Source organism: Zea mays, chromosome 9 (genome assembly GCF_902167145.1).
Source record: "Zea mays cultivar B73 chromosome 9, Zm-B73-REFERENCE-NAM-5.0, whole genome shotgun sequence".
In the NCBI taxonomy this organism is placed as follows: Eukaryota; Viridiplantae; Streptophyta; class Magnoliopsida; order Poales; family Poaceae; genus Zea; species Zea mays.
This window is the reverse complement of record NC_050104.1, coordinates 34712514-34784602: the sequence shown is the minus strand read 5'-3', so window position 1 is coordinate 34784602 and position 72089 is coordinate 34712514. Positions and strand designations below refer to the sequence as shown.

Below are 72089 nucleotides of genomic sequence, written 5' to 3'. Positions count from 1 at the left end.
TCCAAGGGTCTTTTGGCTTGACTTATATGGTGGGAATTATTCCACCTAACTTGAGAAGTCAAGAAACGGACAAGGGCGTGCCACACGCGCGCGCGCGTGCGCCGCCGCCGCCGCCGGCCAGGCCGGGCTCTGGTCGGGCGTGGCATGGCGTGGCGAGGCGTGGTTGTGTTAATTTTTAGCACTCACTAACCGCGTAAACCTTTCAGTTGCCTGTCTCTTCGTCAGCTGCATGCGAGACTCTTGTCCTTCAGCTGCCTGTCCCTTAGCGTGCAGCATGCGACCCTTCTCCTTCAGCTTCCCTCTGCGAGAGGATAAGTAGAGGAGAACCCCTAGCACTTGGTACACTAGAGCAGAACCTTCAGAATCACAGTCCAGCGCAAGTGTGGGTGTTTCCATCTCGTAGCTCTGCGCGCACAGAGAGGCAAGAGGGCAGGTGCCTCCGAAGCCCTTGCCGTTCGAGACCCTGCTCGGGGGATCGACAATTAGGTTCTTGGGGAGCGTCTACGCGACTGTCCAACGTCTGTCGTTGTCTGTCCGTCGTTGTCTTCTTCACTTGTTCTATCATCATAATGTTAATTTATGTAACTAAAATGATACGGAAAATGCCTATAATTCTAATAATCCAAAAACCTAATGTTAGACATTTTTCTGTCAGAGGTTTTGCTGTTGTGCTAAAGCCTGATCCTTTTGATGGTAAAAACTTCTTGAAATGGAAAGCTAAGATGGAATTGTAGCTTACTGCAATGTCTTGTTTTCATGCCGCTGAGGGCAAGCCTGCCGACTTACCTCCTAAGGATGAGGCTAAGTTTAAGGCTGAAGACAACCTCTTTCGAGGAGCAGTAATTAGCGCACTGGATACAAAATTCCAGAAAAGCTATATCATCCTTCCTACAGGGAAAGTGCTGTGGGATACACTTGTTGGAAAGTTTGGAGTAACTAACGCTGGTAGCGAGCTGTATCTCATGGAGCAGTTGTATGACTACAAGATGGTTGAGAACCGATCTGTAGTGGAACAGGCTCATGAGTTTCAGGCACTAGCTAAGGAACTCGAACTTTTTCCTTGTCCTTTGCCTGACAAGTTTGTGGCTGGCGGTATAATTGCCAAGTTGCCACCTTCTTGGAAGGACTTTGCTACCTCTCTCAAACATAAGAGACAAGAGTTCAATGTGGAAGAGCTCATTGGTACTCTTGATGTTGAGGAAAGGGCTAGAATAAAGGACAATGGAAAAGGTGTGGAGACCTCTACTGCTAATGTGGTGCAGAAGAGAAACTTCCGCGAGTTCAACAAGAAGAAAAACCAGAACAAACAAGAGAATACAAATAAACCTGTTCAAACAGCACAATTTAAAAAGAAGAACAACAACAACAAGGGAAAGGGAGGATGCTTTGTCTGTGACAGTGATCAACATTGGGCAAGAGAGTGCCCTGATCGCAAGTTCACACAGGACAAGAAATCAGCTAATGTTGTAACCACTGAAACTGAAGATGGAACATCTGGATATGGTAATTCTTTACCATTTGTTCTTTTAGTTTGTAATTCACCTGAGTGGTGGATGGATAGTGGTGCAAACATTCATGTGTGCGCTGATGCCTCTATGTTCTCCTCCTATCAGGTCGGGAGGTCTGGCGCCTTGTTAATGGGAAATGGGTCGCGTGCTCATGTTCTTGGTGTTGGTACAGTCATTCTGAAGTTTACTTCGGGAAAGACGGTGCCATTGAAGAGTGTGTAGCATGTGCTCTCTCTCAAGAAGAATCTCGTTAGCGCTTCTATGCTATGTCGAGATGGATACAAAGTTGTTCTTGAGTCTAATAAATGTGTTGTGTCGAAACATGGTACTTTTGTTGGTAAAGGATATGACTGTGAAGGCTTGTTCCGCTTATCACTGCATGATGTGTGTAATAAAATGGGGAATTCTGTTAATTTTTCTGATGAGTCAGATTTATGGCATTCACGTTTTTGTCATGCAAGCTTTGGCTGTCTTATGCGGTTAGCAAATCTAAATCTAATTCCTAAATTTAACTTGGTCAAAAAGTCTAAGTGCCATGTGTGTGTTGAATCAAAACAACCCCGAAGCCTCACAAGGCTGCTGAGGCGAGGAATCTGGCACCTCTAGAACTTGTTCATTCTGATCTGTGCAGGATGAATGGAATTTTGACAAAAGGTGGTAAAAGATACTTTCTCACTTTTATAGATGACTCCACCAGATTTTGCTATGTGTATCTCTTAAAAACAAAAGATGAAGCGTTTACTTATTTTAAGACCTATAAAGCTGAAGTTGAGAACCAACTTGAGAGGAAAATAAAACGGTTAAGGTCTGACCGAGGTGGAGAATATTTCTCTAATGTGTTCGATGAGTTCTGCGTGGAACGTGGTATTATTCATGAGAGGACACTGCCATTCTCACCACAATCCAATGGGATTGCTGAAAGGAAAAACCGCACTCTAACAGATTTGGTGAATGTCATGTTGAGTACAGCGGGATTATCCAAGGCATGATGGGGTGAGGCGATTTTGACGGCGTGTCATGTCCTGAATAGAGTTCCAACAAAGAACAAAGAGATCACACCATTTGAGGAATGGGAAAAGAGAAGATTAAATCTCTCATATTTGCGTACTTGGGGTTGCTTGGCTAAAGTGAATGTGCCAATCAACAAAAAGCGTAAACTTGGGCCTAAAACTATTGATTGTATATTCCTTGGGTACTCTTTTCATAGCACTGGGTATAGGTTCTTAATTATAAAATCTGATGTGCCTGATATGTATGTTGATACTATCATGGAATCAAGAGATGCAACATTTTTTGAGAATGAGTTTCCCATGAAGAATACACCTAGTGATATAAGTCATGAGACTATAATTCCCCATGAGCACGAACTGTCTATTCCTATAGATCATGCTGAGGATCTTCACGTGCACATCCCTGAGGAAGATGACACTATAGTCACTCGAAAGAGCAAGAGATAGAGGGTTGCAAAATCCTTTGGTAATGACTTTATAGTGTACCTTGTGGAAGACACACCAACTACCATTAGTGAGGCATATTCCTCTCCTGATGCTGACTTATGAAAGGAAGCAGTAAGGAGCGAGATGGAATCTATTATGTCTAATGGAACTTCAGAGGTCGTTGACCGTCCTTATGGTTGTCAACCTATAGGCTGCAAATGGATCTTCAAGAAAAAGCTTAGGCCTGATGGTACAATCGAGAGGTACAAGGCAAGGCTTGTGGCCAAAGGATATACCCAAAAAGAGGGTGAAGATTTCTTTGATACCTACTCACCAGTTGCTCGATTGACTACAATTCGCACATTAATAGCCGTGGCAGCCTCTTATGGTCTTATCATTCATCAGATGGATGTTAAGACAGCTTTCCTAAATGGAGAGTTGGATGAGGAGATCTACATGGATCAACCAGAAGGGTTCATTGCGGATGGTCAAGAGAACAAGGTGTGCAGGTTAATAAAATCATTGTATGGCCTAAAACAAGCACCTAAGCAATGGCATGAAAAGTTTGATAATACTCTTACAGCTGCTGGCTTTGCTGTAAATGAATCTGACACGTGTGTGTATTATCAGTATGGTGGGGGTGAGTCTGTTATGCTGTGCCTTTATGTTGTTGACATCCTGATCTTTGGATCAAATCTCAATGTGATTGAGGAAGTTAAAAATCTTCTATCGAGCAATTTCGAAATGAAAGATTTGGGAGAAGCTGATGTCATTCTAAACATCAAGCTTGTTAGAGAAGGTGATGGTGGGGTAACTCTGTTACAATCTCACTATGTGGAAAAGGTATTGAGTCTCTTTGGTTTTAGTGACTGTGATCCTGCTCCAACACCTTATGAACCTAGCATGCTATTGAGAAAGAATCGAAGAATAGTAAGGGATCAATTGACATACTCCTAGATCATTGGCTCGCTCATGTACCTTGCAAGTGCAACAAGGCCAGACATCTCTTATGCTGTGAGTAAGCTAAGTCGGTTTGTGTCGAAACCAGGAGATGATCACTGGCGTGCTCTTGAGAGAGTGTTGCGGTATTTGAAAGGTACTATGACATACGGTATTCATTATACTGGAAACCCAAAAGTGTTGAAAGGCTATTGTGATGCCAACTGGATATCTGATGCTGATGAGCTTTATGCCACAAGCGGATATGTGTTTCTGTTTGGAGGTGGCGCTGTTTCCTAGAAGTATTGCAAGCAGACTATCTTAACGAAGTCTACAATGGAAGCAGAACTTGCAGCATTAGACACTGCTGGGGCTGAGGCCGAGTGGCTTCGTGATTTCCTATTGGATTTACCAGTAGTTGAAAAACCGATACTCGCTATTTCCATGAACTGTGACAATCAAACGGTGATTACAAAGGTTAACAGTTCTAGGAATAACATGAAGTCTACAAGGCATGTTAAGAGGAGATTGAAATCTGTCAGAAAGCTGAAAAACTCCGGAGTTATAACGGTGGATTATGTCCACACTTCTAATAATCTGGCAGATCAATTCACTAAGGGTCTGTCACGCAATGTGATAGAAAGTGCATCGAGAGAAATGGGTATGAGACCCATGTGAGATCTACTCTAGTGGTAACCTGCTCTATGTGATCGGAGATCCCGTGAAGTAGAGTGGAGAAACAAGCTAGGAGTAGATTGTGAGGAAAGATCCCTTCTTTAACTCATTTCTGATGCACATCTTTCCTATCTGTAAGGCAGGATGGTTTTTACCTTAATGTATTCCAAGAGTCTTATAAAGGTGAGATGTTGTCCTACAGAACATCTTCTGAGGAATACACCTATATGAGTCAGACTGCTGGTCACAGTCTACGGGACTTGGGTAATCCCTAAATACTCATGAAAGGCACTGAAGTGTGACTTATATGCTTCTAAACAGCGGGAATACCCTTTTGCAGCCTAGTATCAGCAAAGGATTTGAGTGAATCTTATTTCGCACAAAACTGTCAATTCAAGGCTTAGTCCATTGTTCAGTTGTGAATGGGTGAAACTCTTATTCTAGATGGATGTTTAACTTAACAGTCTCCATCGAAACACTGGTATATCAAAGGATTGTGATTCTGATACTTCATCATTACAAACCCTAGAGTTTGGTGGGGATTGTTGGATCTTTTATGGGTTTGGCCCATTTATTGAATAAACTCTATGGTGTGTAATGGTGGAGAATACCAATAGTACCATATTGGAAGTCCAAGGGTCTTTTGGCTTGACTTATATGGTGGGAATTATTCCACCTAACTTGAGAAGTCAAGAAACGGACAAGGGCGTGCCACATGCACGCGCGCCGTCGCCGCTGCCGGCCGGGCCGGGCTCGGGCGTGGCGTGGCAGGCGGGCAGGCAGGCAGGCCGGCGAGCGGGCGTGGTGTGGTTGTGTTAATTTTTAGCACTCACTAACCGCGTAAACCTTTCAGTTGCCTGTCTCTTCGTCAGCTGCATGCAAGACTCTTGTCCTTCAGCTGCCTGTCCCTTGGCGTGCAGCATGCGACCCTTCTCCTTCAGCTTCCCTCTGCGAGAGGTTAAGTAGAGGAGAACCCCTGGCACTTGGTACACTAGAGCAGAACCTTCAGAATCACAGTCCAGCGCAAGTGTGGGTGTTTCCATCTCGTAGCTCTGCGCGCACAGAGAGGCGAGAGGGTAGGTGCCTCCGAAGCCCTTGCTGTTCGAGACCCTGCTCAGGGGATCGGCAATTAGGTTCTTGGGGAGCGTGTACGCGACTGTCCAACGTCCGTCGTTGTCAGTTCGTCGTTGTCTTCTTCACTGGTTCCTGGCGTCTTCATCTCGTACGGATGGCAAAAGAAGTTGGACAAGGATCATGATCCTCGGAGTGCATGGGAGGGTATGATCAATTCAGTTCGTTACTGTTTTACATTATGCATATTATATATGTCGTATGTAGCTCTGTTCTGTCATATTATAATATATATCTGTCTGTTTTAATTTTACAGTCATCCTGTTTATATTGCTATCTGTTTATTTCCAGTTGTTCTGTAATAATACATGAACCATGTTTATATACTTATTATATTTATATGATTCATATGCTTTATGTTCTCATGTTCCATATTGTTATGGATATATTTGAGATCACGATTTCTATGATTAATTATTTGTTTTATGTCATCATCATAATGTTAATTTATGGAATTAAAATGATACGGAAAATACCTATAATTCTAATAGCAGGTAGCTTGAAGTAAAAACAGCCTAACCAACAATTGTTGAGCATCGTTAAGTACACAGGACAGGAAACAATATTACTCACACAAAAGGGGAAAGCTCGAAATCCTACCAATCAATGAGTACCGATTGAAGCACACAAAATCCAAAGACACGTGTCGCCAAGGTCAGGATCGGTGAGGCCATGAAGCACAGAGGAGGCTCCAATTCGCGTGTGGTTTAAATATAAGAGATACTATATAGTCAATAGTAGAACCATAACCTCTAGCAATCAAACAACATACCGATGAATTTATGATGAAGCTAGAGCTCAGTTGAACCATACACAAGTCGCTATAAGCTATACATTGTGATTTCATATATCAAAGTTGTAGCAAGCCATATATCTACTTCTACTACAACTATAAAGCACGAAAATCTTCGTGCGTCCTCCCCTCCCCCAACGACGTTTGTCAAGGGTGCGAAATAATACCAAAAAAATATGTGCGAGTGTATTTGAATCCAAGATATATGTTCCGCTCAATGTACTGATCTTCAAACGGGCCGATCGATCCGGCCCGAAAATCGGGTCGGGTCTGAACGGGTCCGGCACGCTACGAGCTTAAACAGACAGGGCAGCCTATAAGCATGGGAAAAAGTTGACCGAAAAGCGGGCTTACCGGGTCAAAAAGCATGGTTTAGTACAAAAAAACAGGCTCGTTGTATATCTATAGCTCAAAGCAAGTGACTTATACCACTAGAGCACCCACGCCGGTTTGTGTCATATAAAGAAGACATATCGTGTGTGTATATACTAATAATTGAAAAATAAAAAAATAATATAATCATATCTAAATAAATATCTTATTTAAACCGGATCTACCTATATAATATATATGGAAACCGTACTAATAAACGGGCAACTAACTATGTAAATTGTCAATGATGGAATGCCTATTTTGACTTGACAGCTAGACATAATATGAAATGGGTTTTAAAAGTATGATATGGAATTATATTATGGTTGGCAGTTGGCACGCAGACCGTGCGATTTGCCAGGATCATTTTATTTATTCTTTGGGAAAAATAGTTACACACCTAATAACAACTCCCCCCGACCTTCTTAAATTTGAACCCTAGGTCCATAAGGAAGTGTCTGCACTACAGTAGTAGCCACTGTTTTCAGGTGGAAAAAATTAACATCGCAAACTATATACTCGCAATTAAGTATCGTCTCCACACCCTCCTCGAAAAGTCCGATTACTAGGAATGCAAATGACATTATAGTATATATATCTTCTGCTATTTTTGCAGTCATCGTCGTCATCACCAGACGATGGTGCAGTGTCGGTGTAATTATATATTCAACATCACAGTAATAGTACAGCATGGTTGTGTAATTATTATATATTGAATATTACAGTATTCCACACAGCATGGATCTTAGCAGGCAAGCTTGTCGAACGTATCTTTCTCCCATGGCAGAACGGCACACAATAAATAATTGAGAACGTGCCATCGTGCATATACAGCATCAGCGCATATATGCACATATAAAATCTAGACGCTTCGTTCAGCAATTAACGGCTGATATAGACATATTAAGTATAAATCTAGACGCATCGTCGTGATGAAGGTTCAAAATTTAATATATATATGTATTTTATATATATTAAAGTACCAATTTAAACGATCGTCCCGCACACCCTTTTACAAAAAAAAAACTTATATTTCTTCAAAATCAATCCATGATCTCATATATCATATCTCATCCCTATCCTATTTATTCACACAACAGCGTTCTCTTAGTTGTCGCTCTAGCAACAAACCTCTGTCTGTTTCTTCCGCCGTTGCACATTGAATTTTAAGTGAAACCAACTATTCAATTGGAAATAAGTACAAGGTCCTGTAAAAGCGGAAAATATTTTTATTGTTTGATATGATACTCTAAAGGCAAGAGTAAGTATGTATTTCAGTAAGCATGTTAAGCATTAGAGAATAAACTTGTTGTATTTGGTATTTCAAGAATAGTCTTGTTGGTGTACTTGTGCTTTTCTATGTCTTGCTAAATTTAGAGATAATTGTTAAGCCATCACCATAAATGAATTTGCATGTGTTACCTATGAAATCTCAATGATGATTTTAGTTAGGGTATCAGATCTACACCATCTTCTCGCTCCCAAGTTATAAGCCAAAATATTTGCTATAATTTAATTTGAGCATAGGGGCTCCCTTTCAACTTATTTTTTGATCTTTTGGCTAAGATCAAGTGTAATATTTATTTACTAGTTCAATATCTGGTATATGAACATGTTCACTTTGACATTAAATTTATTTATTATGATATTTTTATGTGGAGGATCCGTAAGACTCTCAAGTGTCGCTTAGTCACCTAATCAATATTATCAAATATGGTTCATGAATATTAGATTAGTAATATATGTATAGTTGTGCCTAATGCATGTGGACATGTTAAGGTTCCATAATAATTAGCACCACGATCGACCAGCCAACCGCTTCCTATCGCATCGTCGCTGTCCTGCCGCCACCAACAATTCACTAATTCAGCACACACTACCGGAATTCGAGGCTTTGCCGAGTGTTGCATTCTTTGCCGAGTGCCTTTTGTCGGGCACTCGGCAAAGAAGGCTTTGCCGAGTGCCGCACTCGGTAAAGTTAGGCTCTCGGCAAAGAGCCCCTTTACCGAGTGCTAAACACTCGGCACAGGTAGGCACTCGCCAAAGACAAGTTTGCCGAGTGTAACGCACTCGGCAAACGGGGCTCTCGGCAAAGGGCCGTCAGCGGCCGTCCCAGAGCTGACGGCCGTCAGTCTTTGCCGAGAGCCAACGGCTGGCACTCGGCAAAGAGGCTTGTTTGCCGAGTGCTACGTAATAGACACTCGGCAAAGACCTCTTTGCCGAGTGTCATCTCCAGACACTCGGCAAAGTGTATTTTCATTTTTTTTATTTTGCCTCCCAAACTTTTTGTGGTATGTTCCTACACTATGTAGACCTACATGTATCATTTGTGGACAATTATAACATAGTTTACATAGTTAGTAGATTTAGTTCGTTTATTTGAATTTGTTCGGAAAATTCAAATTTGAACTGCAGGTCACTCGAAACTTCGAAAATCGTGCATGAAAAAATGATATTCATGTTACTTAGCATAAGTTACGACCGATTCCAGGAGCGGACCGGAAACTTCGAGCAACATGCTCACTAAACATGGCCGTGAACTTGCCATACACATGTTTAAAAATTGTATAAAACACAAACAAAGTCAGAAAATCCTGAAACTTGTCCACGTGTCATGATATCATATGTACAGGCTGCGATAAAAATTTTAAAATGTTTGGAGAAAGTTGTGGGACACTATGTGTAGAAACCTAGGAGAACTACATTGAAACTCTATGATTTCATGTGTAGTTCTCCTAGATTTCTACACATAGTGTCCCACAACTTTCTCCAAACATTCTAAATTTTTTATCGCAGCCTGTACATATGATATCATGACACGTGGACAAGTTTCAGGATTTTCTGACTTTGTTTGTGTTTTATACAATTTTTAAACATGTGTATGGCAAGTTCACGGCCATGTTTAGTGAGCATGTTGCTCGAAGTTTCCGGTCCGCTTCTGCAATCGGTCGTAACTTATGCTAAGTAACATGAATATCATTTTTGCATGCACGGTTTTACAAGTTTCGAGTGACCTGCAGTTCAAATTTGAATTTTCCGAAGAAATTCAAATAAACGAACTAAATCTACTAACTATGGAAACTATGTTATAATTGTCCACAAATGATACATGTAGGTCTACATAGTGTAGGAACATACCACAAAAAGTTTGGGAGGCAAAATAAAAAAAAATGAAAATACACTTTGCCGAGTGTCTGGAGATGACACTCGGCAAAGAGGGCTTTGCCGAGTGCTAGATGTGTGGCACTCGGCAAAGATGTAGTAAAGACTCTTTGCCGAGTGCCGCTACTGGGGGCACTCGGCAAAGAAGTAGTAAAGACTCTTTGCCGAGTGCCGCAACGAGGGACACTCGGCAAAGAACTCTTTGCCGAGTACCGCCGATCTGGCACTCGGCAAAGAATATTTTACAATTTTTAAAAAATCTTTGCCGAGTGCCAGATCGCTGGCACTCGGCAAAGAAGGAAAATAACTAGCCGGTTCTTCTTTCTCCTTTCTCTTCTCTCACGCTCTCTCTTTCTTCTCTCCCGAGCCGCCGCGCCGCCGTAGTGTCGCCGCCGCGCCGCCCGCCGTCTGCCCGCCTTGGAGGCCGCGCCGCCCGCCGTGGAGGCCGCGCCGCCCGCCGTCTGCCTTGGAGGCCGTGCGCCGTGCCCGCCGCGCCGCTCGCCGCGCCACCCGCCGCGCCGCCCGCCGCGCCCTCCTCGGCCGTGCGTGGTGCTCTCCGCGGCCGTGTGCCGTGCGCCGTCTGTCCACCCCCTCCCCGCGGCCGTCCCCGCCGCACCCGCTCGCTCGTCGCCCCGCCGCCTCGCCGCCCGCCACCGAAGGTATAAATTATGCGTTTTTATATTATTTATATGCGTGTTTATATGTGTGTTCATGAATTTATGCATGTTTATATGTTGCGTGTTTGTTAGTTAATAAACAAAAATATTTATATGCATGTTTAACTGTTTTGGTCATTTGTTGATAACGAACCGGTATTAGTTAATAAACAATATTATTTACGCCACCTTTTAATTTGAACAAACACATGTTTATATTAATGTAATCAAAGTAGACACAGTCACATTTTTAATGAGAAGGAGAATGAGGGTATTTCTGCGTAGGTTGAATGTCCTTATCATTTTATGCATGGATTTCCGGCCATCGTGCCGTTGAATTATGCGTGGAAGACAGCCATCGTGCTGATACTTTTATTTGCAGGATTTCGAAACCTCCCCGTGCAGGGGAGGTGCTGCCGAAATTTTCTGTTGCTAGGCTTCTGTTAGGGGATGGAGGACCGTGAGTGGATGTACACGGGCCGTAGAGGAAGGAACGATGTCACCACTGAATGGATTAGAAAGACTGATGATTTCGTGGAACGGGCATATGGCGAAGCTGCTAAAGGAGCGAGTCTAGTCCCGTGCCCGTGCAGCAAATGTGACAACCGGAAAAGAAAACCAAAGAAGACCATGGTAGAACATATTTGGAAGAATGGATTTACGTCGGGCTATACTCGGTGGATATTTCATGGTGAAGCGCATCGTACGAGAGAGGAGGTGCTGAGACAACGTGTCGAGGATTATGACGCGGATGCGGGGGTAGCAGATATGTTGAACGACTATCAGGAGGCACAGTACACGGGAGGATGTATGGATGACGAGCCAGAGCCGACTGCAAAGGCGTTCTACGACATGTTCGACGCGGCACAGAAGCCCCTTCACGGCCAGACAAAGGTTTCTCAACTGGATGCCATTGGGCGTGTAATGGCGTTCAAGTCGCAGTACAGCATGAGTAGAGACGCATTCGATGGCTTGTTGACGGTTATTGGGAGTCTGCTTCCGGATGATCACGTTCTGCCAAAGAGCATGTACGAGGCACAGAAACTACTTCGTGCACTCAAGATGACGTATGAGCAGATTCATGCTTGTCCGAAGGGCTGCGTGCTATTTAGGAAAGAATACGCGGAGGCAAAGTACTGTCCCAAGTGTAATTCGTCTAGGTTTATGGAGGTAGACTCTGGTGATGGACAAAAGAGGCAGCTCGACATCCCCTTGACAATCCTACGACACCTTCCGTTCGTACCGAGGATCCAGCGTCTGTACATGACAGAGGAATCCGCGAAACAGATGACTTGGCACAAAAATGGAAAACGATACAATCCTGACAAGATGGTGCACGCATCAGATGGTGAAGCATGGAAACACTTTGATGACATTCACCGTGAGAAAGCCGAAGAGGCTCGTAATGTACGTGTTGCGTTGGCCACAGATGGGTTCAATCCCTATGGAATGAGCGCTGCCCCGTACACATGTTGGCCCGTGTTTGTTATCCCAATCAATCTCCCCCCTGGTGTGTGCTTTCAAAGGCAGAATATATTCGTGTCGTTGATAATTCCCGGACACCCGGGGAACAAAATGGGCGTGTACATGGAGCCTTTGATCGATGAATTGGTACGTGCCTGGGAGGAAGGGGTATGGACGTTTGACCGAGCTACGAAGACAAACTTCAGAATGCATGTTGATGATGAGGATGATGAGGTGCAAAATGATAATGACTTAGTAATCCTTGAAGGCAATGATGAGGTTGCGTCTTCCGATGGTGTTGAGATTGAAATGCTTGATAGTGATGATGAGAGTTTTGATCCGGCTAACCCCGACACATATGAAGATTATTTTTAATCGATGTAATGCTATATGACTTTTTATTTCGCACCTGTTTTTAAATACATCTTCTTATATGTGCTTATTTGTTTACTCTTAATTGCAGGTTGTTGGACAAATATGGTGGGCGGTTTCCTGAGGAGGAGGAGGGGGAGGAGGAGTAGGACGGCGGACGATGCAGAGCAGGCAGCGCAGCAGCAGGAGGCAGAGCAGGCAGCGCAGCAGCAGCCGGCGCCTCAGGACGACGACGACCAGCAGGACGACGACGACCAGTAGCAGGACGCCTCAGGTTCAGGCGGCTCTAGTTCGAGGAGCATCTACCTGCGAGGCCCCGCGAGTCTCCCGCCGCGTCCCATACTTCGGGACAGACGGCCGTTGATTCGGCCGGAAGGGGAGAGGTATGTAACTTTATGTTCTTCATTGTTCATATTATGTGTTCAAAATCATAATATAAACTAATACTTTTTATTTATCACTTGGACAGGTCTTGGACGGTTTTGGATTATGCTGGGGGTCATCGTCGCCCCCCCAACAACATCCTCGGCCTGCTGTGCAGGGAACACTTCCCTGGACTTGTGGAGTACGCCGGAGTGACGGGCCCAGCCTTCACCTTCGACCACTACGCCGTCGCCCCCGATGCAGTAGACCGGGACGGCAGAGAATTCAATAACAAGGCGGAGCGGGTGAAGCAAGAGCTGTGGGTAAGTCTTAGTATAATATAAAATATGTCGCATTCGTTGCAAATTCTTGAAATAATGTATGGATACATCGTTTTTGTATGCAGGATTTCTTCAGATGCGATGCTGGATACGAGGCTAGGGCGGATGTGGTGGCCACCACGTGCTGTAAGAAGCTCGTCGTGGACATGCACTATGAGGCCCGCATCCAGGCCATCATCACCTACCACGGCTCCGTCCTTGGGGAGAAGGTGACCAAACCTCAAGCCCGAACCATGTCGTTGACCAGGGAGCAGTACATGCAGGTAAAGTCATGCATGTTTGGTACCAGTACTCCATGCATGAATTTTATTTTATCTTCTGATATGCACTTTATGTGTTTACTTTGCAGGTGATTCCACATTGGTGCACCGCACATCCTCTCTGCTGGGAGCAGATGGTGGATAGGTGGTGTTCGGCTGAGTGGGACGAGGTGCACACAGCTAGCCGGGAACGGCGTTTGCAGATGCAAGGGCCCTCGCACCACCAAGGCAGCCGGAGCCTGGGCCAATATGCCGAAGCATGGGTACGCCACCTTTTTATTTCGATATATAGCACTAAGTTAGATATTATTTCTAACTATCTCGTTGGTTTTCGTTGCAGTCGGCGTCACATGGTGGCAGACCTTGTTCCACCTTCTCGGCCTATGCTATGGCCCATAAGGGTAAGGCGACGTCCGACGTCACCTACAACCCGGATGACGGGCCCGAGGCCTACACCAACCCCGCCGTCTACAGCCGCCTCCATGACTACACCGCCATGGCGCAGGAGGTCCATGGCCCAGACTATGATCCGAGCACCGAGCCTATCGACCCCGATGTGCTCATGAGGGTCGGAGGAGGCAAGAGACATGGGCGGTACTGGATTGCCGACGGGGCAATCGACTCGTCCTCCACTCCCACTCTGTCTCAGGTGAGAGCAAGGAGCACTGGCTCGAGCCCAGCCATTCGACCTCGGCACGACAGCTCACAGCATCACATTTCACAACTCGAGGTTAGTGCTTCTGTAACTCGTCCTTCCTTTAGTTATATACCTAGTCTTTGAGTTACTATAACGTTGGCTTGTAATATTACAGACCCAACTAGAAGAGATGGAGGCGAGGATAATGGCGGAGCGGGCGGCGGCTGATCAGAGGATGGCGGAGATGTTCCAGTACATGCAGAGCCTTGGCGCCGCACAGGGCATCGCTCCGCCACCTCCATTGTTCCCCCCAGTTGACCCTACTCTCTTCCACACTCCTGTGAGTACCAAAATTGTAGTTAGATGTTTGTAATGCATCTGGTATAACACATGTTATCTCTTCTTTGTGCAGGGCCAATCTGGGGCGGCATCCAACAACCCTCCGGAAGGGTTCAGCCCAACGCAACCCCGGCCAAACCGCCCACCTCCATGAGTCGTTGTTTTAGACTTCACAACTTATGTATACTACTTATGTTTCTGTTTGATACTTATGTGAGATCTTGCGACGTTTGAGACTTATGTTTGTGTTGAACACTTATGTTTGTGATGGATATTTATGTTTGTGGTCACGGTTTTATGTTTGTGTTGGCTATTTATGCCTGTGATGATATCTGTGATGTATATATGTGATATCTTCTGTTTGTGTGGATGGAAAACAAAAAACAAATAAAAAAGGTACATACTGGTCACTTTGCCGAGTGTAACACTCGGCAAAGAGGCTCTTTGCCGAGTGTCTGGGTCATAACACTCGGCAAAGAGCACAGACCTGGGCACCGGCTTAGGCTCTTTGCCGAGTGTTATGTCGCTGGCACTCGGCAAAGAGGTCGGCTTTGCCGAGTGCCAGTTGGGACACTCGGCAAAGAGCCTGACATGGGGACCCTCCCTGGCGGGCTCTTTGCCGAGTGTCCCAAGTGGCACTCGGCAAAGACGGCGGCTTTGCCGAGTTCTGCCAAGAGGACACTCGGCAAAGATATCTTCGTTGCCGAGTATCACCGTTGACACTCGGCAAAGCCGCCGTCTCCGTCAACCGGCGCCGTAACGGTCGCTTTTCTTTGCCGAGTGCACCACGACACTCGGCAAAGATCTTTGCCGAGTGCCCGAAGAAAAGTACTCGGCAAAGAAGTCTTTGCCGATGTAATGTTTGCCGAGCCTTCTTTGCCGAGTGTTACACTCGGCAAAGCCTTTGCCGAGTGTTGTTAAGGCTTCGCCGAGTGCTTCCGGCACTCGGCGAAGAGGTTGATTCCGGTAGTGACAGCAGCTAGGCTGTGTCCAGCAGCAGCAGCCCTATGCATGATGATGCCTCCATCCCCTCGCGTACGCAGGAAAAATGATCTCCGCGCGGATAGAAAAAAAAAGGTGCTGCCTCCATATGCACGCAAATCTGGGTGTTCTTATTTCTTCTCCACATGCGCTTCACGTTTTTCTCCGGTCGTGCTGCTGGAGTTGAGTAGTTGACGTTGGTTTTGGGGGGACGCGTTCGTCGTCATGTACTTTCTGTCGTATTCATTATTTTAAACTTTACTTAAGATACAGTAAAATGCTACATATATATATATAGTACTGCGTCCTCTATTTTACGCCATCCACCATCACAGCGAATTTTGTCATTCACGGCTTACCGAACACGGATGACTTGGTCGTCGTGGCCAACGTGGGGGGCGTGCGACAGCGACACACAAACACATGGTGTTCTTTCTGATTCTGAATGTATCGGCCTCTCCCTCTCCGTATATACCACGCCGTGCTGCCTGCACTCCAACCTCGAGCTTCCTCTCCACGCTCAGCCGCGACCCACTACCACGAGATCACCGCCGGCGCTGAGAAAGAAGGCACCGGTCGTCCGTATCGCGCAAGTGGCGAGCCGTGGCGTTTCCTGGTTGCCCGCCATGCTATGTACTGCTGCCTCCTGGCCGTCTTCTCTATCATCCCCGTTACAATTTAGGTAATTCTTGCATGCATTGACTTAATTCTATCACAGCACTCTACTAGGCCGATTTGCATTGGGCAGTTCACAACTCAGCTTTTAACCACTAAAGAGCAACTGCAAAAAGGAGTTGTAAACTGGAAACTAGTTTTAGGGGAGAAATCGCTTTTTCCTCTCTTCAACGGCTCTCTCTTCCCCTCCCGAAAATCTTCTCGTCCCTCGTCCAACTCCTTCCCTCCCGCATATTTATTTTTCGTGTGAGAGATTCTTCTCCAATCTAGACCCCCTGCGAGGTACTTTACAAGCTGTACGACCCCTCCGCCTTGATGTTGCCCCAATGCTACGGCCTATGCTCGTCGTCGGAAATGTAGTGAAACTGCTCCTCGTGCCCCGTTTCCTCCTGGCCTCTGGCGGCCGACACGGCGACCGAGAGCAACAGCGACGAGTACCATGACGGCGAGGCGGATCAGGTGGCGGGCTGGAGACATGTCGCTGTCTTGCACGGTGTGCGTCGTCTAGCTAGCTAGTTCATTGCCTTTGCTCCTTGTGTTGCTATCTAATATGGCTCTCTTTTTTTCTTAGTTTTCCATTTTCACTCTTTGTTGACGAAAACTGTTGAAACATACATTATAATCCACTGCTAAAACTTTTTAGCATACTCTCAATAATCAGTTTCAAGGAAAACTTTTAACATCCTTTTGAAGTTGCTCTAAACCATCCTAATAACATATCCTTCTAAAATTAATGCTTAGCAACTAAAATTAGCTAAAAGGTTTAGAACGAGTCAGCTAATAGACCAAATATACCTTTCAAATAGTTATTAGTTGTTAGCTGCTAGCTCCAACATAGCTAAATGCAGCTAATAACTTTGTCGATGTATTGAACTAGCACCGGTGAGAAAATTTTTTTATAGGCGTTTTAGATCTGGATGTGTGCTCAATGGACACAAGAGTTATACTGGTTCGGCCTGAATGTCCATACTCCAGTCTTCGATGGCTCGTGCTACCGACACCTAATTACTCGTAGTATGGGTTATAAGCGGGCGAAAGAGAAAGAAATCCCAAGTCTCTATATGTTGTTTCACTATCTAGGTCTTAGTCTTTTTTTGGATTCCATCTCTCATGAGTTCGACCCCTCCTTTTATAGACCAAGGAGGGGGTGTTTATATATGACTTCCCCCGGAAGGGAGCGTATCGTGAGATAAAAGAAGGGATTCACCATTCACCATCAGTAAAATCTTGTCGTGTGTTGGTGTCTTTCTCAGTGTGGGTCTTCTGTTGTATCTCTGAGATTGTCGAGGGAGGATGTGATCCATGTTGGCGATGAGAGTCCGAGCATCATCATTACTTGGTTTCGTCTGCATCTCCCCCTACATCGACCCTCTACCTTCGCAGCCTAGCTAGGTCTCTCATTCCTGCTTAGGGTCATAGGACTTCTAGGAACTCAGGCCTAAGATCCGTAGATCATGTGTGGGGGAAGAGTGATAATGTTCGAGTCGCACCCCACCAACTAGTGTAGTTAATGAGGCACAAGCAAAGCTAACAGCGCAACCAGTCTAACAGATATGCAAAATCCACTCGAGTGGTTGCAACTGATTCGTTTAACCCTTCCACCTGCTCTGCCTCGGCTGACCCCTTGGCTCGATGCTAGGGGTCATCCCATGGGCGTGGTGGGGCCTTGACTTAACCATGATGGACAAACTCGATGCACTCCATTCGTTGATCCGCGACCCCTTAGGGACCCGAGTTTTGAACACCGATGGTAGCCCTCGAGCCCCTGATGGGATAGTGTCACACCCGGTTTTGGAAGGCAAACCGAATGCGAACCATGTACGTGCTAGGATCAGAAACTCACGTACACAGCGATTACATAATTGAACATTATCACACATTGCTCAAAGTAAATAGCGGAAAGGTACTTTATTACATCAAGATGTCCAAGACATCCACAGTGTCTATAACATAGTCATTAACATAATCAAAGTGCAGAATACGAAACGTAGCAGATAAGGCCTTCACAGGCAGCTGACTGGGGGTTTGCCACTAAGATAACTAGAACTTGTCGTAGTCCTGGAACTCCTCAAAGTCCTCCATGTTGCCAGCATCTCCTTCTGAGCAGTGAATACAGTGGGGACAAGATGGAGTACACATCAACGTACTCAGCGAATGTCCCATTTGGCTAAAGTGGACTAGCTATATCTGGAGTTAAGGTTAAGTATTAGTAGACTAGTTGTCCACTTGACCAACTAAAAGCAACTACTTAACCTTAACTCCACATACAACTAGTCCACTTTAGCCAAACGGGACATTCGCTGAGTATGTTGATGTGTACTCATCCTTGCTTTAAAAACCACACCACCCCAGGTTGTCCCTATTGTATTCAGTGCTCAGGAGAGGATGCTGGCAACATGGAGGACTTTGAGGAGTTTCAGGACTACGACGAGTTATAGTTATCTTAGTGGCAAACCCCTAGTCAGCTACCTGTGAATGCCTTATCTGCTATGTTTTGTATTCCGTACTTTGATTATGTTAATAACTATGTTATAAACTCTTTGGATGTCTTGGACATCTTGATGTAATAAAGTACCTTTCCGCTATTTACTGTGAGCAATGTGTGATGATGTCCAATTATGTAATCGCTGTGTACGTGAGTTTCTGATCCTGGCACGTATATGGTTCGCATTCGGTTTGCCTTCTAAAACCGGGTGTGATAGATAATGTCTCCCTTCAATGGCTTCCTTCGCGGTGGGGTCGAGCAGCGTCCGATTTTTCGCTTCTTTTTATTTGCAGTCATCGCGCATCGGGGTAAGCAAGATGTGGGGGCTTGTGGGGGATAGATATCCTCCGGGTTCTCATGGGTGCTAAAACAGATCATGGGCCACCTGATGGGTTTCCTGCTGAGCCGCCCTGCAGGATGGACCAGCAGGATATAGCCAACTCAAGTAAGCCCGACCCAAGCGGGTGAAGACCGACGTCCGAGTTAAGCATCGTTGAAGCACGGATGTGTTGGATGATGCAGTTGCAAACACCCGAAGGGCTTGGCATTCGGCGATAACTCGGGCGATTATGCGATGAAGGCCCCAGATATGCAGGGACACGATCTGCGACAAAGAAGGAGATAAGCAAGTAGATAGTAATCGCAACTTGTAAGGGGATAACTCTCTAGTCGTGTATATAAGGCTGAGGGGGACCCTATACCATTTCATCTCATCACCCACCACTCCAACTCACCTTCATCCACAATCCACAACTAGTTATCCTCATACTCCGGAGATCAATATTAGACTCCCAACAGGAAGTAGGGTATTACACAATTCTAAGCGACCCAAACCTGTATAACTCTATGAGTAATTTCATCGTGCCTCCACACGAACCATCGAGTCACGATCAACGACATCGTCCTACCCAAAAGCACCACGTGGGTAACCCCGTGGTACGTGGTCTGGTCACAAACACCGATAGCTGGCGCGCCAGGTAGGGGGTGTGACATTGATAAACGACGACTCCATGGCAATCACCTTCAACACCATGATCACCTTCAATGCCAGAGAGGTCTTCCACTTCGGATCCATCCCCTGCATCGCAGATCGGGGAGGTATCTTGCACCGCATAGTGGACCCACCCTGGAAGAAACCTTCCCTGGTGGTGCCAAAAGCGGCCGCAGGGTCGCCATGAATGGCGCCAGTGAGAATTCTGCCGGCACTGCGAGAACCTCGGTGGGTTTTCGTTCCGCGTAGGATCATGCCAAAATCGGTCGGGTCCAGGGACGTTGCGGCGCATGTGGCTCGGCTAAGCGAGGCCCCGCTCCCGACACGACAAACTCCACTATCTATGTCACCCACTCGAGCGTGGACTCGGATCACTCGGCAAAGAGAAGTGAGCGCCTCTAGGTCCAGCGTGACCCCGAAGGCACCGTAACAACCATCCCGACCACTCTGCCCTCAAAAGAAGATGGAGGGAGTGCACAGCACCACACCAAGCTCTTTCTTCTCGGACATCCTCTTCATCTAGGGAAGGATGGAGAACACACACAATTCCGATGATGAGCCCACCATACTGGAGGAGGATCCCCTCAGCGTGACGCACACTGATGCTAGAACAGGCGCCACAAGGTGTGGCGCCATCATGAAGCTAGGGAACGGGATCCAGCACAACACATCTCCTGGGATGAGGCCTCTGAAGAGGGGGAAACCCCCGATGAAAGAGCACACCAAGAATGCCGCAACTCCAATCGTCGTGATCGTCACTGCGCCAGGAACACGAATGGGAATAGGCTGAACAGGACGCAAGGCTCTGACGCGAGAACCCGCTTCTCCCTCAGAACCTATTCCCTGACTTTGCTCGAGCTTTGAATACGCCAAGTGAAGTCGGGGATGTCCTAGCTCAGATCGCCAATGGCCTACCGCGCACCCCAGACGCAGAGGGCTATCGGCAGGTGCTCACCTAAGCGGTAAACCACCTTCTCCCCCTTGCTCACGCACCGAACGACTTACACCACAACATCAACAGTCGGCGAGACGTACAGAGCAACAATAATGCTTCACGCGATCGCCGACATGAAGAATAGATGAGGTGGCGAGAAGAGTACGATTGGGATCATGGTGTGCCGGCACACAGCCGTGCCACAAGGACCGAGTCTGTAGTGGCCTCCACCAACAGTCCGGCCCTAGGTCGATCGAGGCGACATGACGCTCGGTGTCACTCACCTTCCCGAGACCATCGACAAGATCATCGCTAGGAGGACCGGGGGACGTGTGGAGTCTCTATCCTTACCCCCAGCATCGAGCGATCCAATGGCCGCCAAACTTCAAGGTCTCCAACGTTGACAAATATGAACCCAAGCAAGACCCGGGTGGCTAGCTGGTCATCTACACGACTGCTGCTCGGGCCGCTGGGGCGATGGAAGACGTCATGATAGCGTACCTACCCATTGTCCTAGGGAAGGATGCGATGTTGTGGCTCCGACACCTGCCTCGACACTGCATCGACAAATGGGATGACTACAGTCACCGGTTTGTCGTGAATTTCCAATCCATTTCCGATAAACCGGCACAGACCTAGGACCTCAAGTTCATCAAGTGCCAGAGTGACAAGACCCTCCACTCGTTCTTGAGGCATTTTCAGACAATGATGATCCACATCCCCGACGTCACGGAGGCAGCCATGATCGAGGACTTATGCCTTGGCTCCAATGACTCGGCCTTTATCCAGGCCATCCTTCAGAAGGCACCTGCCACTTCAAAACAACTGTTCCAGGAGGCGGACATCTAAATCACCGTCGACAAGCGAGCCTAGGACCTCATCGGGAACACGAAGTCTGCACTCCCTAGCTCCAAAGAAAGACATGAACTAGCAGCAGGAAAAATGCTGCGACAAGAGGACTTAGGAAAAAGTGCACGACCCCAGGCCGCCAGCTACTCGGTACCGCGGCGCGCCGCACGGCGACATACGGACGCCGGACGAGATCTGACTCCTAGTGTCCATACCACAAGGAGATGTGCCACATCCTATGAAACTGCTAGGACTTCAAGAACTCTGTCAGCCACGACCGACCATTCTAGCCACTATCACCCGCACTACCGCGAGGAGAACCTACCGAGCAGGGTCAACCACAGCAATAGGGTGGGGGTGGTGGTGGAGCATTCCCGCGCATTGACATGGAGGTCAATGTTATCTTCGAAGGCCATCCCAGGAGAATAAGAGGCAACAAAAGCTCACCGATCGACAGGACCTAGTGGCAACCAACAGCGCCCCGGCCCCGTATCGGTCGTTAGAACATGCCATCACGTCCAGCCGAGCCAACCAGTGGTTCAACTTTGATCACCCCGGCAAGTACCCTCTACTTGTCGACCCCATGATTCAAGCGAGCCGAGTCAAGAAGGTTCTAGCGGATGGAGGTAGCAGCATCAATGTCACCTTACCCAGAATGCTCCAGGCTCAAGGAATTTCGACCGCCGACCTCACTCTGTCGGACACTCCATTCTTCGGCATCGTACCGACTAAGGGGGAGTAGCCGCTAGGACATCTCTTCATGCCAGTCACCTTCGATGCCCTAGACAACTACCAGACCGAGTTCCTACACTTCGAGGTAGCTCAGTTCAACTGTGGATACAATGCCATCATCGGGAGGGGACTAGCAAAATTCATGGTCACCCCGCATTACATGTAGATGATACTCAAGATGCCTGGGCCTCAGGGTATCATCACTATATGTGCTGACTTCCAAGGAGTCACGGAATGCTTTTGGGGGCCATTCAAACGGCTCTCACGGCCGAACCCTCAATGGCATCATCGGCGTGGAATGACGACACACCAGCAAGGGATGAGCTCACAATCCCCACGAATGAAGAATCCACTACTACCACTATGTGGTTGATCAAAGAAACCAAGAGGATCAACCTTGGTTTCTCCGACAAGCGTAAGACTTTGATCATCATCTTCAGCCTCACCGATAAATAGGAAAGCGCGCTCGTCCAGTTTCTGCAAGATAACCGAGACGTGTTCGCATGGCAACCTGCAGACATGTAGGGAGTCCCAAGAGAGCTTTCTAAGCACCAACTGAAGGTGTATCCTCAAGCAAGACTGATCCGACAGAAGCTGCGTTGTTTTACTCCCGACAAAAGAGAAGCTATATGGGTCGAGTTAGCCCGCCTATATAGCAGGCTTCATTAGAGAAGTACTGCATCCTAAGTGGCTTGCAAATCTTGTTCTTGTACTAAAAAAGAATAAAGTTGATTGGCGCATCTGCGTCGACTATACCGATCTCAACAAGCGTTACCCGAAAGACCCCTTTGGGCTCCCTAGAATAGATCAAGTAGTTGACTCCACTGCTGGTAGCTTGATGCTCTCCTTCCTTGACTGCTACTCGGGATATCACCAGATCAGTCTAGTGAAGGAAGACGAAGAAAAAACCGCATTCACCATGCCCTTCGCAGCCTTCTGCTACACCTCCATGTCGTTTGGCCTCAAAAGCGCTGGAGCGACTTACCAAAGGGCTATTTAGATGTCCTTAGCCAACCACTGGGACAAGTGCGTGGAAGCCTATTTCGATGATGTGGTGATCAAAACTGTAAACCCGAATGACTTCATCAAGGATCTCCAACAAGTTTTCAACAACTTGAGGCGCTACCGCTGGAAGCTTAACCTAGAGAAATGTGTGTTCGGGGTACCAGCCGGGAAACTGCTCGGGTTTATTGTTAGCCACTGAGGGATCAAGGCTAACCCAACAAAGATTGAAGCCATTCTGAGTATGGAACCGCCACGGTCACAGGAAAAGGTGCAAAAGCTCACTGGGTGCATGGCAACTCTAAGTCGTTTCATCTCACAACTCGGCGTGAGGGGATGCTGTTCTATAAATTGCTCAAGAAGGTGGACAGATTCCAGTGGACTCCAGAAGCTCAAGAAGCACTAGAGGCACTCAAAAAAATTCTTGACCACCCCACCGGTTCTCAAGCCACCTCACCGAGCCACTGCTAGTCCACCAGCTGAAGATCTGCTGCTATGCATCTCCTTCACGACTCATGCGGTAAGCACCGCGTTGGTAGTCGAGCAGGCAGAAGAAGGACATGCATATCCAGTTCAGCACCATATCTACTTCATCAGTGAGGTCCTCGGGCCCTCTAAGATCAGATACCCTCAAGTTCAGAAGCTACTATATACGGTACTACTCACTGTGCGAAAGTTGCGCCACTATTTTGACAACCACAAAGTCATAGTGATCACAGGTTTCCCGATAGGAGATATACTCCGCAATAGAGAGGCAGTAGGGAGGACATCCAAGTGGGAATGCAAACTCGGAGCACATGACATAGAGTTTCAACCCTGCATGGCGATCAAGACCTAGGCTCTGGTAGACTTCATATCAAAATGGACTGAACAACAGATTCCTGAAAACCCCAAATCAATCGAGGTCTACAAAATGTACATTGATGGGTCACTGACGCTACAAGGAGCAGGGGTTGGGATCCTCTTCATTTCCCCTAGAGGAGATCAGCTCAAGTATGCACTGCAACTTTTATTCCTAGCCTCCAACAACGCAGCAGAGTATGAAGCCTTGATACATGGGGCTCAACATTGCTATGTCATTCGGCATCAAGAGACTGATGGTATACAGAGACTCCATAGTTGTCATCAGCCAGGTCAACAAGGACTGGGACTGCTCCACCGATTCAATGGGCAATTACTGCGTTGTAGTCAGGAAGATTGAAGATAAATTCGAAGGCTTAGAATTTCACCACATAGAAGAGATTGCAACACAACAGCAGATACTCTGTCAAAGCTGGGATCAAGCCAAGCACAAGCTCCACTAGGCATCTTTGTCTAGGAAATACAACACCCGAGTATCATGTCAGAGCCATTGGAGGAATGCAAGGCAGTGGAGTAGTCAAAGCCAGACCCGAGTGACTAGAGGGAGCCAATTATCAGATACATCACAAACGAGGAGGAGCCAGAAGACAAGGCCACCGCCGAGTGTATTGCGAGGCAGTCGGTCCATTATGCTATCATAGTGGAAGTGCTATACAAGAGACGGGCTGCCGGAGTCTTCATGAAATGCATTGACTCAGGTGTCGGGAAGCGTTTGCTGCAAGAAATCCATACAGGGCAGTGTGGAGTATATGTAGCATCAATGACTCTTGTATGGAAGGCTTTCAGGGCAGGCTTCTATTGGCCAACAACGAAGAAGAATGCAACCAACCTAGTCCAAAGATGTGAAAGCATGCCAATTCCTGGCTAAGCACCAGCATTTACTAGCTCAATAGCAGCAGACTATTCCGCTCACCTAGCCCTGGCCCTTCGCGTGCTGGGGGCTAGATATAATCGGGTCGTTCAAAAAAGTTCAGGGAGGGTACACCCATGTGCTGATGGCTATTAACAAATTTACAAAGTGGATAGAGTACAAGCCGATTGCAACCCTGACCTCAACCAAGGCAGTAGAGTTCATGCAGGAAATTACCTTCAAATTCGGGATACCCAACAGTATCATCACAGACCTAGGATCGAATTTGTCTAGTGCAGAATTCTTCGACTTCTATGAGCAGAAATGTATCAAAATCAAATATGCATTAGTGGCACACCCAAGAGCTAATGGGCAAGTAGATAGAGCAAATAGGATGATATTAGAGGCGTTCAGAAAGAAAGTGTTTAACAAAAATGAAAAGCTCGGAGGAAAGTGGATCAGGGAACTGCCATATGTAGTTTGGAGTCTGCGAACCCAGCCGAGCCTTACATGGGAATACTCCATTTTTATGGTATATGGATCAGAGGCAGTGCTGTTAGCAGACCTAGCCTTCGGAGCACCCAGATTAACATTCGAAAACATTGCAGAGGCAGAAGCAACCCGGCTTGAGGAAATCGATGTGCTAGAGGAGAAACGTCTAAATATGGTCATTCAGTCGGCCAGATACCAGCAAACCTTGAGGCATGACCAAGATAAGGTTGTACCACACCGGGCATTTGCAGTAGGACACCTGGTGCTTCGCTGCATACAGTCAAGAGAAAGACGGCACAAACTGTCACCACCATGGTAAGGGCCCTTCATGATCGTAGAAGTAACTCGGTCAGGGTCTTATTGGCTAACTCAGATGGACGGTACTCCAATAGGGAACTCATGGAATGTCGAGCACCTCAAGAAGTTCTACCCATAGTAGCACCATAAACTCTAGATGGTAAGCTACAATATGTAAACTGGTGACCTCATTGTCAATAAAGCTTTTGCGTTCGTCCACATACAAATGAACTCTCAAGGAGCAATCAGCTTAAGTTGGAAATGCCTTAAGTCGGTGCAACATGCTCACGCTTACAAGACTAAGGGTGTCTACTATACCCTACTAACGAAGCGATCGGTCTAAGTCGGAAATGCCTTAAGTCGGTGCAACATGCTCACGCTTACAAGACTAAGGGTGCCTACTATACCCTACAAACAGAGCAATCGACTTAAGTCAGAGACGCCTTAAGTCAGCGTTACATGCTCACGCTTACAAAACTAAGGGTGCCTACTATACCCTACTAACAGAGCAATCAACTTGAGTTAGAGGCACCTTAAGTTGGTGTTACATGCTCATGCTTACAAAACTAAGGGTGCCTACTTTACCCTACTAATGGAACAATCGGCTTAAGTCGGAGACGCATTAAATCGGTATTACATGCTCACGCCCACAAAGCAAAGTTGCTTGCGATGTGCGCCTTCGGAACTACTAACTCTTTTCCCCTCGTGTCCGACTGATCGAGAGCCCCACTCCATGACTCAACTCGCGCAGATTCGGGCGACTCTCTAGCCAACATGCCGAGAACATCATCAATTTCAGAATCGTTAGCAGCAGCTTGCATCAAGAAGTGGGTCTGTTTCTCCTCTTCAGGCAGATTCCTTTAAATAGCAAGTATGGCCTCTACTTCATCTGGGGAAGGTCGCACTCTATGGCCTGGATTCGAATCCACCCCTTGGACAGTGGATTGGACACAAACTCAGAAAAAGAACTCTGCAACAACAAAATACCATAGTGAGAACAGGGATCATAACGATTTGGCATAACAAAGTACAAACAGTCGAAACTTACCACTAAGGGAAGGTTCTAGGCAGAGTAAGAGCGAGGAGCGCCAACGTTTGCAACAACAGCTCTCAACATCATTTCAACCCGTTTCAAAACATTCTCCTCAGATATATGCTTATTTGTTACTCGGAAATGGTCGTTCACCACAGTATATAGATAGGCCGGGTAAACTCTATCCTTCAAAGGTTAAATGTTCTTGAAGACAAAGTCAATAACTACGGCCTCAGTAGTCAAACCTTTGTCTTTCAAACCAGCTATCTCTACAAGCAGGATCTTGGCTTCAACAACCTCCGAGTCAGTTGGGGCATCTATCCAACATGACACTCGAACATCAGGCTGTCTCCCAGAGCGAGCAGGCAGAGACTTCTTGTGATTTTCCATAGTAAACCACTTAAAGCGCCATCCCTTGATGCTATCCTTCAAAGGAATATCAAGATACTCGGATTTCCTACCCCGGCGAAGTTCAAGGCTAGCGCCGCCGACCAATCCCCTCTGGTATTTTTGTTCCCAAACAAGCCCTAAACCTTTAGTTTCTTAGGCTCCTTCGTTTTCTCTGTGCATTTTGATCTTAAATGGAGCCATTTACGATGTGGCTACAACACACTATAGTATAGAACAGTGTGCTAGCATCATGGCTGCACGGAAGGAGCCAGAGCCCTTAGGCTATGGCCAGCTGACACTGTTTTACATTGTTTTGCAATATAGTCTATGTCGGTACCCTGAAACTAGGGTACCCCATGCTATGTATAAAGACGTAGTACCCACGTGGCTATCTCTTAGTCACGTGGTAAAGGTACTGTGCGTGGGAGCAAGCCATGACTCGCCCCAGCCTCGGGCGACTACTCTGGGTCCACAACAGCACCTGACCCCACCACATGAGCGGGTCTGGAGCTGCCATGTGTCCAGAGAAAGTGATATACTCCAATGCATCAACAGTGAGTCCGGATCCCCATGGGAGAGTACCGGACCCCTGGATATACAGTCCGGACCTCCAAGGTTGGTTCAGGACCTCCACGTGTGCAAGCCAGACCACTAGAATGGGATCCGAACCCCCCCCCCCCCGTATGGGGTCCGAGCCACCCACAATGGGGTCCCAAGGTCCCAGGACAGGACATACTCGGGCCTTGAACAAGACCCAGGCGGGGGTCCGGTGCCGACACGTGTCCGGACCTAGTCTGGTGGGTTCCGGACCTGTCCGCATATACTCCTGCTCCTCGCTCAGGCAGAGACTCGATGCTGCCACGTGGCATACTGTGCGCGGCTTAAGCCAACAGGCGGAACCTAGCATGATGCCTCTGGGCCACGCGCGCCTCCGCATTCATTGCGGATAAGACGTGCGCCTATCCATTCCAATGACAGGCGGCGTGCTCAGTCCACGAAACGTGGGCCGTGCTGTTACTCACCATTACTCGCACATTTCGTCTATCAATGCTGCATGGACTGCTGTAATCAAGACTCCCGCTGATTACTCGTGTGTTACTAAGGCAGAGGATCTTTGTGTACTGTTAGCATTTACTATTCACATAATGTATTCCTACCATTATGCTCCTGGGCCCGCATGTTGAGGCTCAGCATCCTTGTATGTGCCTCCCTTAAACTATAAAAGGGAAGGCACACAGCGTTACAGGGGACATGTTTCACACAATCTCAATACAGCTTACACACAGTGGAGGTAGGGTATTACGCTCTAGCGGCCTGAACCACTATAATCCCTCGTGTCCTCGTGTGCTCATCCCGATCTCACCAGACAGGCAAACCGCTTAGGCCCCCTTCTCATCTTAGGATTAGGGAGGGTGTGTTCCGCCACTCGGGCGGTGGATTTCTCCCACCGACATTTGGTGTGCCAGGTAGGGGCTTTGGCTTTAGGTTTTTCCCTGTTTCCTTGCTCGGCACGATGGTTCAGATCGTCGAGCACCACGGCTTGTCCGCTGAGGATTTCCTGATGGAGGAAGCGGCTGCGTCTTCCATGCCATGGGGCTCCAACCACGCTGCGCCTGGTACTGCTGCTATGCGCGCTGCGCTGCAGCACACGCCTGCGCAGACATCCGGGCTCCATCATGGGCTGCTCCTAGGGCGTTATCTGCAGCCAGGGAGCTGTTACGCCACCCTCCAAGTTCCACGGCCTCGCTGGGGGCTATGAAGCAGTGGCATGACGATGTCTACCGTCTCCTCGGCATGGCGCATTCTGGCTCGGCCAGACCCAGGCCTTGGTCATTCCGGCGTCAACATGAGGCGTCGGCGTCAGTGCGCTCACCCTCAATGAAGGCCGCACCGACTAAGGACCTGCGGGCGGAGCTCAACCGCAGGCGTGCGGGTGAGGATGCTCCAATATCTCTGGAGAGGCCTGATGACCTGCGGGCAGAACTCAACCGTAGGCGTGCGGGCGAGGACCCACGAGTCTCTCTAGAGAGGGCACGTGAGCGCCGGCTAAACTTCGAGGGTCACAACCTCGACCAGGACTTTCCTCTGCTTGTGCCACAAACTCCAAGGGGTGCTCGAATCCACATGGGTGTCCCATTGGTCGGCGTGTGTTGTGCTGCGCTAGCGGATCACCTCCGTGCGGTGACTTGGCCGCCCAAGTTCCGGCCGCACCTGCCGAAGAAGTACGACAGTACGTCAAACCCATCGGAATTCTTGTAGGTCTACGTCACCGCCATTACGGCAGCCGATGGAAACACTGCCGTAATGGCGAGTTACTTCCATGTAGCCTTGACCGGGCCGGCCCGGACCTGGCTCATGAATCTCACCCCGGGGTCCATCTACTCCTAGGAAGAGCTCTGTGCACGGTTCACAGCGAACTTTGCCAGTGCTTATTAGCAGCATGGCGTGGAGGCTCATCTCCATGCCATAAGGCAAGAACCCAGGGAGACCCTCTGGGCCTTCATCGCCCGCTTCACCAAGGTACGAGGGACTATACCTCGTGTCTCCGATGCCTCCATTATCACTGCTTTCCAACAGGGGGTGCGTGATGAGAAGATGTTGGAGAAGCTGGCGACGCATGCCGTGGAAACCGTCACCACGCTCTTCGCTCTGGCCGACAAATGTGCCAGAGCTGCCGAGGGTCGTGCATGGCACTCGGCACCATAGACCGAAGTTACCCAGATGGGTGGCTCAGGTGCCGTCACCCAGGGCGGCAACAACAAGAAGAAGAAGAACCGCGGCCACGAGAAGCCGCAGTCTGCTGCTCCGGTCGTCGTAGCTGCGATTGGGGGCCAGAACGAGCGGGGCAAGCGCCCATGATCACAGGGAGGCAACAGTGGGTCATGCCCTGTGCACCCCAACAGTCGCCACAGCACCTCGGAATGCCGCGAGATCATCAAGCTCGCGAAGCGCGTCAGCGAGCGGCGCGAGCAGGCTTCTAAGGATGGCTCGCCGCCTCGTCGCCGACCTATCAAGGAGAGGGTCGACGAAGGTGACGCGGCCGTGGGAGAACGGGACCTCGGGTATCAGTCACCTGAGGGGGTCCTCAAGGATGTTTTCACTGGAGACTCCGACTCTGGTGACGACAACGACCGCCACAAGAAGATGTACATGATGTACAGCGGGAGATCAAATCATGGATCAAATCAAGCTTCAGATGTGCATCGACTACACTAGCCTTAATAAGCTTCAGATGTGCATCGACTACACTAGCCTTAATAAGGCTTATCCAAGGACCCGTATCCACTTCCACGCATAGATCAAATCATGGATTCTACCTCCGGGTGCGACCTCTTGTCCTTCTTAGATGCTTACTCTAGTTTCCATCAGATCCAGATGTCTAGGGAAGATAGGAAGCATACCGCTTTTTGTAACAGTGGATGGCTTTATTGTTATGTTGTAATGCCTTACGATCTGAAAAACGCCTTGCCGACATTTGTACGGACGATGAGTAAGACCTTTGCGGACCTGATTAGGGACAGGATAGATATATATGTTGATGACATCATGGTCAAGACTAAGAGAGGGTCGACTCTAGTGGAAGACTTGACCCTGGTCTTTGACAAGCTGCGAGCAACGCGCACGAAGCTGAACCCGGAGAAGTGCGTCGTTGGTGTCTCCGCAGGGAAGTTGCTGGGATTCCTGGTTTCGCACCGGGGCATTGAAGCAAACCCGGAGAAGATCAGGGCAATTGAGGCAATGAGGCCTCTGGCCCGGATCAAGGACGTCCAGAAGCTTACGGGGTCCCTGACCGCCCTTAGCCACTTCATCTCACGGTTGGCTGAGAGGGCGCTACCCTTCTTCAAACTCTTGCGGAAGTCCGACCCATTCTCTTGGACCGAGGAGACAGAGCAAGCCTTCCAAGAGTTGAAGCAGCACCTTGTGTCCCTACTAATACTGGTAGCTCCGAAGCCAGGGGAGCCATTGTACTTGTACATTGCAGCGGCTATAGAGGCGGTGAGCATGGTGCTGGTCATCGAAAGGACGAAACAACATTCCTAGGGGAGTCAGGAGGTTCCCCTAGGAGAAGGTGGTGGTCCGACCACCATGGACCTTGAGGGCCCGGGGCCAACTGTAGGGGTCCGGACCATACAGAAGCCGGTCTACTACGTCAGCGAGGTCCTCCATGAGGCGAAGGCCAGGTACCTTGAGACGCACAAGCTTATCTACGCCGTGCTTGTTGCGTCCAGGAAGTTGCGCCACTATTTTCAGGCACACAGGGTCGTGGTGGTGACCTCCTTCCCGTTAAGGGCCATCCTCCACAACTCTAACGCCACAGGCAACATCGCCAAGTGGGCAGCGGAACTTGCTAAGTTCCAGCTGGACTTCCAGCCTCGCCATGCTGTCAAGAGCCAAGTCCTGGCTGACTTCATTGTGGAGTGGACCCCTCCCCCGAGTACTCCTGGGGGTCCGGATCCCGATTTGGACCCCACACCTGCGGAGCCCAGGGTCCCGGTCTTCACCAAGCCACACTAGACGCTCTTCTTCGACGGATCCGCCCGCCAGCAGGGTGGCGGTGCTGGAGTGGTCCTCATCGACCCAAACGGGGATCAAGTGAAGTACATGGTGCACCTTGAGTTCAAGGCCACCAACAACATGGTAGAGTACGAGGCACTGATCTTCGGCTTGTCTGCGGCCCTATCCCTAGGGATCCGCCAGCTCCTCGTGAAGGTGGACTCCTAGCTGATTATCAAACAGGTCTAGAACTGCAACATGTAGCTGCAACGAGCCAGGCTCGCATACCTCCTCCACGTAAGGAAGCTGGAAAAGGACTTCACGGCCCTGGAACTGCAACATGTTCCTCGGGCTAACAACTCAGCGGCAGATGAACTCTCCACGAGGGCATCAACTTGGGCACCCGTGCCCTAGGGCGTCTTCGAAAGACGGCTGCTGAGACCTATCGCCCAGCCTGCCGAACCGGGCAAAGGGGACGAGACTAGCACCTCGAAGCTAGTGGTCCCAGTGGCGTACCATCTACAGAACCCACCAAAAATTGTGTGCGCTACACAGGGTCCTGCCAACCTCTCAGCGCCACAACCAGTATCTCAGAGTGGTCCCAATGCATGGATCTCCGAGATTCGGGACTACCTGAAGGAAAGTATCCTTCTTGAAGATCATGTGTCCGTAGAGCGCATAGTGTGGTTGGCTAAACGATACGCGGTGGCGTAAGGGGATCTCTATCGCTGTGGTGCCAACGACATTCTCATGCGGTGCATCACCCAGGAGGAGGGTCCTGAGTTTCTCGCGGAGATCCATGGAGGTGAGTGCGGAACTCATTCGTCATCCCGCACACTAGTCGGTAAGGCCTTCTGGCACGGCTTCTACTGGCCAACCGCTCTACAGGATGCAGCTGAGATGGTAAAGTCCTACAAGACGTGTCAATTCCATGCAAAGCAGATACACACACCAGCTCAGGCTCCTGTCCATTCGCCGTATGGGGGGTGGATATCCTGGGACCATTCCCTAGGGCCGTCGGCGTTTCCTCTTCGTCGCCATTGACAAGTTCACAAAGTGGCCAGAGGCCACCCCTGTGGTCAATATCACCTAGGGTGCTGTTGTTGCTTTCCTCAGGTTGATTGTCTGTAGATTTGGGGTCCCAAGCCGTATCATTACGGACAATGGGACCTAGTTTACAAGTCGGCTCTTCCAAGAGTATTGCGAGGGCATCGGCACCCAGCTCTGCTTTGCGTCTGTGGCTCATCCTAGGAGCAACGGCCAAGCTAAGAGGGCAAACGCAGAAATCCTTAGGGGACTCAAGACACGCACTTATGACTGCATGAAAAAGCATGGTGCAAATTGGGTCAACGAGCTTTTGTCCGTACTATGGGGGAACCGGACCACACCCAGCCGAGCTACCGGGGAGACCTCGTTCTTCCTGGTCTACGGGGCCGAAGCCTGCCTTCCCCCAAAAATCATTATGGGCTCCCCACGGGTCCAGTCTTTTGATGAGTCTATGCAGGAACAGCTACGACGTGAGGACGTGGACTTCATCGACGAGCGCAGATGGCAAGCGGCGATCCAAAATGCACGGTACAACCAAGCGCTCAGGCGCTACCACCAACGGTTCGTGCATAGTAGGGAGCTCAGGGTCGGGGACCTAGTCCTAAGGCGAGTACTGAACCGAGAAGGGCTCCACAAACTCTCCCCTAGTTGGGAAGGACCCTTCAAGGTGACGGAAATATGCCGACCCGGGTGTGTCCGCCTTGCCACAACTGAAGGAGTGCCTCTTCCCAATCCCTGGAACATAGAGCATCTCCGTAAGTTCTACCCATAGAAGCGAAACTGGGGGATTGAGTTTTTCTTCCTTTGTAACTGGGTTGCGCATATGTGTACGTCAATCCGGTGAGGTCCGCCCTCGTAAACCCGGCCTGTTGGTCTACACCCATGTATATCAAGTTATAAGGAAGAGATTTACCCCCCAGATGTGCTTTTGTGATGGTTTTATTCTGCTACAGTTTTCAGACATTATTTTTTATCTAACCCACCCATACAGTTCCCACCCTTGCTGGTATGATGACATCCGAATTGAGTAAGCCAGGCTTGCAGTTCAGGACCCCTCTACTGCTACAGGGGGTCTGGCAACCTGCGGGTCCGGTTCTAGAGAATGGGCACTCGTTTCCTGGAGTGGTCCGGAGCTGTGTAGCCGCTTAGCCTGGTTCCGTACCCTAAGCCTGCACCTCCACCACTCTGCAACGGGTACTCTAGTATTTGGAGCTGTGATCCTGTGGGTCCGGGCATACGGCTTGGCTTCCCAGGCTAAATCCTGCAGGTCCTGTTGCATGAATCAAAGGATGGCAGATACCAGATGATGGGTCCTATGGGTGTGCTACTAAAACTTCAAAGCCTAAGCTGTCTGCAGGTCCAGGTCCCAGCCCAGTAGTAGGTATTCTCAAACTGTAGAGACTATCTCCTAGGGGCCGGACCACCAGCTTTCTCTTTGGTATACTGGTATCCAACCTCGACACGCCGAGCCTACCTACCAGGGGGGCCAAGTACCAGGGAGAAGTTGGTAACGCTACACACAGCGACGACAAATAACATACAGATAAGTACTAATACTGCTTGATTAATGGTTCTCAAAAGTGTGTTACACTACCAAAAGTTATTACAAGCCGCTCCCCAGCGGGACCCTTGCCTTGTTTCTACAGATTTGGCTACTCGTCATCAGTAGGATCCCGCTGGAAGCGCTCGGCCACCAGCTCCACGGTGTCTTGTACGCCCTCCCGGGCGGCGTCTTCAGTGGCGGCCACCAGACCAGCAATCACCGGCTCCAAGGATATGATCGGGTCGTGACTCTAGAAGCAAGTCAAGATATATTTGATCACCGCCCGGTAGAGCTTGCCGCCCTCTGCCTCCAGGCGGGCTCTAAGAATCTGGTCCCAGCGCCGGAGGTGATCGGCGGCGGAATCCAGCACCGGGAGCGCGTCGGAGATCGACGCTGGCAGCTCCGACACTGGAATAGAGCTCATCCCTAGCGGCACCAGCGCCGTGCTCGCCTCGCCGGCCCACACGGCAATACGCTGGACCCCGGCGCGGTGCTCCGCCTGGAGATCTTCAAGTGCCTTCCTGGTGGCCTCCACCACCTGGGGGCCTGGTGCCGCCTGCGCTGCCTGGAACTGCCGGATCCGCTCCTCCAGCTTCTTCTCTTTCTCCTCCGCCTCGAGCTCGTGCTCGGCCAGCATCTCGCCTCACCGGGTGAGCATTTCTTCCCCGAAGGTGAGATCCGTCTCCCGCCTGGCGAGGTCCTTCTCCCGCCTGTCCAAGACTGCTCCTTTGCTTTAAGTTTCTCCTCGGCGAGGGCGGCGTCGCTGGCCTTGCCCTCGAGCTCCTGCTGCCACTTTTGTAGCCTCTCCACAGCCTTGGTCTGCTGGACCCGCTGGGCTTCCAGGGTCTGGTCCAAGGCACTCAGCTTGGCCCGGAACTCTGTTGCGAGGGCCTCCCGCTGAGACACGACCTCCTCCCTCCTAGTCACATTCTTCTCCCTCCGAGACGCCTCCAGCTCCCTGGCGCACACCTTCTGGAGGTCCCTCTTGTACTCCTTGCGGTCCCACTCGAGTTGGGACCACTCGGAGAGGAACTGCCGGGACGCCGACTTGGTGCGCTCCTCCAGTTGGGTGCGCCAGTCGCTGAGGCGTTGGTGCTCAGCCTCTAGCGCCTCCCACTCCCGCAAGATTGCCACCCCAGTGTCGCTAAGGACCTGGTGGGCGCGGGACAGCATACAGGGGAGGGGACTGGTGCAGCTTCTTGCTCGGCACCAGACCGGAGCCGTCGCCCGAACACCACCTCCATCTCCTCCGGAGCAGGCGGAGGGTTGGAGCTGGACGTGCCTCCTACGTCGCCCTCAGCGTCCGGAGGGGGCACAGACCCCCCAACTGGGCCTCCCCCGCCGCTGCGACGCCGCCCGACGCTGGCGCCGCTGCCGCTGGACCCCTAGCCGGGGCATGGGAAGCTGCTGGCGTTGTCTTAGCAGCAGGCGGGGGCGAATCGCTGGCACCACTCCCAGCAGATGCCTGCTGCTGAGAGCCAGACCCGTCGATGGGCCTGGAAATCGACGGAGGAGGTGTGACCTTGGGAGCAGAGGGGGAAGAAGCCCTGAAAAATAGACGATGGGTTAAGACTTGTCGACATGACGATTAAGCTCAAAGAAAAATGGGCTACACTTACTTGGGGCCCTGGACCTTCTAGTGACCCTGGAAGCGAGATCGCCGATCTTGCTGCTGCTACTGTTGTTATTGCTACTGCTGGTGCCCCTGGGGGAGAGCACCCCCAGATGGTGGTGATGGCGGCGGGGCCGATGGTGGTGGTGGTAGTGGTGGCGGGCCCAGAGGACTGACGCGCCTCTGCGCGCCGTGGGCCTGGGAGCTCGCCTCCTCGGCCCCGCCTGCGGTCCTCTGGCGCTTCTGGGGAGGCTCTGAAATGAGCGACCCATCAGCGCGACGCAGGCGGCGTCGCCTCTCTTCCTCCGACCCCCGGTGCCACCTGGGGCGGAGGCGCTGCTTACAGCCCCTTTACCCTTGTCCAAGGGGCTGGGGGCCACGACGGGGGCGCTGGGAGCCGCACTGGAGGGCTGGGGACCTCCAGTCGGTGCATCGGAGATCCGGATCCCACGGTGGGGGTCCCGGCCTCCAGTCTGGCGGACCACCACGCCGCTCTCGTCGAGGGTCGGCAGCGTGGCCAAGATCGCCGTCCTCAGCCCTGGGTCGTCGCAGAGCGGAAGGATGTTCTGGGGGAAGATCAGGGACCCAGGGATGAAGGTTTCCTTGGTAATCCCTCCCACCAGGACCGCCAGCTCATCCCAATATAGGTCGGTGCCCGGCCCGCGCTGGATCCTGCCGATGTCGTTCGCGCCAGTGAACCAGCAACACAGGTGCACCCTCCTCTGCAGCGGCGCAATCCGGCGCTTCAGGAAGTCGCCGACCACGTGCATCGATGTCAGGCCACCCGTGGCCAAGCCCTTGACCCTGTCTAGTACGGGCAGGAACTCCAGCGCCAAGGACGGCTTGGTCCTCCACAACTTGCGGTCGAGCGCCGGCCCATCACTCGGCAGGACGAGGCGATCGTTGGCCTCGGTGCTGGCGATCACCCAGTCACTGCGCCAGTTCTCCCATCTCGCGCCACCGAGGGTGGGGATGTAGACGACGGCTGGATCCGGCCTTGTCTGGAAGTAGTAGGCACCAATGTGGTCCCTAGTCTTCCCGGACTTGACCAGCACGAAGAAGTGGTGGAAGAGAGAAGTGCAGGGAGCCACACCTACGAACATCTCGCAGAGGTGGACGAAGATGGCCGCCTGGAGGATGGAGTGGGGCATGAGGTGCTGAAGCTGAAGCACGAACTCCTCTAGCAGCAGCAAGAAGAAGGGTGAGATCGGCAGCGCCAACCCGAAGGAGATGTAGAAGGTAAATAGTACGAACTCCCCGGCGGAGAGATTGCCGAGGGGGACGACGCCAGCGTGGATTCTTCCGGCGAGCCCTGGCGCACTCCACCCAAGCAGGCCGCGCACCAGATTGAGCGCCTCCTTAGACTAAAAGCGGTCGGGATGGCCGAGCGAGTCATGGCTTGTGCGGCGGTGCGGGTGTAGAGCAGAAGAGCGCGAAGGCAAAGGGGCGCAGAGGAGCACGAAGGCAAAGAGGCGCAGTCGATTGGAAGAGAATGTGAAAGGGTAACTGCTGCACGCGGGGGTGAGTCCTTTTTCAAGGAAACCTGAGTCCCTGTTCAGGGAAACCCTTCCGCGCACCCCTCAATCACCGCAGGAGATCATGTGCGATGGGCACCTAGATCCAGGCAGCCCATTCTATGACTCGAGGGGCCCGGGTCCATAGGTCATACACTTTGAGAGTCGGATTTCGGGTGCGGAAGGAGCGAACCGCCGCACACGCCGGTAGTGCGCCTCCTCGGGGCCGCTGCTGAAGACAGAAGGTAATATTTTAAACCATTGCAGCGGTAACGAGGCGCCCCACGCGTGGCCCGACGAAACCACCAGGCGTGGGGGCCATGGGTCAGTCAGCCGTGGGGACAGATATGGCATTTGGCATGACCGAAGGAGATTGACAGAGGGTACGTAAGTAGACGCACTGAAACAGCGCGCCAATCACCAATCAGGCCATGTCGAAGCAAAGTACAAGTTTTGGCCCCACCTACAGGCTCGCATCCTCCCCTGAGGTGGGCCTGGGGGCCACTGTGGGTACCCTGAAACTAGGGTACCCTTGCTACTGTATAAAGACGCAGTACCCATGTGGCTATCTCTTAGTCGCGTGATAAAGGTACTATGCGTGGGACCAAGCCATGACTCGCCCCAGCCTCGGGCGACTACTCTGGGTCCACAACAGCACCTGACCCCACCACATGGGAGGGTCCGGAGCCGCCACGTGTCCAGAGAAAGTGATATACTCCAAGGCATCAACAGTGAGTCCGAACCCCCCATGGGAGAGTACCGGACCCCTGGATATACAGTCCGGACCTCCAAGGTTGGTCCAGGACCTCCACGTGTGCAAGCCGGACCCTTGGAATGGGATCCGGACCCCCCCGTATGGGGTCCGAGCCGCCCACAATGGGGTCCCAAGGTCCCAGGACAGGACATACTCGGGCCTTGAACAGGGCAGAGGCGGGGGTCCGGTGCCGACACGTGTCCGGACCTAGTCTGGTGGGTTCCGGACCTGTCCGCATATACTCCTGCTCCCCGCTCAGGCGGAGACCCGATGTTGCCACGTGGCATACTGCGCGCGGCTTAAGCCAACGGGCGGAACCTAGCATGATGCCTCTGGGCCACGCGCGCCTCCACATTCATTGCGGATAAGACGTGCGCCTGTCCATTCCACTGACAGGTGGCGTGCTCAGTCCACGATACGTGGGCCGTGCTGTTACTCACAATTACTCGCACGTTTCGGCTATCAATGCTGCATGGACTGCGGTAATCAAGACTCCCGCTGATTACTCGTGCGTTACTAAGGCGGAGGATCTTTGTGTACTGTCAGCATTTACTATTCACATAATGTATTCCTACCATTATGCTCCTGGGCCCGCATGTCGGGGCTCAACATCCTTGTATGTTCCTCCCTTAAACTATAAAAGGGAAGGCACAGAACGTTACAGGGGACAGGTTTCACACACTCTCAATATAGCTTACACACAGTGGAGGTAGGGTATTACGCTCCAGCGGCCTGAACCACTATAATCCCTCGTGTCCTCGTGTGCTCATCCCGATCTCACCAGACAAGCAAACCGCTTAGGCCCCCTCCTCATCTTAGGATTAGGGCAGGTGCGTTCTGCCACCCGGCCGGTGGATTTCTCCCACCGACAGTTTACATTGTTCATATAGTGAAGTTTAAAAAGGTAAAGATGAGCTCGAAAACCTAAAACTAATTAGCTTTCTTTCATATTAACTACTTGAATGTTCAAAGTTTTAGGTTTTCAGTTTCAAACATTGATTTTCTTTGTAAAAGAAAAGGTTCATATCAAGATTTTTTTTCATAATATGCATTGTTTTGCTCTAGTTATCAGGTGCCATACATTGATCTTAGTTTTCATAATACGCTTTTTTCGTTCCATCCAAAACCTATACAAGAAACCAAGATTATTGATTCGTTAAATAAACCCTTAAATGCTAGGAGTTTCTTAAGTTAAAACTTGAAGGTGTCTATGCAACTACCGAATGTTTCCAATATTTCGTTTTTCAACTATCTAACCCCACAATTATTGTTGGTATAATTCTATTCCAACACCCTTATTGCACCACCTTTATTAATTAAACTTATACCTAAATACTTCATAGGGCCCAAATCAAGTTATTTTAGTTTTGTCTTGAACCAAGCTAGTTTTCCAAGTTTATAATAAAATATGCAAACATTTAACAGGTCAAATAAAGTTATATAACTAGTTTTGTTAGCTTTGGTACTCCGGAATAACCGTAGATCGTCGATAAGATGACAATTATCATATATATTAACCATATAGTCTGCCTACCTATGATGTATAGTTATTATGTCATGATGTATACTACAGCTATTGTGCCTAGCTATGATGTTACTTTTGAATACCACTGCACATCAACAGTTTGAGATTAAAAAAAGTCAGAAATGAGAACCACAATATTGGAGTGACCGATATCATTGACTTAAGTTTAGTCCATGTCATATAAAATATTTATAAAACTAATTACATAAATGACGGCTAAATGGTGAGACAAATTTATTAAGTTTAACTAATATATGATTAGCAATTGTTTACTGTAGTATTATATGACTGAATCATAAACTAATTAGACTTAATATGTTCGTATTATCGTTTAGTCCTCATCTTTTTTTTAGATAATGGGAAAAGATGTCCCGACCTACATCCGAAACGGATGACGGCCACACAAATCCACAAAACAAACAAATCCATTGCCACAGCCGGCACAAACCCAAGCGCAGTTGGGAGAGCAAAAACATAAATACTACAACTTAGATAGTAATCCTATTACCAAATTGCCACCCCTGATGAGCGAAGATTTGCATCACCGACACTTGTAACCTCCTGCAGTCATCCTTCATAATTTTGGCGTCGTCTTCATGCTTTTGGAGTAGCGTCCAGGAACGACACCAATAAATTCCTCTGAAGAGTACCTGCATATAAGTTTGTATAGGGCTTTTATCAAAAACAACATCATTTCTACACAACCATAATGCCCAGCAAATGGCAGTAGCACCAACCAAAATCAACGACCTCCACCTAACATTTACATTTATAAGCCAACTATTGTAAATGTCCTCGGTGTTAGTCGGTTCTTTTAGGCCAAAAGTAAAGCTAACAACCCGCCAAATAAACTTGGCATAATGGCAATCAAATAAAAGATGTTGGATCGACTCGTCGTCTGAACAAAACACACACTTTCTGTTGCCGTTCCAATTTCTTTTTGCCAAATTATCCTTAGTTAGTATAACCCCCTTCCTTAAATACCAAGAGAAAATCTTGATTTTAAGCGGAATTTTGAGCTTCCACACCGTTTGGTCATGCCTAACCCGTCCATTCCCGATTATGAAATCATAAAAGGACTTGACAGAATACTGACCGTTCTGGTGGAGGCCCCACTGGAACTTATCCCTTGAATCGTTTAAGGATACATTAACAACCAAACTTACCAAATTATACCAATTTTGGAGATTGACTCCCACAAGTCCTCTTCGAAAGGAAACATTCAAAGGACTCGTAGCACAGACATTAGCCACTATATCATTCTTTCTATGGACAAGGTTATACAAGCTCGGGAATCTTTGTTGTAAGGTACAATTACCTAACCACCTATCTTCCCAAAAACGTATATCACGACCATTGTTAACCGAGAAAACTCCCCTTTCTAGAAACATGTCTCTTACATTCATAAGGCCAGTCCAAAAATGGGAGTCTCCTGGTTTTCTGCGAACCTGTCCAATAGATTTGTTATATAGGTACTTCTTTCTAATTACTCCTTGCCATAAACCTTCCTCATTAATCAACTTAAACAACCATTTACTAAGTAAACACTTATTCTGGGTGTCAATGTTTTTTATTCCCAGCCCTCCCATGTCCTTAGGTTGACACAGGATATCCCACTTAGCTAGTCTATATTTCTTTTTTTTTGCTATCAGTTTGCCAAAAAAATCTAGACCTCAAGTAGTCCAACTTCCTGAGTATCACCCGGGGGATTTCAAAGAAAGACAACATGAACATAGGAAGACTTGTTAGAACCGAATTAATAAGAACTAAGCGTCCGCCAACCGAAAGATGTTTACCTTTCCAGCTGCTCAGTTTCTTCTCAATTCTTTCCAACAGTATATTCCAATCGGCGTTCTTTAATTTTGTAACTTGCATAGGAATACCTAGATACTTGAAAGGGTAAGACCCAACCTTACATCCGAAGAGCTGCGAATACGTGTGCTCAACCTCCTTTGCCTCTCCAAAGCAGAAGATTTCACTCTTATGAAAGTTGATCTTAAGGCCGGAAAGTTCCTCAAACGCAAAAAGAATGAGTTTTAAGTTACGGGCCTTCTCAATATCATGCTCCATAAACAAAATCGTGTCATCTGCATACTGGAGAATAGAAAGGCCCTCAAGTTTAGTCCTCATCTATGTAGTTAATTTCTAATTAATACTCGTGATTGACATCAACATTGGCTAAACTTTAGATAGGGGAACCCTATTGTAGGAAAAATATTGTGCAGCCCGAATGCAAATTAGAATATGTATGGTTTTAGATTTGAAGGTTCCATCATCAAAAAATTCAGAATACACATTCAGAACCACATTTCTCTTTTATTAGAAACTCCTCCAATATCTTTCAATCTATCCTTAACCGAACGAGCACCCAGTGAGAAATGGATGTTATGGAAAGCTTTTCCAGTCCAATAATGTTTTATTCGCTATTTGTAGTCAGAAGTTGACACTGAAAGAGACTGGAGTATCCTCTTCTATCTGTAAGCATGGGAAGGCGAACATGTTCACCATTGTCAACCGTGGAAACAAACCTCTGGGTTTTAGAGAGGTGAAGACAACACCGCTCTCACAAGGTGGCAAGGCCAAGCTAATTCGCCTCCGTCCACCCCATGGCTCGGGCAATCTTGGAGCGAATCCGGCGAACTCGTGCCCGCTCACGCCGCTGGGATTCCTGGAGCGTGCGGCCACCGTCTTCAGCGACTGCCCCTCCGTCGTCTATCACGACACGGTCTTCACCTGGTTCCAGACACATCGGCGATGCCTCCGCCTCGCCTCGGCGCTCGTCTCCCTCGGCATCACCCGTGGCGACGTTGTAAGCCTCGATTAATTCCGCGAATTGCTCACCGTACCCCTCTCATCCCTGCCGGCGCGGGAAAATCAATAAGTCTGATTTGGTTAAATCAAATTTCTTGGCATTTTTAGGTGTCCGTGCTATTGCCCAACGTGCCGGCCATGTACGAGATGCAGTTCGGAGTGCCCATGAGCGGCGCCGTGCTCAACAACATCAACACGCGCCTGGACGCACGCACGGTCGCCGTCCTGCTCCACCACTCCGGCTCCAAGCTCGTCTTCGTCGACCCATCGTCGCTGCAGCTCATCGGCGACGCGCTCCGGCTACTCCCGCCGGGGCACCCGATTCCACACGTGATCCCCGTTGAGGATCCTCACGAGGAGTTCCCTGCTGCCCCTGCGGACACGTTAACGTACGAGAGGCTTCTCGACAAGGGCGACCCGGAGTTTGTGTGGGTGCAGCCGGAGAGCGAGTGGGACCCGATGGTGATCAACTACACCTCCGGCACGACGTCGGAGCCCAAGGGGGTGGTGCACTGCCACCGCGGGACCTTCTTGATCACAGTCGACTCGCTCATTGAATGGTCGGTTCCGCCGAGGCCGACGTACCTGTGGACGCTGCCCATGTTCCACGCCAACGGCTGGAGTTACCCGTGGGGGATGGCCGTGGTGGGCGGCACCAATGTCTGCCTCCGCCGCGTCAACGCCGCCACGGTGTACGCCGCCATCGCGAGCCGTGGGGTCACCCATCTCTGCTGCGCGCCCGTGGTGCTTAACATGCTGGCCAACGCCCCCGAGGGCGTGCGACGGCCGCTCCCTGGAAAGGTGCACGTCCGCACTGCCGGCTCGCCACCGCCGGCGGCCGTGCTACAGCGGACAGAGGCCATTGGCTTCGAGGTCAGCCATGGGTACGGGCTAACCGAGACCGCAGGGCTGCCGGTGTCCTGCACCTGGAAGGGTGAGTGGGACAGCCTCCCCGCGTCGGAGCGCGCACGGCTTAAGGCGAGGCAGGGCGTGCGCACGCCGGCCACGGGCAAAGTCGACATCATGGACAGCGAAACCGGCTGCAGCGTGCCCCGCGACGGTTCCACGATGGGCGAGATCGTGCTCCGCGGCGGCTGCGTCATGCTCGGCTATCTCGACGACAACGCGGCGACCAAGGCGGCGATACGCGAGGACGGGTGGTTCTACACGGGGGACGTCGGCGTGATGCATCCGGATGGTTACCTTGAGATCCGCGACCGTTCCAAGGACGTGATCATCAACGCCGGCGAGAACATCAGCAGCGTGGAGGTCGAGTCGGTGCTTTACAGTCATCCGGCGGTGAACGAGGCAGCCGTGGTGGCGCGGCCAGATGAGTTACGAGGCGAGACGCCGTGCGCGTTCGTCAGCGTCAAGGACTACGCGGCGGGCACGGTGACCGCGGCCGACATCACTGCATGGTGCCGGGAGCGCATGCCGCAGTACATGGTGCCCAGAACGGTTGTCTTCCACACCGAGCTTCCCAAGACCTCCACCGGCAAGATCCAGAAGTACGTGCTTCGGAACCTCGCCATGGAGATGGGACCCGCCCGCAAGGCCGACGGGGCGACGGCCAACGGTAGCAGGAGGCAGCAGCAATAAGATGTAGTGGTTTGTTGGGGATTTAACCACGCACAAATGCATTCCTTGTCGTTTCCGAGTTGATTAATAACCTTTTTTTTTGTCTACTTGATAGTATATGTTTCCAAGACGATGTTTATAAGGAAAAACAAAATAAGTGAACATATCAGTTCATTTTAGGACCTAAAGTAAAGTCAAAAGCGAATAAAAAATGATTCACTTTACAAGATGTGAGGTGAAGTCAAAAGTGAGTGGAGCACTGGACGCGAAACCTCACTGACAAAGATCATGTGCCGAGAAGAACCTTAGAACATGTATCTACAATAAAATAACTGAATCACCCTTATATAAATAAATAATTGTATGTAAATAAAATCCCTGTCGTTTCGAAGTTAATTAGAATTAATTTAGAGACCTCATTTTTTAAGGGGTTTTTATTTTTCTAAGAGAAATTAGTTCATTTTCTTTTTGAAAAATAGGAATTCCTTAGGTGTTTTCAAATTAGCCCTTAACATTGTTTTTTATCTTTACAAGCATTTTTTTTAAAAGATCGTGTTCATTAAAAGAGAAATAGAAGAAATAGACCAAACCAGACCGATTTACTTCAGCAAAGTCACGTGACGTGAGAATCAGAAGTGAGCGAAGATAGATTCACTTCACAGGATGCGAAGCCTCTCTAACTGTCTCCAGCAAAGTTCTCTATATTCATCCTCTATATCCATTCTTTACAGTCTCTTCTAAAAATTTTATCCTCTATATTTTCTTCCTCTCCAACAACGTCCTCTAAATCACGTCCTCTATACTCAAATATCTATATTAAAGACATTTTTATTTTTTGTACATATGTATTTGTCATACTCTTAAATGTATTGTACATATTTTAGTTTTGCTAAATCGGTTATTTAAAGTATTCAAATGGATAGAAAACCGTTTAGAGAAACTCTATATATAGAGAATCCAGCAGCGTCATCTAAATTTAGAGGACCGTTTAGAGGACGCTGCTGGAAACGTAGAGGACCATTTGATCCTCTATATTTAAGGTACAGAACCCTTTAGGGTCCCTTGCTGGAGCTAGCCTAACGAATATTACATACCCATAAAAACTGCAGAACATGTATCTAGGACAGAATAACTAGATTAAAAATAAATAATTATAAGCAAACAGTTCGATGATATTTTATACTTTACAAAGGAAATAACAAAGATAAGCCCACTATAAATACCCTCTCATATGTACTATTGAAGCACATAAAGTAGATGCTTGGTTGAGTTTCATGTTCGATGATTGATTTACAGTGATAATCGTTATAATTGTCGTCGGCGTCGCTAAAAGTTTTAGCGACCAAATTCTTTTTAGCGATCAGTCGTCGATTGCTACTGTTGTATCAATTATTTAGCGACCAACGGTGAGTTGGTATATGATATATTTAATAACCAACAGAAAGTTGTCTCTATTACAGTTAATTAACATTCACCAATGACAAATCTACATATCACATAAAAGCACCACATATTTTTTATACAATGACAATATAAAGATGGTAAATGACATATATGACACAAAATCACCACAAATCACATAACTTTATACGCATAAACACAAGACTTTGCCACACGTTTTTTGGGCTTTGCACATATTTGCAAACACTTTACAAAATATGGGGATGCTAAATTATCACCATTGTTGGTGAGAATGACTGCCTCTGTCTACAAATTAGTTCCTCTTGAGGTTGAGCATTTTGTTTTTCTAGCCTTCGTCGCAAGTTTGGATATTTAGTTCCTCTTGAGGTTGTTCGCTTCGGAAGTCGACTGTTTAGACTATAACTGCAATTCATAAAGATAACAACATTGTAGAAACAGTAGAAGTCGATACGGATTAAAGCCAAGCGAACATACATTTAAAAACTTTCCATGGGTTTAGTTAAACTCACCGCCACATAGGTCCATTCAAAAACAGATTACATTTAAAAACATCAGCATCCATATCAGAGTTATCCTTATTACCATCAACTTTTAAATAGTGTCTGGATGAAGAATTTCAAAAACAGCTTACGTTCAAAATCTTTTGTCACACCCGGTTTTAGAAGGTAAATCGAATGTGAACCATGTGCGTGCCAGGATCAGAAATTCACGTACATAGCGATTACATAATTGGACATCATCACACATTGCTTAAATAATAGCGGAAATAAGTATAACTTTATTACATCATGATGCCCAAAATATCCACATAGTCATTAACTTAAACATAAATCGAAGTGCTGAACGAAACGTAGTAAGATAAGGCCTTCACAGGAAGCCGACTGGGGGTTTGCCGCTAGTCTAGTTTAGAATTACTCGAAGTCTTGAAACTCTTGAAAATCCTCCACATTTCCTTCATCTTCTCCTAAGCAATGGATAGGGACAACCTAGTGTTTGGTGTTTAAGCAAGGGTGAGTACACATCAACGTACTGAACAAATGTCCCGTTTGGTTTAAGTGGACTAGATGTATGTGTGGTTAAGCTCAAGCAGTTGCTTTTAGTTAGTCAGATATTTATCATTAATAGAATCCAAGTTTTATCATAAAACCTAAGTTGATATTCCCAAAATAAAGTACTAAATATCATAATTACAGCCATCATCATTAAACCATCAACATAAATGAATTTAGAGTATCTCTAATCAAAGAGTATCCCAAGACTGCTCTTAACCATGAGCATGGCTAATATACCAGTTTTTAACACTCTGTAGAGGTTGCACACTTTACCCACGAGTCGTGATCCCTCTCCATCCTGAGTTTGCAAGACCCGATCTTCACATGAGGTGAAGTAATAATCAATAAGTCCTTAAAACGGCTAATGCTACTCTAGGCTAGCGGTCCGACAATCCGCTTGGCTTTGATACCACTTATGTCACACCCGGTTTTAGAAGGTAAACCGAATGCGAACTATGTACGTGCTAAGATCAGAAATTCACGTACACAGCGATTACATAAATGACCCATCATAGAACAATGCTTCGAATAACAATAAGGAGTAAGTAATAATATTACAGACTAGAGCCATTTACATAATATAAATCAAAGTACACAGAATCGAAACGTAGCCAACGTAAACAAACCCACCACAGGCAGCTGACTGGGGGAGGTCGCTAGCCTAATCCTCAAACTCGTCGAAGTCCTGGAACTCCTGGAGATCCGCTTCGACACCTTCTTCTTTACCTGAGCATAGATTGCACCAAAGGCAACCTGGTGTTTTGTGAAAGCAAGGGTGAGTACACATCAACGTACTCAGCAAATGTCTCGTTTGGCTGCAGTGGACTAGCTTTATGTGAGGTTAAGGTTAAGCAGTTTCTTTTAGTTGGTCAGGTAATTATTACTAGTAGAGAGCCAGGTTTTAACATTAACCCAAGTTGTTAACCCAAAAGTACTCTTTCCAAACGGAAAGAATACCAGAAATCATAATCATAATTATAACCACAATAGAAACCAGCATTATCCTCATCATCATCTGTAAACAAATCATCTCTGATCAACATGTCTCTAATCAATGGAGCTCCCTTGGCCGCTCATAACCGCGAGCACGATTGATATATCAGTTTCATAACACTCTGCAGAGGTTGCGCACTTTACCCACGAGCCGTGATTCCCTCTCTAGCCCGGGCTTGCAAGACCCTTATTCACTCCCGAGGTGAATGGCCAGGGATTCACTACGAAGCCTTTATAAAGATTTCCTGAGGCTGTAGCCGCCCGTTAGGTTTCCTAAATGTACCGCACTCCTCCCCAAGGGGCAATGCACCCACGGCAGAGCGAGCCGCATACACCGAGCCCCATTGACGGCTGGACGGCGAAGCGAACTACACCTCAGTTCCTCTAATTATTCAGCTAAGGGCATCGCATTCCACCCTCATGGTTGCACTGTTTTCCCGGGCGGTCATCCAACGAACCAGTCCTTACGGAGAGGCACTTGAGAAATAGCTCGAGTCCCCTTAAATGTCACAGTATCATCATCATAATCAAAAGGGAAAACAGCGTATCATAGATAATCTCATCATGTTTATTGATTCATGTGAAGCACTAGCATATGGCTAAACTAAAATAGGTAAACAAGGACAAGATAAACCAAAGCTAGTCAATCCTTAGGTATAAACTGTGTAAATGCGGGGAGTGAATTATAAAATGAGTAGGACATAGATGGGTCAAGGGACACTTGCCTTCACCAAACAGATGCTCAGGGTCTTCTGCCTCATAGAACTCGAAGAGTTTGATCTCTTGGTCGCCGAAGCTTGACCGTCGATTCCTCGAAGCTCGGAATGGATCGCAGTCTATTCGCGACGCACAGTGAATACAAACAGGCACAAACAAACATATATATGCATAAGAACATTACACCATACAAGATAAAATATCATAATAATAAGCAATATAAAATAGAGAGCGCTTCTACGGTTATGCGAGGAAAAGAACCGTGATAATCGAAGCTACGATCGAGGGGTTAGCGTGTTTACACTAAGCAAGTACTAATTAGAACATCCAATTCGATATAAGTATATTAATTAATATTAATCAAATATAAATTAATACTACTACTTAGTTTTGACTAACTTACTATTTTAATAGTTGACACTTAAGCAAGTAACTTAATTAATATGAGCGATTCTAAGCGAGACAAATTAACGACGCATGACGTGCAAAAACGATGTGCGCGACGCGCGGACACACACGGCTTAGCGCGCGGACAGCGCGCGACACGCGCGAGCGACGCGCGACACACGAAACAGCACGTGCGACATGCGCGAACGACGCGCGAATAGCGCGACACCGCGCACAACACGCGAACCAGACGCGGCGCGAGCGCACGCATCGAGGGTAGCGTGGCATGCATAAACGCGCGAATGAACAACGACGACGCACGTGAACAGCAGCGATGGTGTGCGCGAACAGCACACGCGACACGCGCGAAACAACGCGAAAATCACAAATAGATGTCGCGTTTGCGTGAAACAAATATTAGTTGAAAACGTTAAAGTTGGCATTAATCACATTAATTTATATTTTATAAAAAGCGCAAATTGAAATTATAGGTTAGTTTTAATTATATTATTATTTTAATAAATATCAGATGAACAAATAATTAACTAATTAATTAAAACTTGTGTACGGATAGAATAATGTTATTAACATGTTGTCAACGTTATTACGAAGCTAACATGACTCGAATGAATTAAAACAAATATTTAACGCAAATGGTGTTGCATATCCAATTAGTCGGGGACTGGGCGGGGAGCTGCGCAGACCGTGCGAAGCGCGCACAGGACTGCGCTGGCTCCACGACGCGAACAATGGCGGGGCTTCGGACGGCGATGAAGCCTCTCCTCGCGACACGGACGCGCGAAAAGCGAGGGCGGGGCTCGACTCAGCGTCGACGAGCGCAGGCACGGAGGAGCGCTGGGCACCACATTAGGGCTGCAGGGGAGGCCTCATCGGCGGCTCCCCTAAGTCGAGGATGGGCACAACACGTAGGGGTGAAAGCTCTCTTGTGAGTTTTGGTGTTTGGATGACAACTCAATTAAAGGACTAACAAGTGTACTAAGTGTTGAACAGGTGCTTAAAGTAAAGCCTACAGGGTTCAACACAAGTGAACAAATGTGATTGTCCAAGAACTGGATTATGGATACATAATGGACATCACAAGTAAGATGGACATTGCATAAAGTGAGACTCGGGTGCGTAGCTCGGAGACAACTGATCAAGCCAAGGACGGAGGCAAGAAAAGCTTCGAGGTACCAAGTGCACGGGAGAAGGTCAAGGAGGCTGAGGAACCCAAAGCCAAGGGTGAAGAAGAAGGCTTGCAAAGTCAAGGGTGATCGAGTTGAGAACAGCTATGGCACATCAAGGATCACTACATAAGGACGTGACTTACAACCAATGAGGTAACAGCTACAGTTATGTGGTGTAAGTCATAAGGCTCAAGACCAAGCTCTAAGAAGGAGATCAAGGTCACTAGAAGGAGAACAAGTGTCAAAACCAGAACTGGAAGCAGCCCAAAAGAGCTAAGTTCACCTTGATCTTTAGTTTGGGTTGTTCCTATGTTTGGAGATGTTCTATGTGACCTTTTCAGGATGTTGGAGCCAAGTGATGTCAATCTAGATCAAGTCAAGCCGACTTGATGATTTATGAGTCCAACATCAAAGCTCAAGCATGTGGAATGCTATAGATTTAATGTTTAAGAGAAGGTATGTTTCTATACTTAGTACATTGGTTTTGTGGACTAATATACTTGTCTAAGTGTTAGAAACAGAAAGAAGAAGAAAAGAAGAGAGGTGCAAAGGGCTTGGCTATGTACAGCCAAGGCAGCTCAGTCTGGCACACCGGACTGTCCGGTGGTGCACCGGACAGTGTTCGGTGGTGCACCGGACAGTGTCCGGTGCGCCAGGCTGAACTCTGGCGAACTGGCCGCTCTCGGGAATTCACCGGCGACGTACGGCTATAATTCACCGGACTGTCCGGTGTGCACCGGACTGTCCGGTGAGCCAACGGTCGGCCGGGCCAACGGTCGGCCGCGCGATCTGCGCGGGACACGTGGCCGAGCCAATGGCTAGATGGAGGCACCGGACTGTCCGGTGTGCACCGGACATGTCCGGTGCGCCAACGGCTCCAAGACTGCCAACGGTCGGCTTCGCCGTAGAAGGAAAGAAATCGGGCACCGGACAGTGTCCGGTGTGCACCGGACTGTCCGGTGCGCCACCCGACAGAAGGCAAGATTTGCCTTCCTGGATTGCTTCCAACGGCTCCTAGGCCCCTTGTGCCTATAAAAGGGACCCCTAGGCGCCTCAAGCAAGGTACAAGTGCAGCCAACAAGTGTAGACATCACTCGAATCAATTCTCACTCTCCCTCGTGTGTGTAACTCTATAGTTTGTGTAGAAGGCACAGCTATAAGCCTTAAGAGAGAGGAGAAGTGCTGCTTAGAGCTAGAGCAAGGTCTTGAGCGTGTCGTTACTCTGCCGGGGTGCTGGCAAGAAGTTTGTAAGCAGCCGCGGTTCTGTTGTAACCCCACTCAATAGTGAAAGGCTCTATCTGTCATATTGACAGATCTGAGCAAACGGAGAAAGGAGTTGAAATAGACTCCAAGCCCAGGTGTGGCTAACTCCAACGAGGACTAGGCAAGCATTTCAGGCTTGGCCGAACCTCGGGATAAACCCTTGCGTCTGTGTGCTCTGTTCTATCCTGACTCTCTGCCTTACTCGTTTTTAGATCTGCACTTCAATACTTATCTGTGTTATAAGCTTGATTTGAAGTGCAGGACATATAGAGACAGGATCTTCCATTCCGCTGCAACCTACTCGAAGAGTCTTCTCACTCCACTGCGTACTAAGTCTTCGAGTAGAGTAAGAATTTAAGTTTTAAAGTAATAAGTTTTATTCGCCTATTCACCCCCCCTCTAGGCGACATCCAGATCCTGTTCCCGGGTCAAAGGGAACTTTCAATTGGTATCGGAGCTAGGCCTCTCCAGTGTGGGCTTAGCCGTCCGGAGATAACGATGTCGTCACAAGAGGTAACTGTAGAAATTCTTTTAGGCGATGGCTCTAATTACAAATCTTGGTCTGTCTCTATTTATAATGCTTTCATGAGTGTTGATTCTGATTTGAGACAGATCTTCAGTAGAAGTATTTTTCCATTAGATATTAGTAAAAATCTCTCTAATGATGAACTAAGATGTTTATCTCTCAATCACCGTGCTTGCAACATCTTAGTTGAGTCTCTTTCTAGAAGTGCCTATTTTGCCATCATGAGTAGTGATAATGATTTGGTTGTTGATGCTCATGATTTATGGAATAGAATTAAAGTAAAATATTTTGTGGAAAATTGTACTACTTCTACACCCTATATTACTTGTGATGCTAACCATTCAAAGGGAGAAGATCAAGAACGATGGACACCCAACGATGAATCTACCTCGTTGACAGGTTTGGTCTCCACTAATAATAAGTGTTTTATTGCTAACAATGACGGTGGAGACAAAAGCCATGATGAGGAGGAGTATGAGGATGATAGCGAGGATGAATCTTCATCACCTCAAGGTACTTTTTCCTATTTGGCTTCCACTGATATTAATGACAGGGAAAATGAGACTGATGGTGTGGAAGAAGAGGAGATTCGCCGGTTCTACACCAATCTCAACAAAGAAGACAAAGTGCTCTTGGTTAAGTTGTTGAGTAGGAACAAGGAACAAGGCGAGACGCTTCTCAGGCTAGAGGAGACTCTCATCAAAACCAACGACAGCCTGGAGAAGATGACCAAAGAACATGAGGAGCTAAAGTGCTCTCATGATAATTTGGTCCAACGGTATGAATCTATTTTATTTGAGCAAAGAAATAATCATGATGTATTATCTGATGTTGCTCAACTTAAAACTGAGAATTCTATGCTTAAGAGTCAAGTAGAAATGATAAATTTAGAAAAACTTGCTATAAGTGAAAAATATGATATGTTATCTTATTCTCATAATGAATTAGTTGATGACCATATCATGCTTAATGTTGCTCATGAGGTTGTAATTTCAAACTTAAATTCATGTGAACCTCATTCTTGCACATGTGCACATTTAGATAATATATCACCATGTGCTAACCCCTGTTGCTCAAAAGAAAGCAAATTTTTTAATGAGCATCAAGCTGCAGGATCAAAAGAAAGGAACAAGAAAGCAAAGCAACTAAGGAGAAGACGCATTGCTCAACCTCCTCAAGATATCCACGGACGCGTGGTGAAGAAGCTTGAGACGGGAGAAACCGCAGCAAGTGTTAAACTCCATAAGAAGGATGTTCCTAAAGCAATAAATGAAGAAATCAACATGAACAAGGAAAAAGGTAAAAATTCAATTAGTCATGTTGTTTGCACTGATCATCTCTCTATGTCATCCAAGAGCAAAAAGGGAAGAGGAAAAAGGAGGTGCTTCAAGTGCAAGGAATTAGGTCACTTCATTGCGTCTTGTCCACACAAAGACAAGGATGAAGGAATGAGGAGATGCTTTGGATGTAACGATAAGGACCATATGATCACTTCATGTCCGCTCATGAAGAATCAAAGACGTGCACCCTCCAAGATGACCCTCACTAAGCAAAAAGACAAACAACAAGTGTCAAGTCAGGTTGAGCGACGCTTCTGCTACAAATGTGGTGAGCAGGGTCATATATCAAAGGTATGTTATAAAGGTAAGATTCCTAAAGAAGTGAATGTGTGTCAATCTCATCCGCTTAGGAGACCCAAATCATACACTTGTGCTAGATCTATAATGAGATCACCTAGAACTAGCACAAAGGCCATTTGGGTACCAAAGGCACATTTAGATGATCATTATGGACCCATCCCGAGATGGGTACCAAACTGTGCTAACTAGACCATGCAGGTGCCTTGAGATGGACTGGAGACCATGGGAGAGATTAAGACGGTTATCTAAAACTCTATGCTTAAGCTTTTAATTGTTTTGGTGTTTTTTGACCCAAGGGTGAATTATTGTGAAACACTAATCCCATGTTCATCTCAAGTGAAATAAGGTGTATAGGTCATGAATCATTATTGGTGAATCAAGTAAAGGACCTTGATGAGAATCTACAACTTGCTCTCCAAAGGACGGTACCCATGTATTTTAAGTACATAACTGCAATTTAGTATTGCTCTTAAGTTGGCTTGTTGTGCTACCTATCTTTGGAGTAGTGATGCTTTATGATTGCCTGTGTTAAATGAATCATAATGATGTTTGTTTAATCATGACTGGTGCTCTATAGGATATATCTCTTGAATCATTCATGGGTAGCCCGTTCATTTGTTATATCCACAACGATTAACTCTCTTATTGTATATGGATAAACATGTAACTTTTTGTAAGTCATGCTATGTGCAAATATGACATTTTGTTTAGTGCATGTTGACATGATTACCCTAGTTTAGTATTGTGTGAATTTCAAATCCATGTCGTGCCCTTTTGAGCTATGAGGTGTGTGAGCAAAAGGAGTCCTAAATTGGTGATAACAAGTGCTCTCATAAAGGCAAATGTATGGAAAATAGAGCTATGAAATTTCATTAAATATTCTTGAAATTCCATTGTGATCATAGCTATGTTCTTGTCTTTCAACTGGTAATATCTTGGCTTAGGTAATTTATGCCTTTAAAATGTTGTTTCTTTTGTGCACCTAAGAAACCTTCTTAATTATGGCATGGTTAGACATTACGCTTTACATGATTGTGTTGATCTTCAATTGATTTATGCAATGATAGTTGAGTATGAAGCATGTCCAAGTTGCGTAAAGGTTAGACTTTCTGTGAGTATTCAATTGGCTTAGGTGCCACTGAGGCATGCATTGTTGTATTTAGTCAACCTTTCATTTAGCCTTCAATTGGTGTTAAGTGGCGTTTCATTTGATATTCAAATTGGCATCCTTGGGTGATGAAAGTGGTAGAGTATGCCTCGACCAAGGTATGTTGTGATCCCCTCTAGTTCCAAGGAAGCTAGAATGTGCAAAGTGCAAGTCATTCAAATACTTGATGCACAACTTGAGGGGGAGCACACACAACTTGTGTCTTTTGAGACTAACTGTTTCTTGAGCAATCTTGTATAGTCTCTAGGTGGAAAAGAGAAGATAAGCAAGAAATGGAACAATCAGGACTTGGGTACCTCTATGCTTATTCTGAAATATCATGGAGCCATGATAATAAATGAACTTTGCAATTGGTATGTTTCAATTAGTAGCCGGAATAGTTCGCTTCAATTGACATCTTTTGATAATCATGAGAATAGAAGTTTCTTCTTGTGCCCAATACTATAACTTGTTCTAAGTTTGGTGTCTTAGCAACAAAAAAATTAGGAGAAAGAATCAGGCACAAGTGTGGAGAAGCTCTCAAGAGATTAACTACTTTCAAGATGGGAAGTACACTAAATCATGGTAAAGGTACAAAAGGAAGTATTAATCTTTTTGCATATATGTATCTTACCTAAATGTTGATAGTGCATATGTTCAATAAGTAAGGGGGAGTTCTGATAGTCGTTTTTTCCTCCTTAACACCCTGCTGTCCCTTGACATCATCCTATGTTTTTGCTTGAGTATGGTTTTTGGTGTTTGATGTCAAAGGGGGAGAAGTTGTGCATTAAAGCTTATCTCAACCTGAGAGGAAAGCTTATCCTAAGGGGTGATGTGTTAGTTTGAGCGCGATGAATTACTTGGCTTCTATAGTGTAATAGATAGTCATGTGGTTAATGATGCTTCTATAGTGTAATAGATAGTCATGTGGTTAATGATGCTTTAAGATTATTAATTGGCTTCTATAGTGTAATAGATAGTCATGTGGTTAATGGTGCTTTAAGATTGCTTTAAATTGGTATCTTAGTTTGAATTGGTATCTTAATGATGAATAGTGGTAGGTTGATATTCCTGTGATATATCCACCATTTTGAATGGTGTTTAACTCTGATTATGTGCATTTGTGTGTTATAGCATCATGGTTTGATTCTTGCCACAATGCATACTAAAAAGTGCTAAGGTGTAGAAATGTTTCGATTTGCCTAAGTATGTGCAAATTGGCGTCTGAGGCCAAAATTATGTTTTTGAAGTAAGCACTTATTTAGGGGGAGCATTCTATAATCTTAGAATTAAAATTTGTGCTTCAAATCTTATTCTTATGTAAGCTTTAATTGTGTTGCCATCAATCACCAAAAAGGGGGAGATTGAAAGCTCTCTTGTGAGTTTTGGTGTTTGGATGACAACTCAATTAAAGGACTAACAAGTGTACTAAGTGTTGAACAGGTGCTTAAAGTAAAGCCTACAGGGTTCAACACAAGTGAACAAATGTGATTGTCCAAGAACTGGATTATGGATACATAATGGACATCACAAGTAAGATGGACATTGCATAAAGTGAGACTCGGGTGCGTAGCTCGGAGACAACTGATCAAGCCAAGGACGGAGGCAAGAAAAGCTTCGAGGTACCAAGTGCACGGGAGAAGGTCAAGGAGGCTGAGGAACCCAAAGCCAAGGGTGAAGAAGAAGGCTTGCAAAGTCAAGGGTGATCGAGTTGAGAACAGCTATGGCACATCAAGGATCACTACATAAGGACGTGACTTACAACCAATGAGGTAACAGCTACAGTTATGTGGTGTAAGTCATAAGGCTCAAGACCAAGCTCTAAGAAGGAGATCAAGGTCACTAGAAGGAGAACAAGTGTCAAAACCAGAACTGGAAGCAGCCCAAAAGAGCTAAGTTCACCTTGATCTTTAGTTTGGGTTGTTCCTATGTTTGGAGATGTTCTATGTGACCTTTTCAGGATGTTGGAGCCAAGTGATGTCAATCTAGATCAAGTCAAGCCGACTTGATGATTTATGAGTCCAACATCAAAGCTCAAGCATGTGGAATGCTATAGATTTAATGTTTAAGAGAAGGTATGTTTCTATACTTAGTACATTGGTTTTGTGGACTAATATACTTGTCTAAGTGTTAGAAACAGAAAGAAGAAGAAAAGAAGAGAGGTGCAAAGGTCTTGGCTATGTACAGCCAAGGCAGCTCAGTCTGGCACACCGGACAGTGTCCGGTGGTGCACCGGACAGTGTCCGGTGCGCCAGGCTGAACTCTGGCGAACTGGCCGCTCTCGGGAATTCACCGGCGACGTACGGCTATAATTCACCGGACTGTCCGGTGTGCACCGGACTGTCCGGTGAGCCAACGGTCGGCCGGGCCAACGGTCGGCCGCGCGATCTGCGCGGGACACGTGGCCGAGCCAACGGCTAGATGGAGGCACCGGACTGTCCGGTGTGCACCGGACATGTCCGGTGCGCCAACGGCTCCAAGACTGCCAACGGTCGGCTTCGCCGTAGAAGGAAAGAAATCGGGCACCGGACAGTGTCCGGTGTGCACCGGACTGTCCGGTGCGCCACCCGACAGAAGGCAAGATTTGCCTTCCTGGATTGCTTCCAACGGCTCCTAGGCCCCTTGTGCCTATAAAAGGGACCCCTAGGCGCCTCAAGCAAGGTACAAGTGCAGCCAACAAGTGTAGACATCACTCGAATCAATTCTCACTCTCCCTCGTGTGTGTAACTCTATAGTTTGTGTAGAAGGCACAGCTATAAGCCTTAAGAGAGAGGAGAAGTGCTGCTTAGAGCTAGAGCAAGATCTTGAGCGTGTCGTTACTCTGCCGGGGTGCTGGCAAGAAGTTTGTAAGCAGCCGCGGTTCTGTTGTAACCCCACTCAATAGTGAAAGGCTCTATCTGTCATATTGACAGATCTGAGCAAACGGAGGAAGGAGTTGAAATAGACTCCAAGCCCAGGTGTGGCTAACTCCGACGAGGACTAGGCAAGCATTTCAGGCTTGGCCGAACCTCGGGATAAACCCTTGCGTCTGTGTGCTCTGTTCTATCCTGACTCTCTGCCTTACTCGTTTTTAGATCTGCACTTCAATACTTATCTGTGTTATAAGCTTGATTTGAAGTGCAGGACATATAGAGACAGGATCTTCCATTCCGCTGCAACCTACTCGAAGAGTCTTCTCACTCCACTGCGTACTAAGTCTTCGAGTAGAGTAAGAATTTAAGTTTTAAAGTAATAAGTTTTATTCGCCTATTGTCGGGGACCATAATTAGGGGTACCCTCAAGACGCCTAATTCTCAGCTGGTAACCCCCATCAGCATAAAGCTGCAAAGGCCTGATGGGCACGATTAAGTCAGGGATCAGTCCACACGAGTGACTCGATCGCGCTTCACCCGAGCCTAGCCTCGGCCGAAGGCAGCCGACCTCGAGAGACTTCCGTCTCGCCCGAGGCCCCCCTTTTTATGGCGGACACATCACCGGCTTGCCCAAGGCCTTGGCTTCGCTCAGAAGCAACCTTGACTAAATCACCACACCGACTGACCAAATTGCAGGGGCATTTAACGCAAAGGTGGCCTGACACCTCTATCCTGACACGCGCCCCCGGCAGAGCCGAGGTGACCGCCGTCACTCCACCGCTCCACTGGCCAGTCTGACAGAAGGACAGCGCCGCCTGCGCCACTCCGACTGCAGTGCCACTCGACAGAGTGAGTCTGACAGGCAACTAGGCCTTGCCGAAGGCGCCACGGCGAACTCCGCTCCGCCCGACCCCAGGGCTCGGACTCGGGCTAAGACCCGGAAGACGGCGAACTCCGCTCCGCCCGACCCCAGGGCTCGGACTCGGGCTAAGACCCGGAAGACGGCGAACTCCGCTCCGCCCGACCCCAGGGCTCGGACTCGGGCTAAGACCCGGAAGACGGCGAACTCCGCTCCGCCCGACCCCAGGGCTCGGACTCGGGCTAAGACCCGGAAGACGGCGAACTCCGCTCCGCCCGACCCTAGGGCTCGGACTCAGGCTAAGACCCGGAAGACGGCGAACTCCGCTCCGCCCGACCCCAGGGCTCGGACTCAGGCTAAGACCCGGAAGACGACGAAACTCCGCCTCGCCCGACCCCAGGGCTCGGACTCCGCCCTGGCCTCGGCCGGACGACTTCCGCCTCGCCCGACCCCCTGGCTCGGGCTCGGCCACGGCAACTGAAGGCAAGACTCAACCTCGGCTTCGGAGGAAACCCCACGTCGCCCTGCCTAGAGCACAGACCGCCACGTCAACAGGAAACGTCATCATCACCCTACCCCGAATCGACTCGGGTCACAGAGAACAAGACCGGCGTCTCGTCCGGCCAGCTCCGCCAGAGGGGCAATGATGGCGCTCCACGAGCTCTATGACGACGGCGGCCCCCGGCTCTCTTACGGCAGCAGGACAACGTCAGCAGGGACTCGACCGCTCCAACAGCTGTCCCTCCATCAGGCTCCGCCGCACCACCGATAGCCACGACATCACGCCAGCAGGATGCCCAGATCTCTCCGGCTGCCACATCGGCATGTACCTAGGGCACTAGCTCTCCCTCCGCTAGACATGTAGCACTCTGCTACATCCCCATTGTACACCTGGGTCCTCTCCTTACGACTATAAAAGGAAGGACCAGGGCCTTCTCAGAGAAGGTTAGCCGCGCGGGACCGAGGACGGGACAGGCGCTCTCTTGGGGCCGCTCGCTTCCCTCACCCGCGTGGACGCTTGTAACCCCCCTACTGCAAGCGCACCTGACCTGGGCGCGGGACGAACACGAAGGCCGCGGGACTTCCACCTCTCTCACGCTCGGCTCCGGCCGCCTCGCCTCTCCCCCCTCCGCGCTCGCCCACGCGCTCGACCCATCTGGGCTGGGGCACGCAGCACACTCACTCGTCGGCTTAGGGACCCCCCTGTCTCGAAACACCGACAGTTGGCGCGCCAGGTAGGGGCCTGCTGCGTGCTGACGAATAGCTCCCCGTCAAGCTCCAGATGGGCAGTCTCCAGCAACCTCTCCGGCCCGGGACGGTGCTTCGTTTCGGGGCTCTCGAGTTCATGTCCTTCGACGGCAGCTACGACATGATACTTCTTCCACCGCCGTGCGACCACGACAATGGCGGCCGACAACCCGCCCGCCGGCGGCGGAATCGACGACGTCTACCCCGCGTGGTGGAAAAGCAACATTCGGGCTCGCTCCGTTCTCTCCCCCGCCAACGGAGGAGGAGGCGGGGCCGTCAAGGCCAGACGGGAGGCCGCGCTTCGCCGGCCGTCAAGCGAATCGACGCCCCCGACGCCCCGACGGAAGGCACGCCGGACATCGACCTCGCGTTCAAGACGGAGGCAAGCGCCGTCCCCCCGCGGCACGACGACCCCGAGCGAGAAGACGACGCCGGCGCGCTCGCGGAAAGCCTGCAGGACGTCGCCCTCGAACCAGAGATGACGGCGCAACCAGACCCCGATGTGACTACGTCGCTCCTCGTCGACCAAAAGGTAACGACTAACTCCCATCTTGCGTCATTTCGACTCGGCCTCAACCCGCCAAACGACCTCGTTTTGGCGGGCGCCCTCATTGAGGCGAGTGCAACCCCACTGAGGTTCTGTATGCGATCGCCTTGGGACCGACTGACGGACGTCTCGACCTACGGGCCCTCTGGGTCCGAGGAAGATGACGATCCCAGCATCGGTTGGGATTTCTCCGGACTTGGCAACCCCAGTGCCGTGCGGGACTTCATGGCCGCATGTGACTACTGTCTGTCCGACTGTTCCGATGCAAGCCGCAGCCTTGGCGACGAGAGCTGCGGCCCAAGCCGCGAATGTTTCCACATCGAGCTAGGGAATCCCACCGAAGGCAACCATCTTGGCATGCCGGAGGATGGTGATCTCCCTAGGCCGGTGCCTCGCGCCGACATCCCACGGGAGCTAGCTGTGGTCCCCGCTCCGGCGGGGGGTTACGACCCACAACTCGAGCAAGTCCGCGAGGCGCAGGCCAGGCTCAACGAGGGAACGGGAGCGCTTGAGCCGATCCGTCGGGACGTCGGACAGGCATGGGTGGGCCAACCCCTGGCCGGAGAAATACGTCATCTGCCCCAAGGTCTCCAGCACCGCGTCGCCAACGACGTCAGGATCAGGCCGCCGCCCGCATCCAGCGGGGTCGGTCAGAACCTGGCAACCGCAGCAATGCTCATCCGCGCGATGCCGGAGCCGTCAACCACCGAGGGTCGGCGGATCCAGGGAGAACTCAAGAATCTCCTGGAAGGCGCCGCGGCCCGGCGGGCCGAGAGCACTGCATCCCGAAGGCAAGGATATCCCTCGGAACCTCATGCCGCGACTTCCCGATTCATGCGGGAAGCCTCGGTCTACACCGGGCGCACGCGCAACACCGCGCCTGCGGCCCCGGGCCACCTCGGCAACGAGCACCATCGACGCGACCGTCGGGCTCACCTCGACGAAAGGGTGCGCCGAGGCTATCGCCCCAGGCGTGGGGGACGTTACGACAGCGGGGAGGATCGGAGTCCTTCGCCCGAACCACCCGGTCCGCAGGCTTTCAGTCGGGCCATCCGACGGGCGCCATTCCCGACCCGGTTCCGACCCCCGACTACTATCGTAAAGTACTCGGGAGAAACGAGACCGGAGCTGTGGCTCGCGGACTACCGCCTTGCCTGCCAACTGGGTGGAACGGACGACGACAACCTCATCATCCGCAACCTCCCCCTGTTCCTCTCCGACACTGCCCGTGCCTGGTTGGAGCACCTGCCTCCGGGGCAGATTTCCAACTGGGACGACTTGGTCCAAGCCTTCGCTGGCAATTTCCAGGGCACATACGTGCGCCCCGGGAATTCCTGGGACCTTCGAAGCTGCCGGCAACAGCCGGGGGAGTCGCTCCGGGACTACATCCGGCGATTCTCGAAGCAGCGCACCGAGCTGCCCAACATCACCGACTCGGATGTCATCGGCGCGTTCCTCGCCGGCACCACTTGCCGCGACCTGGTGAGCAAGCTGGGTCGCAAAACCCCCACCAGGGCGAGCGAGCTGATGGACATCGCCACCAAGTTCGCCTCCGGCCAGGAGGCGGTCGAGGCTATCTTCCGAAAGGACAAGCAGCCCCAGGGCCGCCCGTCGGAAGAAGCTCCCGAGACGTCTGCTCCGCGCGGCGCCAAGAGGAAAGGCAAGAAGAAGTCGCAATCGAAACGCGACGCCGCAGACGCGGACCTTGTCGCCGCCGCCGAGTATAAGAACCCTCGGAAGCCCCCCGGAGGTGCAAACCTCTTCGACAAGATGCTCAAGGAACCGTGCCCCTACCATCAGGGGCCCGTCAAGCACACCCTCGATGAGTGTGTTATGCTTCGGCGTCATTTCCACAGGGCCGGGCCACCCGCCGAGGGTGGCAGGGCCCGCGACGACGACAAGAACGAAGATCACCAAGCAGGAGAATTCCCCGAGGTCCGCGACTGCTTCATGATCTACGGAGGGCATGCGGCGAATGCCTCGGCTCGGCACCGCAAGCAAGAGCGCCGGGAGGTCTGCTCGGTGAAGGTGGCGGCGCCAGTCTACCTAGACTGGTCCGACAAGCCCATCACTTTCGACCGAGCCGACCACCCCGACCATGTGCCGAGCCCGGGGAAATACCCGCTCGTCGTCGACCCCGTTGTCGGCGATGTCAGGCTCACCAAGGTCCTGATGGACGGGGGCAGCTGCCTCAACATCATCTACGCCGAGACCCTCAAGCTCCTGCGCGTCGATCCGTCCACCGTCCGAGCAGGCGCTGCGCCCTTCCACGGGATCATCCCTGGGAAGCGCGTCCAGCCCCTCGGGCGACTCGACCTCCCAGTCTGCTTCGGGACACCCTCCAACTTCCGAAGGGAGACCCTGACGTTCGAAGTGGTCGGGTTCCGAGGAACCTACCACGCCGTGTTAGGGAGGCCATGCTACGCGAAGTTCATGGCCGTCCCCAACTACACCTACCTGAAGCTCAAGATGCCGGGCCCCAACGGGGTCATCACCATCGGCCCCACGTACAAACACGCGTTCGAATGCGACGTGGAGTGCGTGGAGTACGCCGAGGCCCTCGCCGAGTCCGAGGCCCTCATCGCCGACCTGGAGAACCTCTCCAAGGAGGTCCCAGACGTGAAGCGCCATGCCGGCAACTTCGAGCCAGCGGAGACGGTCAAGGCCGTCCCCCTCGACCCCAGCGGCGACACCACCAAGCAGATCCGGATCGGTTCCGGGCTCGACCCCAAATAGGAAGCAGTGCTCGTCGACTTTCTCCGCGCAAACGCCGACGTCTTTGCGTGGAGTCCCTCGGACATGCCCGGCATACCGAGGGATGTCGCCGAGCACTCGCTGGATATTCGGGCCGGAGCCCGACCCGTCAGACAGCCTCTGCGCCGATTCGACGAGGAGAAGCGCAGAGCGATTGGCGAAGAGATCCACAAGCTAATGGCGGCAGGGTTCATCAAAGAGGTATTCCATCCCGAATGGCTTGCCAACCCTGTGCTTGTGAGGAAGAAAGGGGGGAAATGGCGGATGTGTGTAGACTACACTGGTCTCAACAAAGCATGTCCGAAGGTTCCCTACCCTCTGCCTCGCATCGACCAAATCGTGGATTCCACTGCTGGGTGCGAAACCCTGTCCTTCCTCGATGCCTACTCGGGGTATCACCAGATCCGGATGAAAGAGTCCGACCAGCTCGCGACTTCTTTCATCACGCCGTTCGGCATGTACTGCTACGTCACCATGCCGTTCGGCCTGAGGAATGCAGGCGCGACGTACCAGCGGTGCATGAACCATGTGTTCGGCGAACACATCGGTCGCACAGTCGAGGCCTACGTCGATGACATCGTAGTCAAGACGCGGAAGGCTCCCAACCTCCTCTCCGACCTTGAAGTGACATTCCGGTGTCTCAAGGCGAAAGGAGTCAAGCTTAATCCTGAGAAGTGTGTCTTCGGGGTGCCCCGAGGCATGCTCCTAGGGTTCATCGTCTCTGAGCGAGGCATCGAGGCCAACCCGGAGAAGATCGCGGCCATCACCAGCATGGGGCCCATCAAGGACTTAAAAGGGGTACAGAGGGTCATGGGATGCCTCGCGGCCCTGAGCCGCTTCATCTCACGCCTCGGCGAAAGAGGTCTGCCCCTGTACCGCCTTTTAAGGAAAGCCGAGTGTTTCGTTTGGACCCCTGAGGCCGAGGAAGCCCTCGGCAACCTAAAGGCGCTCCTTACAAAGGCGCCAGTCTTGGTGCCGCCGGCGGACGGAGAAACCCTCTTGGTCTACGTCGCCGCGACCACTCAGGTGGTTAGCGCCGCGATTGTGGTCGAAAGGCAGGAGGAAGGGCATACATTGCCCGTTCAGAGGCCGGTTTACTTCATCAGCGAAGTGCTGTTCGAGACTAAGATCCGCTACCCACAAGTTCAAAAGCTGCTGTATGCTGTGATCCTGACGAGGCGGAAGCTACGACACTACTTCGAGTCCCATCCGGTGACTGTGGTGTCATCCTTCCCCCTGGGGGAGATCATCCAGTGCCGAGAGGCCTCGGGCAGGATCGCAAAGTGGGCAGTGGAGATCATGGGCGAAACGATCTCGTTCGCCCCTCGGAAGGCCATCAAGTCCCAAGTGTTGGCGGATTTCGTGGCTGAATGGGTCGACACCCAACTACCAACGACTCCGATCCAACCGGAGCTCTGGACCATGTTTTTCGACGGGTCGCTGATGAAGACGGGGGCCGGTGCGGGCCTGCTCTTCATCTCGCCCCTCGGAAAGCACTTGCGCTACGTGCTGCGCCTCCACCTCCCGGCGTCCAACAATGTGGCCGAGTACGAAGCTCTGGTCAACGGATTGCGGATCGCCATCGAGCTAGGGGTCAGACGCCTCGACGCCCGCGGTGATTCGCAGCTCGTCATCGACCAAGTCATGAAGAACTCCCACTGCCGCGACCCGAAGATGGAGGCCTACTGCGACGAGGTTCGGCGCCTGGAAGACAAGTTCTTCGGGCTCGAGCTCAACCATATCGCTCGGCGCTACAACGAAACCGCAGACGAGCTGGCGAAGATAGCCTCGGGGCGAACGACAGTCCCCCCGGACGTCTTCTCCCGGGATCTGCATCAACCCTCCGTCAAGCTCGACGACGCGCCCGAGGTATCCTCGGCTCAGCCCGAGGTACCCTCGGCTCAGCCCGAGGTACCCTCGGCTCAGCCCGAGGTACCCTCGGTTCAGCCCGAGGCACCCTCGGCCCAGCCCGAGGTACTCTCGGCCCCCGAGGGCGGGGCATTGAACGTCGAGGAAGGGCAGAGCGGGGCCACGCCAGACCAGGATTGGCAGGCCCCGTACCTACAATATCTCCGTCGAGGAGAGCTACCCCTCGACCAAGTCGAGGCTCGGCGGGTAGCGCGACGCGCCAAGTCATTCGTCTTGCTGGGCGACGAAGAGGAGCTCTACCATCGCAGCCCCTCGGGCATCCTCCAGCGATGCATCTCCATCGCCGAAGGTCGGGAACTGCTGCAAGAAGTACACTCGGGGGCTTGCGGCCACCACGCAGCACCCCGAGCCCTTGTTGGAAACGCTTTCCGGCAAGGCTTCTACTGGCCAACGGCGGTGGCTGACGCCACTAGAATTGTCCGCACCTGCGAAGGGTGCCAATTCTATGCGAAGCGGACACACCTGCCCGCTCAGGCTCTGCAGACAATACCCATCACCTGGCCCTTCGCTGTATGGGGTCTGGACCTCGTCGGTCCCTTGCAAAAGGCGCCCGGGGGCTACACGCACCTGCTGGTCGCCATCGACAAATTCTCCAAGTGGATCGAGGTCCGACCTCTGAACAGCATCAGGTCCGAGCAGGCGGTGGCATTCTTCACCAACATCATCCATCGCTTCGGGGTCCCGAACTCCATCATCACCGACAATGGCACCCAGTTCACCGGCAAAAAATTCTTGGATTTTTGCGAGGATCACCATATCCGGGTGGACTGGGCCACCGCGGCTCATCCCATGTCGAATGGGCAAGTAGAGCGTGCCAACGGCATGATTCTACAAGGGCTCAAGCCTCGGATCTACAACGACCTCAACCAGTTCGGCAGGCGATGGATGAAGGAACTCCCCTCGGTGGTCTGGAGCCTAAGGACGACGCCGAGTCGTGCCACGGGCTTCACGCCGTTTTTCCTGGTCTACGGGGCTGAAGCTATCCTGCCCACTGACCTGGAATACGGTTCCCCAAGGGCGAGGGCCTACACCGAGCAAAGCAACCAAGCCAGCCGAGAGGAATCGCTGGACCAGTTGGAGGAAGCTCGGGACAGGGCCTTACTACACTCGGCGCGGTACCAACAGTCCCTGCGACGTTACCACGCCCGAGGGGTCCGGTCCCGAGAACTCCAGGTGGGCGACCTGGTGCTTCGGCTGCGACAAGACGCCCGAGGGAGGCACAAGCTCACGCCCCCCTGGGAAGGGCCGTTCGTCATCGCCAAAGTTCTGAAGCCCGAAACATACAAGCTGGCCAACAGTCAAGGCGAGATCTACGGCAACGCTTGGAACATCAAACAGCTACGTCGCTTCTACCCTTAAGATGTTTTCAAGTTGTTCACATACCTCGCACCTACGCAAAGTTTAGTTGTCAAGGAAGGGTCGGCCTAGCCTCGGCAAAGCCCGACCCTCCCTCGGGGGCTAAAAGGGGGGAGACCCCCTCTGCGTCGAATTTTTTCCTCGAAAAAGGACCTCTTTTTAGCAGGATTTCTTCCGTGCTTCTTGACTACTTTGGAAAGCGGATCCTGGAAACGACGAGGTACACGTAAGCAGCCAAGGCTGACCGAGCCGAGGGATTCCTACGCCTCCGGGATACGGATACCTCACTCGTCCCCTTCTGCGATAAGTAACTTGCGCTCGGATAAAGCGACTCCGTGGACCGAACGAGTCATCACGTTCGGAAGCTCTCCTGCCGAAGCAGTCCTTCAAGCTTTCTCGACTAAATCGGGGACAGGGCCTCATGGACGGGTGAAAGTACGCGTAAGCGGCAAGGCCGACCGAGCCGAGGGATTCCCACGCCTCTGGGATACGGATACCTCACTCGTCCCTTCTGCGAAAAGCAACTCTCGCTCACACAAACATCCCTATTACCGACAGAGTCCAGATGCTCGAAACAAGAGGAAAAAAGGACACAGCTTCGCAAGCGCGGCGAGGGCGTGTTCTTCTGGCCTCGGCGGCCGCAGAAAGCGCACGCTACAAGATGATCTGATCCTGCAGGCTCGGGTCTTCACGCCGAGGGGAGCCGTAGCACCCTCGGCATCGACGACGTCTACAACAAAGCCCGACCCAGCCTCGGGCGGCGCCGAGGTCCAGGGGCACCTCCGGGAATCCGGCCCGAGCAGGCGGCTCAACCGGTTACCCCTGGGGCCTCGGGCAACCGGCCTCCAAGGGCGCTAGCCCGATCCGAGGCCTCGACTGACCGACTTGGGCGTCGGCACCGCTGACGGGCGACATGGCTAGGCTCCGGCCAACCAGGTTCCCCATTCTCGAGCCAACTCCGCCTCTGTTCATACTGATATCGCTACCCCCGGCCTCGATCCACCAAAGGGCGGCCGAGGGGTCCCTTCAACTAAGCTAGAAGAGCCTCACGTAACAAGGCCGAACGGGCCGAGGGATTCCTACGCCTCCGGGATACGGATACCTCACCCGTCACCTTGACACGGGGCAACTCATGCTTGGTAAAGCGGTTTAGATAATAAAACAGGCGAGACTTAGTGCTCGGAAATGAGGAAAAAACACGGCTCCGTGCCAAAATTACATACATGTTCAGGCCTCGACAGCCACAATGAACGAACTCACTGGTATTCGAAGTGCCATTACAAACGGAACTCCGGTTCCCCCTCCGCAGGTACGAACAACCCCACTCCGAGGGGGAAGGCCTGTGGAGCAACGGAAGACCGACGAACGGCGCGCCGTCACCTGCTCCAGCAGTGGCGACGACGGCGACTTCTGCTCCGGGGGGCCGAACAGCGGCAACGCTGACCTCAGGGTGGATGCCGCTGTCAGGAGGCCCCCGCCCGTGCCAAAACTCGTGAGGCAAGGACGGGCAGAAGGCCGTAGAAGATGGAGGTCAGCCCGTGGCCGGTCCCGGCCGCCGCGCCGGCGGAAGAACCTCTTCCGGCTGCCGTGGCAGACGCCGACGCCGCAAGGGGCCCCGAAGCCACTCGCGGCTGAAGACCAGGCACGCTGCAGCTGCCGGACGCCACGGGCAATGCCCGCTTCTCCCCCCATCACTGAGTGAAGGAGCGGGCCACCGCCCACGCAGGGGCCGACCCCAACTCGGCACTCTCCCCTCCCCAGCCTTGGTGATGAAAATCCTTGAGGCTGAGGAAGGGGCAGAGGCCGCAGCCCGGCTCGCTTTCCCCCACCATCAAGCTGGAGGTCGCCATCTCGGGTGACCGCCGGTGAAGGGGTGCGACCGGGCTGCGTGATGAAAATCCTTGAAGCCGAACGATGGCTGAGAGGTACCAACTCCCATGGAGTTGCGTTCCTCCAACGAGGAGGCGGAAAGGCGGCGGATATCCCCCATCCGGGGGCTTGGAAGACGAGAAGACCCGGCGCTTAGGGAGGAAGAAGACATGGTCGCCTTACGAAAGGAGCCTCCCTCCTTTTAAAGGCAACTCCCCTACGTGCGCCCCCAGGCGCCGCGGGCCGAGTCTTCTCCAACACGCTCCAAGGCCCTCCCCTGCGACTCGGGGGCTGGGTCCCGCATGTCATGCAAGCCGGCTCAGGGCAGAAGAAGCCAAACCGCCGCGCATGGTGCGCACGACTGTCCAGCGGTTACAGGCGACCCCCCATTTCCGCCCAGACCAACAGGCAGAAGGGGCGAGCAGCCATGCAGGCGGCATGCAACCGCGCCAGATGGACGCGCTTCTCCAACTTCTGACACGCCAGCCTGGGGCCCAGGCCCACGCGTCGAGCAACTGGCACGCCAGTTGCTGCATGCAAGCAACCGCACCGCCACTTGTGCCACCGTCGCGCCTCTTCGGTTGCGAAGCCTATGCCACGACTCGAGGCGACCCAACAGCGCCAGACTGGCGCGTCGGTCAAAGCGACCGAAAGTGGGCCGGCAGTAATAGCGGTGGCAGGCGGGCGGGCGCAGCGGTCACGTCGTCAGCCAGGCTCACGTCCCATCCTGAGACAGCAAGAGAGCCTCCTCTCACGGCGTGAAGACGGTGCACCCGTGACCCGTTCCTCGAACGGATCACCCGCGCGCAACGGCCGCCCCGCCAACCACTCGCCCCGTCGCATTAACTCCGCGGCGGGACACGCGGCGCTTCTGGCGGGAGGAGCGCGCGACGCTTCACCTTCGCCTTAATAACCGCGTCAGAAAAGGTACGCCACGTCGTCTGATTTCGTATCCTTTTCCGTTTTCCTCTTTCTCTATCTCTTGCAACAGGGACCGGGGAAGGGGGATACCCCGAGAGGGATCCTTCTCCGCGAAGGAACCGGGCTCCGCGCCCCCCATTACTGATCAGGGGTTCGAAGGCTGGCCCCCCGAGGGTTCAACAGCCGCCTCAGATCGCGTGGGCCCGACACCCACTACTGGTCAGGGGTTCGAAGGCCAGCCCCCCGAAGGGCTCCATGGCCGCCTCAGGCTACTCGGGCTCCGCGCCCATTACTGATCAGGGGTTCGAAGGCTGGCCCCCGAAGGGTTCACAGTCGCCTTAGACACCGAGCGAGGGATGACCAGGGGTACGTTCGATACATAACCGAGGCTCGGGCTGCGCTCCCGAGGTACCCTAGGACATATCCGAGACCAGCGGGAACGATCTTGTAACGGAATCCCATCGGAGGGAGGCATCGAACCCTCGGACCCCGTCGCCAGGGGACCGGGTCCGGCAAGTCACCCGCAGGTACTTTTGGGCGTGCCTCTGGGCCCCTAGCCGACCCCCAACGAACGGGGCACGGACGTCCACTCGGATAACCCGCTTGCAGCTCACCGGAGACACCATGTTCGGTGCCCATCGAGGGTAACATGGCGCACTCCCCCCCTCCTCCTTGCGGAAAGGCGACGTAGGGGCGTATGTAAAAAGCCGAGTCTGTCCCTGATCGTCCTCTCGCCCTGTGCAGAGGCTCGGGGGCTGCTCTCGCAAAAACCGGCTCCGACCAAATCGTTGACAGCGTCAACATACCAGCCCGAGAGCTTGGGCCCCGACCGTGCACCCGGGCTACGGCCAGTTCGCATGAGGGAACGACCAGACCAGCCGAAGCGTTAAGCGAAGTATTAAGACCTCGAAGGAGTGTAACCACTCCTCCGAGGCCTCGGGGGCTACACCCGGCGGGTGCGCTCGCGCGCACCCACCGGAACGAAATGCAACCGAGAAAGGCTGGTCCCCTTGCAAAAAAGTGCGACAAAAGCCTCCAAGCGAGTGCTAACACTCCCTTCGAGGCTCGGGGGCTACTGTCGGGGACCATAATTAGGGGTACCCTCAAGACGCCTAATTCTCAGCTGGTAACCCCCATCAGCATAAAGCTGCAAAGGCCTGATGGGCACGATTAAGTCAGGGATCAGTCCACACGAGTGACTCGATCGCGCTTCACCCGAGCCTAGCCTCGGCCGAAGGCAGCCGACCTCGAGAGACTTCTGTCTCGCCCGAGGCCCCCCTTTTTATGGCGGACACATCACCGGCTTGCCCAAGGCCTTGGCTTCGCTCAGAAGCAACCTTGACTAAATCACCACACCGACTGACCAAATTGCAGGGGCATTTAACGCAAAGGTGGCCTGACACCTCTATCCTGACACGCGCCCCCGGCAGAGTCGAGGTGACCGCCGTCACTCCACCGCTCCACTGGCCAGTCTGACAGAAGGACAGCGCCGCCTGCGCCACTCCGACTGCAGTGCCACTCGACAGAGTGAGTCTGACAGGCAACTAGGCCTTGCCGAAGGCGCCACGGCGAACTCCGCTCCGCCCGACCCCAGGGCTCGGACTCGGGCTAAGACCCGGAAGACGGCGAACTCCGCTCCGCCCGACCCCAGGGCTCGGACTCGGGCTAAGACCCGGAAGACGGCGAACTCCGCTCCGCCCGACCCCAGGGCTCGGACTCGGGCTAAGACCCGGAAGACGGCGAACTCCACTCCGCCCGACCCCAGGGCTCGGACTCGGGCTAAGACCCGGAAGACGGCGAACTCCGCTCCGCCCGACCCCAGGGCTCGGACTCAGGCTAAGACCCGGAAGACGGCGAACTCCGCTCCGCCCGACCCCAAGGGCTCGGACTCAGGCTAAGACCCGGAAGACGACGAAACTCCGCCTCGCCCGACCCCAGGGCTCGGACTCCGCCCTGGCCTCGGCCGGACGACTTCCGCCTCGCCCGACCCCCTGGCTCGGGCTCGGCCACGGCAACTGAAGGCAAGACTCAACCTCGGCTTCGGAGGAAACCCCACGTCGCCCTGCCTAGAGCACAGACCGCCACGTCAACAGGAAACGTCATCATCACCCTACCCCGAATCGACTCGGGTCACGGAGAACAAGACCGGCGTCTCGTCCGGCCAGCTCCGCCAGAGGGGCAATGATGGCGCTCCACGAGCTCTATGACGACGGCGGCCCCCGGCTCTCTTACGGCAGCAGGACAACGTCAGCAGGGACTCGACCGCTCCAACAGCTGTCCCTCCATCAGGCTCCGCCGCACCACCGATAGCCACGACATCACGCCAGCAGGATGCCCAGATCTCTCCGGCTGCCACATCGGCATGTACCTAGGGCACTAGCTCTCCCTCCGCTAGACACGTAGCACTCTGCTACATCCCCATTGTACACCTGGGTCCTCTCCTTACGACTATAAAAGGAAGGACCAGGGCCTTCTCAGAGAAGGTTGGTCGCGCGGGACCGAGGACGGGACAGGCGCTCTCTTGGGGCCGCTCGCTTCCCTCACCCGCGTGGACGCTTGTAACCCCCCTACTGCAAGCGCACCTGACCTGGGCGCGGGACGAACACGAAGGCCGCGGGACTTCCACCTCTCTCACGCTCGGCTCCGGCCGCCTCGCCTCTCCCCCCTCCGCGCTCGCCCACGCGCTCGACCCATCTGGGCTGGGGCACGCAGCACACTCACTCGTCGGCTTAGGGACCCCCCTGTCTCGAAACGCCGACACCTATTCACCCCCCCCCCCCCTCTAGGCGACATCCAGATCCTGTTCCCGGGTCAAAGGGAACTTTCAAGGGGCAAGCTATGGCCACGGCCAGCAGTGATATGGTCGGGGAATGTGGCTAGGGGCACAGTCCGGCTGTGCATATAGAAGGGAGAGAGAGAAGAGGATAGACAGAACTCACCTTAGCGGACGGCGGGGTGATGGACGCGCTGGACCTCGCATCGGAAACGGACCGCGCGCCGAGGACGCGAGCCGCCGGGCTGTTTGCGACGGACCGCGCGCCGGGGCTGGCTGCACGCCGCGTCGGGCTGGCTGCACGCCGCGTACCGGGGATGGACCGTCGGCTGGTCGCGCGCCGTGCACCGGGGACGCGGGCGGTCTGGGCGGGCGCGCCGGTCGGGGTCGCGGCCACGAGGCCAGGGAGAGGACCGGGGCGCCAGGAGCTTGGATAGGAGCGTTGAGTAGGCGACTGGAGGTTTTTGCGAGAATTGTGGGAGCATGCGTCGTGGGCACTTTGACGAGGAACAGGAGGCTACTGCGTCAAAAAACTAGCAAACCGTGGCTGGCAAGACGCGCTGGGCGCTGCCCACCTGTGCGAGCGGGCTACCTAGGCGCACGGCGCAGCCGCCTGGGCCGCGAGCTTGCGACGCGCTGAGATGGGCCGGGGAAAGCGTGCGCTGCTGCTAGGCCTGGGCGGCTGGGCGCGGGCGGGGGAGTGGGCCGGCGCGCGCGCAGGGGAATGGGCTGGGGGAGCAGCGCGGCGC

At 51.0% G+C, this 72089-nt stretch overlaps 1 protein-coding gene across 1 annotated transcript; it reads left to right on the top strand.

The window, feature by feature from the left end:
- Positions 1–15838: 15838 nt before the first annotated feature.
- On the top strand, positions 15839–44077 carry LOC109942380 (probable acyl-activating enzyme 6). The gene is made up of 3 exons (XM_020544326.1): positions 15839–16111; positions 41943–42318; positions 42429–44077. The coding sequence occupies exons 1-3, from the start codon at positions 16056–16058 to the stop codon at positions 43917–43919; spliced, it is 1923 nt and encodes a 640-aa protein (XP_020399915.1). The 5' UTR covers positions 15839–16055; the 3' UTR covers positions 43920–44077.
- Positions 44078–72089: the final 28012 nt, after the last annotated feature.

Coding starts and splice junctions, on each gene's coding strand:
- LOC109942380 (XM_020544326.1), top strand. CDS start 16,056: ATGCTATGTACTGCTGCCTCCTGGCCGTCTTCTCTATCATCCCCGTTA. Junction 16,112..41,942: donor TCATCCCCGTTACAATTTAG/GTAATTCTTGCA, acceptor CGCTATTTGTAG/TCAGAAGTTGACACTGAAAG. Junction 42,319..42,428: donor GCATCACCCGTGGCGACGTT/GTAAGCCTCGAT, acceptor TGGCATTTTTAG/GTGTCCGTGCTATTGCCCAA.